We start from the raw sequence: 70,790 nt of genomic DNA on the forward strand, positions 1-70,790 counted from the left end.
TGCCGAACCCGTGGTTGTCTGATTATGGCTGCTGTGTAAACACGATCCAGTGCACGGTTTATATAAAGCATTGCACAGTCATTTTGCTTACACAACACAAGCCTAGTTCTGTCTCCAGTCACGGGCATACCTTCTGACAGCTGTGCAATTTGCAGCATTACACGGGAAAAAGGAAACCTAAACAGTTGTTCAGATGAACTGCTGCAGTGCTCTGTGGGGACTCATATAGTTCCTGACTTCACTCTTCACACTTCACTTACCTTATCTACTGAAGACTCACGACCCCGACAGATCTACACATCGCATCCATCTATTAACTTATATCATCTATACTATATCATATATATCATACTATATCTACTATCATAGGATTATGTCAGTAGGAAGCAGAAAAATGTTTTCAAACATTTCCCAAAAATGGGTTACACCCCCACCTGTTCATCTGCTTCACCCTGCATGGTTGGGGTCTGTGTTATGGGCTCCAGGGTCCCCTGGATAATGAGAGTGTACTAGTTAATGTCCTGCTCTTGGCGTTGTATGGACTCGATTTGTGATTTCACCTACTTCCTCATGGGCTGATGTTACAAGGGTGGAGTCATGGTTGTGTACAGACCCAGCTAGCGCTGTTATGTCTTCAGTGACTCTGTAGTGGAGGGTTTACCGTAGAATGCGGTAGGGTGAGTGTCACCCTGAGAGCTGCCGAGATATAGAGACTTGACACACCAGCACTCCAGGGAAGCCCTTAAATCAGAGAGAATGAAGCAATTTTCCACTCAACCCTTTCCAAACTGTGCTTTGAAAAAGAAATAAAACAAGTATAAAATATAACTAAATCGATTCCAGGTTAAGACATTGTGATTCAACTTTCTGTCACATGACAAGGAAAATACACAGATTGTCAAGATTTTACTAAGAGAGCACCTCTATTCTTTTTATTAAAAGTGTGCATTTACTGCTAATCAGTCTACAATAATACTATTTTTACATGTTCATCTTTACAAATATGTGACTTTATACTTTATACACAGTACAGCCTTAGTGGTCAGTGATAGCACAGTCCATCTCTTGCAACACTCTCAACATTCTCCCATGAGACAAGATGACCCCTAATTTCCGTTTTCTGAACTAATGAATAATGTGGACTTGAAATAATAAACATATCCCCTATTCCTCCCTCCTATGAATTACGTATACAGCACATGCATAATTCACTAATGTCTAAAATCTCACATACACATCTATAAGAAAATATTGTACTGTTGTATTATTTACAAGAAAAATATCTCATTAAAAATAATCAGCCACGCATATGCAGTGTCATTTTGTAATCTTTTTATAATAGCTTTAATAGCATTCTCTGATAAATATCCAGATTAGGGTAGTCCAGCAATTACATTTCATAATCCCACATAATCACAAAATAGTGGATTAACCATGAATGACCACATCTTTAATATGGTGCTTGACTCCAGCACACCTTATTCAGGACCACTTAACAATGTTCTTTTTTAACTCTGGCAGTGACCTCAGTGCTCAGTTACTCATGCACGTCTCAGTCTTGCTCCTACAACGCTGTAATACTTCACTCCTACAACAGAACCGGTAGCCTTCCTTTTTTTTCTTATTGTCAAATGCTGACAGCCCTAGTTCGGATATTACAAACATATATCGCACCCCTTGAAAGAACAGATTGAATAACCGTGACAGGAAAGATGGAAATTTTTTTTTTTAATATTTGCCCTCAGGATCCTGTGTTTCTATATGCAGTTTCTATATATTTTTTGTGAGCACATGAAGTGAAAGGAGACTAGTGAGGCCTGCACATCACACCCTTAAAACTTTGATTTATTTGATGTTTTATTCTGTATTCCTGTGAGTTCCTGTGTGGTCCGGCTGAGGCACGCAGTGGACACGTGCTGCCTCGTACTCCGGATTTTCCCACAGAATGCACTCAGCTGTCCAAACTGAAGCCCACCTCGCTGGCTTGTCAGGGAGTGACATGCACGCACTTTCCCAGAAGGGGTCTGCACACAGGACACGGTGGAATCTCCTCTCCTCCTGCGGCAAGGGCTTACATGATCCCGATAAGATGCGCCACAGATGTTGCAGGATCACATCATGAAAAATGTTGTGATTAGATTTCAAATCAAGGGACACTTCAATAGGTATAATGAGATTAGGATTTTTTAATTAAAAGAGCATGAATATGTTCAATTTAGTGTACAAAGAGTTCTAAGCAGTGTTTGTGGTACTGGGAAAATGTTTCTTAGTTTAAAAAAAAAAAACGTTTGCAAGCATTCTTGAAATGATCTTAGAACATACAAGTTAATGCTTTTCTTTTGTCTTTGATCAGGAAAGACCAAAAAATTATTTTGTCAGTTGTAATGTTGGAACACCAGCTGTCTTCTCTAACCTGTTGATTTACAGACATATTGTTCACTATACCAAGAAGAATGCTGGTACGGTTTTTGCAGGAACAGTAGCTTTGGCAGCTTCATCAAATCAAATCCCCACTTCAAGATGTTTTAATTTGCTTGGCATTTTCGATGCAAAATGTCACCTGTCTAACTCCATGTCATCCTCTGACGCAGCTCTGTCTAAAGAGCTTGGAGTTCATGTTTAAGATGAAGGCACAGGGTTTGCATGGAGAATGAGCACTAAGAGGTCTAACGGACTAGTATGTCAGTGACTGGTGAATCACTCACTGACATTTGCCACCATGCACAGCTGTTGTTGTTTCTGAATCAGAACTCTAAAGGTCTCTCCACTGGGCCTCTTTTTTTAAATCTGTAAAAGTGCACTTAAAAAACAACAACGACAACAACAAGCTATTAGCTTGTGGCTGTGACAACATCTTACATATGCCCTACATGTGCAACAAGTGTTCAGCTCTCACTCCATTTAGACCTGATCTCGATGATCTAATCATATATTCTGTGTACAGTAACACGCTGCACACTTTATTAGAAGTGCTGACCTTCCTACTACAACTGCTGACCACTTTTGATACACTGTCTTCTAGGTGCATTTTATAGGTGTACAAAAAGAGATTGCAGTCCATCTATTACGCTGCAGCGTTTGTCACGCTCTAGCTGACCGGTCTGTTTCTGATCACAGGGTTACTGCTGACCATTCAACTGGTGAACTCTTCTCACAGTTATCTGACATGGTACTGGCACAGTATATCAGACACAGCAGTGTGACTAGTTTCTTCAATGATATTGTTCGTCTGAGAGCGAGTAGCCACACAAAAATACCAACAATAAACAGACAGCAACATAAAACTGGTGGTGAATGTAGTCTGTGTATGATAGATGTTTTCTGCTGTCTTCGGGTGTATTCGAATGGTTAAAAATGTCTGACTCTAAAAGCTAAACAACTGAAATGTTTGCTACAGTACAACATCTTTTATTTCTAGACATTTACTTCAAACTTCAGTTAAATTCTCTGAAGGACAAATTACATCAATAAAATGTAACAACTGATCTCACATCGACATGCTGGTCGAAAATGTTAAGCTCTCGGACGACGCTGTGGGAGACGACTGGGGACATCGGTTAGACAATTAAGACCCTTTCCAAAATGATTATGGCGCGTCGGATTATATTGATACGTAATTCTTCGACATCCATTACATCGTAGAAGTAATAGAAATAAAAGCGACCGTGAAATTCAAAATCGTTTAGGTGAGTTTAGCGTCGTTTAAGGCACCCTACCGCGTGCTGATGATCTAAATTTAGAGCCTCCACGGCGCTTTGAGATGTAGGTTAGTGTCGGGATGAACCACTACTGTCTACTCTGGTATGTTCCTCACTCTGAACTTCGTGTGAACTTCTCTGCGTTAGAGACGAGGTTGGGCTTCATTTTACGAACTCAGAAAGTTAAGATGCGCTTGTTTCATCTTATCCGTCCAGCTTTTACAGTGTAGTAACCATGCGCAATACATGCGTAATTCTGACAGTCTTTTCGTGTTTCGGCCGAGACGAACTGTTTGTCTGTCTATCGCGCTGAATTTGTTTCGAAAGTAACTTAATCTTTTGACTAAGTGTTGGTAACCCTTTTATTATTTCACAGGCGTAGCCGATATACCAGTGGTAAGCCAGGGCTATGAAATGTTAAAAGTTTCGTCTGGACTTTATCATCATTCTCCGAGCAGAAGAGACGCGATGCGCCAAGCCCCGGTGTCGCCACTCTACCTAATTATATTACAAAGTCATCAGAATGGGTGGATATCATTTCCGTGCCTAGTGCTCCGTTCTGTTTGTCGTATTGTGAGCTGAAGTTAACGGGTGTTTATCTCGGCTGTACCCCTCCTCTCCTCCACCCTCCAGATGTTTGAGGTGAGCTAGCCACAATGTCGCAGCTGTACTACCGCCGAACCAACAACTCCTCTTACCGGGACCGCATCCCGTTGCGCATTGTGCGCGCCGAGTCGGAGCTCTCGGCCCAGGAGAAGTCGTACCTGAGCGCCGTGGAAAAGGGCGACTACGCCAGCGTGAAGCAAGCCTTGGAGGAGGCTGAGATTTACTTCAAGATCAACATCAACTGCGTCGACCCGCTGGGGCGCACGGCGCTGCTGATCGCCATCGAGAATGAGAACTTGGACATCATCGAGCTGCTACTCAGCTGTAACGCGTACGTGGGAGACGCGCTGCTGCATGCGATCCGCAAGGAGGTGGTGGGCGCCGTGGAGTTGCTCCTGAACCACAAGAAACCCAGCGGGGAGAAACAGGTCAGAGCTTTCGGATACGCACCGTGGTCACACACGGACTGCCATGTAGAGGCTCTTACGTTTACGACTCCTTACGCAATTGTTTCACTCGAGCACAGATTATTAAAGCACTAATGAGCTTTTCTCATAGATAGTAGTATATAAACGCTAAAAACCTTATGTTCTGCTTTTTTTTATTAGTCATGTCTCATCATAATATTGTTTATTATAGGTAACAAAACCTCTTTTAAATGCAGATTTACAAATAAAATATTGTTAGTGATTGTATTTAAATGGATTTAAAATATTACTGAAGTGCTTTTATCACCTTTTAATTTTAAAAAAGGGTATTTTTTTGCGCATGATCTCAGTTACCCTGGCATTGTTTCCTGGATGTTGTCATGTGATTTATATTTGAGAGAGTGCTTTGGATCATCCATTATAAATCCCATTGGATCCTGACCCACAACCCTGCCTGCCTACCACCTATCAGTTACACATCAGCTAAACTACCAAGTGTGTTCATTTCTTTCCTGAGTAACCACACACAACCACACTCAGTAATGGCAGTGCAAATCACAGCTGTCAGACTGTTGTTTCTCCAAATTCAACTCTACAGTGGCTTAAAGACCACCCTCATTTTGATGAATTCACATCCCACTCCTAAACACACACACACACACACACACTTCCCATTAGCAGCTATTGAACTGATGCCATCTAACTTCCACTGGAACGGGCTGTGATACGGTAGAGAGGGTGAGTCTTGGGAAGGGGGGCAGGGAGGATGAGAAGACGTAACCACTGGCTGTTCGGAAGGATGGCAGATGTGATGCCTCCCTGCCGTAATCCACAGCGTGGTCATCCTCAGCTCTCTCCCACTTTTCTGCCTCGCGTACCTGTTCTCGCTGCCCTTTTGAAATGCAAATGACCAAATTAACATGTGTATAGATTATGAGAGAACGGGTCCGTCGTTGGGTGCGCATTGTTTGCTTTGATGGTTCTGCAGTGCCAAGCACCGCGATTCTCACTGGTGCCGTCCGTCACACATCCGATGGGATTTCTCGCGTTGAAGTTGTGGTGTGATCTGGGATGGTGGTCCTAAAATAGGCCCCCATGCCTGCACACCCAGAGAGAATAAACGGGGAGGTTCTAGCCAGTGTGCGTACTTCTAATGGCATTATACTCCCTTCTCTCTTTAGGCCATTTAAAACTGACAACACTCATATCATCCAGTTTACAGCCATCTCCATGTTACAACGTGGCTTCATTCTCTTTTAAGCTATGCTGTTGCGTCACACCGACATGCTAGCTAATCGTACCCAAGATCAGCCTGGCATCTTGGGCATGGTGCACCGCCTGGCATACTCCCCAGTGACTGTTCCTGATCACACCCCCTCTTCCCCTCGCTAGTGAGTTCCACAGGCTTAGCTGAGAAGCATGGATGTCACAGTGTTGATGACTGCCACTCTGGCAAACCCTTCTTAGGGCTCTGTAACGTGCGCACACACACGCTTGCTTGCTTTCATTTTCTCATTTCTTCTTTCTCATTCATTGTCACTTTCTGGTGTTCCTCTCATTCTCTCCCTTCTTTCTCTTCATATTTATATTCACAGAACTTTGCATACACATCACCATTATCTTTTAGGCGTTCCACCAACTTTGAAGGCTGTTATCAAAATAAAGGATCCCATCAGCTTATGTGAATTTTGAACCCTTATGAGGACAGGAATCTTTTTGCCAACTGTTTTCTTTAACAGAACACCTTCTGACAGAAATTCAGAATGTTCTAGGCTTACTGCATATATATCACATCAATCCTTGTCCAATTTCTGATGCTGAATTTGATAAATTGGTAGTACATGTGCTGGCTTTTGAGCCCCGATTGGACTGTCATTGCAGTGTACGATGCGTCCTCATACATGAAAATCTCTTCAGTACATCAGAGCCAGTTACTCAAACAGTGTTGATGGACCTTTTTTTGTGGTCAGTTTTTATCTACGGTCAGTTTTTCGGTTTCTTTTATAATGGTATAAAGGATATGGTTTTGTTATTGGAGCTGATCATATTCCAGGGAAAGCAGAAATCTCGTGGGCTTCCTCCACTGAGAAAGTTAACAGTACATTTAAAATGTCCTTCACCGCAAAACGAAGTGGGAATACCCAAAGATCCTGAGTGGGAATACCTCGACATAACTTTGTGGCAAGCTTTTCACCTTCCTGAACATCTTTTAGACCCGAGCTGGAGCTCTGACTGCTGAAACCACAGGGTGCCGAGACATTTTAAACTCACGGGCATGGCACTTTAGACACACGCGAATGACATTTGAAATAACGTGTGTCCGAACACTACCGGCGTTCCTGAAACCTATGCTAAGAGTTTGTATATAGAAGGACCTCTCCTGACAGCACCGGAGTTCTTTGGCTGTTTTTAACAATCCTTCATAAATTGTTTAGATAAATGAGGAAATATTTACCACTTGCCCTTTTAATCAATATATACACTGAGATTATGTTTTCCTGGTGGCCCCCGAGTTCGCATGACATATGTTACCGTAACTGTCTTTTTAGTGTTTGACCTATAACATGTGGTCACTGATACACTTGGTTCAGTTATTTTTGTAAAGACTTACACAGCAGTGGATTCTAGATCTCCCATTAAGCTGAAAAGTACAATTAATCTTGAATATCTTTACATATGTGTAATAGTTTTGCAAAGAGCATTGCAAATTTCTCAGTGGGACATTTATCGGATGTTTGTCCGTTTTGTTGTTTCCCAGGTGCCCCCTCTCCTGCTGGACAAGCAGTTCTCTGACTTCACCCCCGACATCACACCCATCATCCTTGCGGCCCACACCAACAACTACGAGATCATAAAGCTCCTCGTGCAGAAGGGCGTGTCAGTGCCCCGGCCGCACGAGGTGCGCTGCAACTGCGGGGAGTGCGCGTCCAGCTCCGACGTGGACAGCCTGCGGCACTCGCGCTCGCGCCTCAACATCTACCGGGCGTTGTCCAGCCCCTCGCTCATCGCACTGTCCAGCGAGGACCCCTTCCTCACCGCCTTCCAGCTGAGCTGGGAGCTGCAGGAGCTCAGCAAGGTGGAGAATGAGTTCAAGGCGGAGTACGAGGAGCTGTCGCAGCAGTGCAAGCGCTTCGCCAAGGACCTGCTGGACCAGACGCGCTCGTCGCGCGAGCTGCAGCTCATCCTCAACTTCCGCGACGACCTCAGCCTGCTGCAGGACGAGTCCGGCAAGGACCTGGCGCGCCTCAAACTCGCCATCAAGTACCGGCAGAAGGAGGTGAGGCCGACGCTGTGGGGAGAAGGGGGGGGCGCAGACAGAGGGTGGGGAAAACAGCATAACCTCGGTCCCTTTAGTCAAATACTAGCTCCCGTATCGATCAGCGTTTTGCTTCTTTGTGAAAGGAGCCATTCAAATGTTTGCGTGCGGTCAGAACATTCCTTTTTGATTCTCAAGAGCAACCTCGTGTCACCAGTGACTGTTGGCTGTAGCTGCGCAGGGCGGGCGTTATTTGTACACGGCATTTTCCCGAGTGCTCCCGTAGGGCCGGAGTCTCTGGCTACAGTTTGTTTACGTGTACTCCGAAGGCCAGAGAAGCCAGAGCGAGTTGCCCTGCGCTTTCTTCATTTGATCAACGGCACCTTCAGCCAGCGCTTTCTGACTTATTCCTGTACACGTGCAGGGTCCCGTGAGATGTGCCCTCTCCCGTAGTGTGTGCCGAAAACCGCTGTGGCCGTGCTTCAGGGCTTCTCGGGTTTATTGCCTCATTCCTTTTCATGGAGTATGTTTTAACGTCTGTTTTTCTGTTTGTTTCCTTTTATAGATTTCTTTTGTAAGCCCTTCTAGTTGTAGACCATGACGTCTTCAGTCTTCCCTATTCATAAAGTAGGCGGAAGATCGAATTGTACAACAGTCTGCTTGCATTGTTTGCTGTGTCCCACAAAAGCAGAATGTCCTTTTAATCCTGAGAGGTATCCAGTAGGACTGTAAGGATTCATCCTTCACATTCCTGTTGATCCCGTACGTCTCGGGGAGACACTTTGCACACATTATTTTTGTAATGCAGTTTTCTAAGAGTGGTGCCTGGAACTGTCCCCGTATGACCTTTGTCCAAGGGGGCGTACGTCCACATGCCAGGATTAGCAAAGAGATGTGGATGGAGGCTTTGGGATAGAGATAGCTACCATCTTAGATGAAAAGTAGCAGAAATATTTGAGGGCGTGAGAGAGAGATTTTTATTTATTTATTTTTTTGCTCTCTTCAGTATGATTCATCTTGTATCTGAAAAAGTCCTTGAATTTTTATTGCAATATACAGTTCAGGTGACAGTCTTGATCATGCCGTGTAAGAATCCTTTTTAGCTCCAACACTGATCTTATTATTGAATTTGTTAATTGGATGACGCCATCTAAACTGAGAACATTCTTGCAAATGATAAAAGCCACAGGGTAGGTTTCATTTACTCTGCAGACTGCTCGTTATGACGAATCTCTCCCACGGCATGATAATTCGATTTTGAGATTGGAGGCTCTAATGATGTTTGTTTCCAGTGAATGAGACAGCAGATTACTCATATAATCCCTGCAGTTTTAGGAGCTGAGCATAAGTGACCTTTTCACGACAGCTGCTGATATTGGATTAAAACATTAAGAATTAATCAGCATGCGTGATACGGTGTAGTGTGTTCGTCATTCCCGCTGCAATATTTTGTTCTTTTCCTTGCTGGATTGTGGTTTTAGCATGTTGGGTCATGCATCTGTCATTTCTAAAGAACGCAAGTGACCAGTCGGTTTTTGTGCTATCTGCCTGACCTCTGACCTGTGTGAAGCAAGGACAACAGATGACGTGATGTCAGCGTAAGAAGTGAGGAGCCTGCGGGGTGGGGGGGGTGGGGGGGGGGGGCCAGCTGTAGCAGCCGTTGACTGGCCAGCTCTAATTTCACAACAGTGTTTAAAAGCTAAATGGTGCACAGACCCCGCCGTTAGTGGAGCTGGAGATCGGTGTCGTGGTCACGGCTGGAGCGCTGGACTCTTCTCCTGTTCACTCTGCAAACCAGTGACGTAACCGACCGTTCTGAGCGACACTGCTACATTTTTTTTTATTCTTTTGTACAATCGTCTCCACTTAAACAGGCCTGGCGGTGCGCACTTAAAAGCTCAGCGCTGACCCCGTCAACCGGAGCAGGATCGGCCCGACTCTTAACGAGGATTCATCAGGGCGTAACTCGTTTAGGAGCCCGGCCGTTTCCGCTGGGAGCACAGACACCCGCATAATGACCAGAAAACGAATCTCAAGGGGGGAGAAGAAAGTGAGAAAAAAAGAGACTATAGAGAACAAATGTGATGAGTGCTTGCAATTTCCTCTTCAAAAACACAAGTTCTAAATAACGGTGTTAAAAGAGCGACGTATATATTTTTACAGTTCATGTTTAGGGCTCGCCGCTTGGAAATTGCTATTTGATGTGGAAAAGGAGCCGGGGGGGCGGGGGGGCACTCAGACAGAATGTCAGCAGTAATCCTGGTGGCTCAGCAGGGTTGAGAAGGGTGAAATGAATCAGAAGGGAATCGGAGTAGACAGACAGACCTCCTGCCTCCAGTCCATTACCACTGCATTGCCAGCCTTAATAAACACTATTACACGGGCCGAGCGGACAGCGGGCTTCTCTGCCACTCTCCACGCCACGCTCCAGTATGTCTGGCCCACAGAGATCACTGACTGCGTTCATAGCTGCCGTCGAATCAAAGCATGCAGCCTGCCTCGTTTATTAGAACTGAATACGGTATATTTCAGCATATCCACAGGCCGTAACATCAGTGGTCTATAGTATCCGTGCATGAGTGGTCAGTTTAGACAGACAGGAAGGAGAAAACATTCACATGTAAGGGTTTTTTTTATGTCGGCTGTGTCTCAAAATAAGTATAAAAATTCATTTTGATTATTTTTGCAGACCAACTGAAACTGCCGCATGTGATGATTGTGAACTATATAGCTCGACGATGAACAGTGAAAGGGTAAAGACGCTTGAATATCAGGCGTGTAGATGATCTTGTGTTCCAGGGCATGTCCTAGTCCTCCCGCTGTGTTCGATGCTCACTGCGTTGTCCTTTGGTGCTCAGTTTGTCGCTCAGCCCAACTGCCAGCAGCTGCTGGCGTCACGCTGGTACGACGAGTTCCCCGGCTGGCGCCGCCGCCACTGGGCCGGCAAGCTGGTCACGTGCGTCTTCATCGGCCTCCTCTTCCCCGTCCTGTCGCTCTGCTACCTGGCGGCGCCCAAGAGCCGCTACGGCCTCTTCATCCGCAAGCCCTTCATCAAGTTCATCTGCCACACGGCCTCCTACCTGACCTTCCTCTTCCTCCTGCTGCTCGCCTCGCAGCTTGTTGTCTCCACGGACCCGCGGCGCCAGGGCCCTGCGCCCACGGTCGTGGAGTGGATGATCCTGCCCTGGGTCCTAGGTACGGCCTTCGCTCTCGGCACGTGGCTGGGGACCGGAGCCCTCTCGTGTTCTGCTCGCGCCGATTCGGCAGCTAAGAGGCTAAATTGAGATTTGAGACAACTCTGAATTACGCGGGTGGTTCGCAGGGATTCAAACAGAGGCTGTTGCGTGGGTAAAAATAAATGTATGGCTTTGTAATTCTACGTGTGTGAAGCGCAGCTCTGCTGAGCTCTTCTTCGAGCTCGCTCCTTAGGCGGCCCTGGAGCTTTCAGCAGCGTACAAACGGCTTCGTCTCGTCTTTTGTTCTTTCGGAAATGGCGCCGAGGTAGACGTAGACGCAGACACCTGGCGGACCGCGACGGGGCTCCGACCGTAACCCCGGCGACACGCAGAGCTCTTGTGCGCGTGCTGACCCAGTTGCCTGCTCCGACAGGTTTCATATGGACAGAGATCAAGCAGATGTGGGACGGCGGGTTTCAGGACTACATCCACGACTGGTGGAATCTGATGGACTTTGTCATGAACTCTCTGTACCTGGCGACCATTTCCCTCAAGATGGTCGCGTACTTCAAGGTAACCTTCATCACAGCAGCCACCTTAGAACACCACTGCAAGGTGCCGAGTACAAAAACATACATACTGAAAGGCTGGTGTCCTGGAAACGTATACTGAAAAGCTACACTCAGGTAGAAGTACCTCCCTAGTCACTACAAGACTGTATACTAATTGATGGTTAATTATACTTCAGCTACGTACGACGTGTTCCACTACTAAGAAGCAGAGTAATCATTAACCTCACCTTCTCCCTTTTTTGTGCAGTACAGTGGAAGTAAACCCAGGGAGAGCTGGGAGATGTGGCACCCGACGCTGGTGGCCGAGGCCGTGTTCGCCATCGCCAACATCTTCAGCTCGCTGCGGCTCATCTCGCTGTTCACGGCCAACTCGCATTTGGGCCCGCTCCAGATCTCGCTAGGCCGCATGCTCTTGGACATCCTCAAGTTCCTCTTTATCTACTGCCTGGTCCTGTTGGCCTTTGCCAACGGCCTCAACCAGCTCTACTTTTACTACGAGACGCCAGCGGAGAACCATAACTGCTGCAAGGGCATCCGCTGCGAGAAGCAGAACAACGCCTTTTCCACGTGAGCACACGCACGCGTGTGTGTGTGTGTGTGAGTGTGTGTGAGTGTGTGTGTGAGAGTGTGTGTGTGTGTGAGTGTGTGAGTGTGTGTGTGTGTGTGAGAGTGTGTGTGTGTGTGAGTGTGTGTGTGAGTGTGTGTGTGAGTGTGAGTGTGAGCGTGTGTGTGTGTGTGTGTGTGTGTGTGTGTGAAAGGCAGTGAAGTCAGCCTTTGTTTTCTGTTTCTGACCTCCTCTTTCCTCCCATACTCTCTTCTCTCTTTTGCTATTCCTGCTTTGTCACCTACTTACACATCTAGACACACACACACACACACACACATTTTTCCTAATCTTGGCAGTTCACACACATTTCCGTCCTTATGAAAACATGGAAGAGCTTTGTTTGCAGAACCGCTTTGGTCAGATAAACTCACTTCCCATTACAGTATTACTCCAAACAGTGTGAGCATTGATGACATTTTACACAGAATAATCATCACTGTCTGTTACTACCGGTCATCGCTAACGACCCGACCAGCTCCGAGATGGATGGCAGTATCGGCAGCGTCCCTCACAACCGGGGGATCGACGCTTTCTCCACATCGGTCCGTCCGTCTCCGTCTGCCGCAGTGCAAAGTCGCGTACGTTTCCGAAGTCTTGGTTTGTTTGTTTTTCCCCTTCTCTGCCCTTCAGGTTGTTCGAGACCTTGCAGTCCTTGTTCTGGTCCGTGTTCGGGCTGATCAATCTGCACGTGACCAATGTGGAACCGGATCATAAGTTCACCGAATTTGTGGGAGCCACCATGTTCGGCACGTACAACGTCATCTCCCTGGTGGTGCTCCTCAACATGCTCATCGCCATGATGAACAACTCCTATCAGCACATCGCCGTAAGTGCTGCTTCAGATGGCCTCAGTCAGTAATTCACGGGATTTATTTGTGGTTTTGAGAGAGAGTTCATATCGCAGCCTGATTCATCCTCCGTGCCTGGTGTTTCCCATAGGACCACGCTGACATTGAGTGGAAATTCGCCAGGACTAAATTGTGGATGAGCTATTTCGAAGAAGGAGGCACATTGCCACCGCCTTTCAATATTGTCCCCAGCCCCAAGTCCATATGGTACCTCGTCACGTGGATGAAGATAAACATGTTCAAGGGGAAGTCGAAGAGGACAGAGTCTTTTTGTGTGCTAGGGGTGAGTTCGCTCAGGATGTTTCCATGTCTTCCACAAATATTGTCTTTCCTAAAACCGAATACTTTCGCAATGAACTTTACACGCACGGCTACCGTGAGCTGTAGAACTGACTCCAGAGAGCGACTGGTTTGGATTCTCTGGCTGAATGTAATTCTCTGTGCGGTGCCCTTCTGGTTAATTAGTGATGAGATGTATGTGAGGAGAGTTACCTGCTGGAGTAATTCAATATGGGTCAGCACTGGGAACAGATAAACCTTGTTCTCTGCACTCTTATGTAACCGCAAACAATTAAAGTTTTTAATGACATTACCAAACACTGGAGCCTTAGAAACCTTTATGAACGTCCAGACCATGTAAATGTGAATTGCATGCTGGATTTTCTCTTGCTTTTTCCTCAAAAATAAGAAGAACTGCGAGGCAAACAAACTCCAAAACGTAGCCCCACCGGCCTCCGGCCACATAACGGCCATGCAGGCTGCACGCTGTAAAGCAGACCATCTCAGTTTCACTGAAATCTTTCTGGTTAAATGCTACTGCACCCCCCTGTTCTACTGTCAGACATCCCCATGGAAAGAACATGCAACTAACATGCCCCGTTCCACGCCCTACTGGAGTTTTCCTGACATTTCCTTTTATATATTTCTTTCACTCCAGAGAAGAGCAGCTGAAAAAGTCAGACTCAGCCACCAATATCAGGTCAGTGGAAGCCACTCCCGTCGCTCACAGGCCGGTCTGCAGCTTTCTCCCGCGTGGCCGCAGCTAAGGCACAAGTGTAGACCCGGTCGCTGTGCTGCCGCGTTTACCTTCACTGTCACCTTCTGCATGCAGGAGGTGTTGAGGAACCTGGTGAAAAGGTACGTGGCAGCTATGATCCGAGACGCCAAGACGGAGGAGGGGCTCACAGAGGAGAACTTCAAGGTAATGAGAGACGTTCCCCTAAAAAGAAACTTTTGTAAGTCATTAAGAAAGCTGTTTGCCTCGTAAACTCAAAATTCCACTGTAAGAGCGTTGAGATTTTAGTTGAGCACAAAAGGGAAAACTGACATGGATCCCATTCGGGTGTAAACACGTTCTCAGGCAGAATTCCCATCTCGCAGCTTGGTCAACAGTTGCCTTTCGCTCCACAGGAACTGAAGCAGGATATCTCTAGCTTCCGCTACGAGGTGCTGCGGATGATGAAGGTGAACAAGTCAGGTGTTCCCGGGCCTAAACCGGCTTCAGCTTCCTCGAACGCCTCGCAGCCGGTGCATTTGGTACCGCGGTCTGCAGCGCTGCAGCAGATGTGCTTCCCGGGGAGGTGTGAGGTCATCTCGGGGGAGGAGCCTCCTGGCGGCCTGCCCAATGGCATCGCCATGCCCCTGCCCATCACACCCACCAAGGAGAAAGCCAGGAAGGGCTTTCCTAAGAACCTATCTGACTTTGGCTTGTTCCAGGAGCCCGAGAGATCCAACCACGACTCCAACCCAAGCGACGTCTGCGCGGTCCCGGGAGAATCCGACGTGGAACTGTCTGATTGCAGCATGGAGGAGGAGTGCAAGCAGCCTTTGGCTGAGGCGTACACGGAGGTGGGGAACGTGCCGACGTGCTTGTCCAAAGAAGGAGAGGAAGGAACGGATGATCCGGAAGGAAGATCGGCCACATCTCTGGCCGCGGACCAGACCCGCTCGCTCTCGCCACCAAACACCTAACGTGGGCAAGTTGTGATGAGCAAGATTGCCTTTTTGAGGTCAGAAATGGACCGGTCCCCACATCCGTGCACTGTTGCAGGTTGATGGCTGAGCGGCGCGTGTCAGCTGGCACTTGTCTGACGACGGACACCCTTCCAAAGTCTCAGGGAACAGCCGGAGCCTGTAGCATTCGCCAGCTCTACCATGATGGATGAGGATTCCAATAGTATTCATCACATTTAGCTTCACGACCGACTGCGTTTACCAGTACATGTCTGTGCAGAACAATGGATCCACTAAACATTGGCCTGCTTCTGTTTTTAATCTGTACCTTTTCTTCAGGCTTCATTGTCCAGCAGAATCTTTCTGGCCCGGTTTCCCAAAAGAATCACAGCGTTAAATTCATTTAAACTAGGAGAGGGAGCGTTTGTTGTAATGTTCGCTCCACCTCTCAGAGATGATCTCTGTCTTGCTGTGCTTTTGGGAAACCCGACCCTGGTTTCTAGGAGAGTCTCTACCCACCCACAGTTTTCCATCTTCTAGTGACTTCGGTATTTCCAGTCAGGTAGTGCCGACTTCCAGGCGTAAACGTTTTCAGAGGCAGTCACCTCTCTTCTGCCAACCGTAGCCCGGTAATCACCACTTACACAGAGGACCGATTGCTGCTACCTTAGGGTTGTAACTTGGCATGCTTTGGCTTATTTTAAAGCAATAGCCCATTTGAAATAAAACAGTCTGCACTGCCTGGTTTTTGCACAGTTCCCTCTCCTATCTGACTGTAGAGCAATGAGCATTTACACAGTCACTAAGCAAACCGGATGCACATTTATTTATATAATCTATGCAGTTGATCGGCAGCGAGTATATCAGCTTTACCTGCTGTTGTAGTTTGAAACCCTTGCAAAAGTGGTATGGTTATGCTACTAAACAGCAGTCATGTGTTCCCTAAGCACTAAGCACTAAACTTGTAACATTGTGAATGGTTTATACCTAAACTTTCGGATGGTAATGTGTGCATAATTATAATTATACCTTTGTTTAACATATTGTGCATGACAAATGTGTCACATGTACATTGAAGTATGGTTAATGGAAAATAAACACGTTGTAATGTTAATGTGTGAAACGTTTAAGATTTGTATATATTTTTAACGTATATTTGCTATAGTTATTTTTCAGGCCGTGTAACGATATTTTTCTCATCGTTTTTCTTGCAATAGCGTTCTTCTTTTTCCAACAAAACGCAGAAAAGTACAACAGGTGTGTCATTTGTGAACTAACGCGATTAGGGTGTGAGTTAACGTCTGGTTCCAGGGGCTTGCTACCACCTTGTGGAAGCGGCAAGAACTGCAGCAGAAATGACAGCATGGAAACGCCAGATGTGCGTAATCGCTCCTTAATCCACGCAACGTTTACACGCTTTTGCGATTGTTCCGTGGCAGAGTGACAGGGAAGAGCTAATCTGAGGAAGAGCGCTGATGGTGAAGAGATTTTGGATTCGGGCTCCTTGCGGCTCGGTTAGTGCAGATGCGTAAAAGCTTTCTTGTTCCAGGCGCCGTAAGGCTCAATACGAAATCCCTCCGTGCCACTCAGGTGTTGGCAGCATTTTTAAAGAACTACACTAAAACTCGTTCACACTTTGCTCAAGGTAATAATAATAACGCTTATTATTTGGGATTCTACAGTTTAGAGTTTACAGTTAAAGTTAAGACGGAAGACTACAGAATAATCATTCATTCATTGTAAGGATAGCTCTTTCATTCTTTCGCTGTGTATGTCAAATACTCATCTAACTTTTCAGACTAGCAGCAAACAGCCTGTTTCTTTCCCAGCGTGCGTGTATTAGGTGGGTATTTACTGCTGTTTACTTTTCTCCGTCTCTCCATATAATGAACAGAACAATCGTAAAATCAGAAAGATGGAGGAAGAGAGCGAGAGAAACAGAAACGGAGATAAAGTTCCAGACCTACAAATGCAATTGTGCAACAAAAAAGTACTGTAGATTTATGTTCCAATATATATATATATATATATATATATATATATATATATATATATATATATACACAACACAGTATTCTTTTTATTGTTCAATAAATCTTAGGTCTTCATGTAGCTGGCCGTTTTTGGTTTTTTTCAGATACATTCTTTCTCACGGAGCCTAGACACGTCCATATATTGCTCACATCCATGGTCCTGCCTAATCCCATCTGGAAATCTTTGCAAAGCCTTTAAAACCGAACGACACGTTTTAAATGTGCGTCTACCCCTCGCGCACGTTTGCCAGCCCGAGCCGGGACATTTCTCATGCACGCTGCAGTGAAAAATGGTACCGTGGTTTTGTCACAAGAGGGAGCCCCGTTTTTAGTGCGTCTCACGCGTATACGCCACCCTCAAAGTATAGAGTGAGACAGAGTGTGTGTGTGAGAGAGAGAGAGAGAGAGAGAGAGAGAGAGAGAGAGAGAGAGAGAGAGAGAGAGAGAGAGAGACAGACAGACAAACAGACAGACAGACAGACAGACAGACCTCCCAGCCCTAATGAGAAGACTTGGGGCGCAGTGATTTGTGTTAGTGTTGACACCTGGGGGGCTGTGGAGTTGTGGGGCTCCCGCACGGTGAAGGTTGGCTCCTCCTGCCTTGTATGTCAACCAACTGCCAATGGTGGGGATTTTCTCAGGGGGAAAAGGATTGTCTGTTTTCCTGGCAAACACTCCTGGTGCTAATGACAGATTACCAGACTTGTGGCTGAACAGCAACATTTCTGAGATAACCACAAAATGATTGGAGAACAGTAATGGTTTGAAATATGTTATTAGAAAAATCCTTTTTCGTTTATTCCATGGACTGAAGGAGCACGTTGCTTTGACCCAAATGACATCAGCCTCAGAAGAGGCTGTCAATCTTAAATTTAGATCTTTCTATGCTACAAAAAGTTGCGGTTTTTATTTTATAGTAATATAAATAATGCTTACTGTATTTACATTACACCTTATTCTTATAAATAATGCTTACTGTATTTACATTACTTATTCCATATTTAATTATTTACTCTATCATGTATCTTAATTTCTGTATTTACAATGAATTATCAATATTTGTGGATGGGTTTGCTGCCAAGTTTTGATTTGAAAAATATTTTAAAAGCACAAAACTGGCCTTTATAAAAGTGTCAAATCTCATCAGAACTATGACCACCTCCAAACCTGAGCTCCACTACCGCCCCCCCTCCCCAGCTGCAAAGCTTATTTGGTGCATAGGTGAAGCAGACTTCCTGCAGGCTCTCTGGAGAACAGGAGAGGCTGGAGGAGTCACTCGGTCGCGTGCTGCTGGGAGCTCGCCTATAAAAGCGCCCTCTCCCCCTGCCCGAGCTCACATCTCTTCCTGAGCTGCCACCGAAACAGAAGCGAGGATGAAGCTCTTCTTCGCTGCCACCCTCACACTCTTCGCGCTCTCTGCCCTGGACCATGTGGACTCTTCGGCTTACGATAAAATAGTGGCCCACAGCCGCATCAGGGCGAAGAAGCAGGGGTAAGACCATTCCAGTTATGTGATGAATTCTGTCGTAAGCGCTCGGTAGAAGTCAGGGAGATTGGGCATGATTTTACTTACTAGCCTGAATTGTTTGTTTCTTTTTTTGCTCCTGAATGGTATTTTTCTCAGAACATAATTTGATAGGGTGCTGAATCACAATGATAACTTTATATTTGAATAAAACTGAATTGCACTATTTGAAATTTTAAATCTCTCCAGCAGGTTTTGGTTGTTATAATAGGATTATTTTTAAATGTACTGATTTACCTTTAACACTAAATTAAAGTATACGATACCATGGAAAAATCTACAACCCTAGTTCTTATGTCATGACCACAGTCTTCAGATTTTCCCGCAGTGCTGAATTCCTGCCGGCTCTCACCCTTCCCACTCTGCTTCTGTCAGACCAAACATGTGCGCTCTTCAGCAAGTGGTCGGGACCCAGAAGAAGTACTTCAGCACGTGCCGTAACTGGTACAAAGGATCCATCTGCGGAAGGAAAGCGTAAGTGGGGCATGCCGTAGTGCCAGCTCTGCTGGGACAGACTTTGGGAGGTCAGGGTTGAGGGGTTAGCTCCCCCTTTGGTGGGCGTGCCTGCATCTTTCCAGCAGACCACCGATTTCCACTGCAATACGGGGCTTGTTCTTAGGCTTCTGAATACACCTCTGTGAATGGCATCGCTTAAACTTTCTTAATGTACATATGGTTAATCACAGCATCTATTATGACTTGCATGCTGCTTGTATTTCATATTTCACAGGATTTGCTCTACATGGAGGATTGTGTCACAGCCAGAGGGAGTCAGAGTCATGGCGTCTTTACTGAGATAAAGTGGAAAGGGCTACAGATAAAGCTTGTTACTAATGACTAGAGCAAACTGCAGAGCTGGCTTGGAGCACTGGGCCATGTTGAAACAGCTCATTGTGAAATTCCCACCCACAGGCAAAGATCTGTCTACTAGATAAAAGCATAGCTGGAGTCAGTTTTCCGCTACCGAGTAGGTGTCGGAAAGTTCTCTGACACAGCAGATCAAATTCAGCAGCAGACAGCTTCACAAAAACATTGACAGTAGCAAAAGGAAACCCATGAAACACACTGAGAAATCACGCGCTGCTAAGCTTTGGGGAGACGTATCAGGGCAAGCTGGGTTGTGTCTGACTACCCCCCTCCTCAAAAAAAAACCACGGACTGCATGGAAATAAAGAACATGAATGCATGGCAAAGCCCTTTGCAGGGCAGCTGAGTTGCAATACTGAAGAGGCCTGGGGTTTGGGGTGATTACGGTCTGCCCCAAATGTTGATTCATGTTGCATCTGCGAGCCTTCTGGTTTCCATTTCTTTTTCCATGGTTGGAAAAAAGAGCCAGGGGAGGCGGGTGGTGGTCTAAAGCGCCATGACGACTCTTCCAGGGCTCTTGGTCTTTCCCCAGCGTCTCTCCTCAAACATGGAGCTTGGCCAGACCAGAAGGTCCCCTCAGCTCCGGATCCGCTCGGGCTTTTCTGCTGTTCTTGCACTTTTTCTTTACCGTGGGGAGAAGAACAAGCTTCTCAGCGTCTGGCTCGTTCCTGCGAACTCAGCAACCCTTTTTGAATGGCACAGTGGCAACTGATACACCTGTGAGATGATTGCAAATGTCCAGCCTCAGACTAAGCTGATTCAGGACAAGAAAAGTGATAATCATGTTTGGATTTTCAGGGTTTAGCTCACCCTTAAAACTGCATGAATATAAGCATAGCTCAGGAAAATGTATCTTTGAGCAACTTGAAAACATATGGTCACCCAGTGGTCCCCTCATCCCAGAGATCCCTCCTCTGTAATTCAGTGGGGTCTTTCCCAGCTACCGATGAGCTGTATCACATATGCAAATTAATTTTGAAACTAAACTCAGGCTTATATAATGGCAGGTAACTTCTCTGCTTTCTCCTAGTAAATCAACAACAAGCGCAAAATCTGATTTTCTTTCCGTGCCAAATACATACATGTGCTTCACACTTTAGCATATTTCCCATGTTTCACCTCGGGACATTCAGTAATTAAGACAAAATGACTTACTCAGTTACTGGGGAAAAAAGTGCCAGTAAAATACAGTAGGAAACTCTTAACTCTGTCTCCTAACTACTGTGATGGCAGAGTTCCAGCAGCCCTCAGCCAGTGGGAGTCGGGCTTCGCTCCTGGCGTGGGAGCGAGGTTTAAGACACTCATGTCCTCTTCTGGCTGAATGTCTGTAAGCGTGCGGCAATGATCTCACGCCAGCCCCCCTCTCCTCCTCCTGCCTCACTGAGCTTCAAAGCTCCTGCCACAGTGAGGAGAAGTAATGGGCCATGACCTCGTTCCTTCTTCCAGATGGAGCACCTTTCCTGGTTCCTGTCGGTTCTCGGGGCTCCTCCGCTATGCCAGTGGGGTGAAAGAAACTTTGATCTCTTCCATTGTTTCCTTCTGGGCTCCTTGTGGCCCCTGTTCACAGAAGTGTCCCCACAGTTTCAGCTCCGAGCGTGTCTGTGTCGCACCGCTTGTTCCTGGAGCTCCCTGAAGTTTATTTGTGTCATTTTGTCTAGTCATGTTGCGGAAACATATGGAACCATTTGTTGATGTGGAGGCTTCCCCAGGACTGCAGATCACTAACCTTTGACCTGTAACCCCTTATGCACGCGCACACACACACACACACACACACACACACACACACACACACACACACACACACACACACACACACACACACACACAAAGTGCGCATGCATGCTATAAAGTCTGTATATGAACATAAACCTCTTTATCATCACCACTGACGATGTATGTATCTTTGTATCTCCCCAGGATTAATGTTTAGGCTAACTTTCTTTACTGTAGCCATATTCTGTATAATACTACAGCCCTTAATATGTGCTAATCATGGGTTTTCTAATGAAACAAGGCTTGGTTTTTGAGGAATTATGCCAGTGTAATTAAGCCAAATGAGCTTTGTACCCAATACAAGCATAAAGATTTTAAGAGCTTTTTTTTTCTTCTTTTATATGGTATGTGTATGGTATACTGAATATTAGCATATGTGTGAATTTTCAGGCATTGTAGCTAGCATTCAAGCCAAAGTTTTCTTTGGGTCTTCTTGTTGGAAATTTTGGTTTCGATATACTATGATTAAGCTAAATAATGTCCTTGAAATTAACCACATTGCTGGGGTGGGCGAACAGTTTGAATTCACAGACATTTTATTTGCTAGTCATGTTCTAGGTTACGTAATGCTTGCTCAAACCTTGGGGTCACAAACCATGTTTATATAACTCGACCATTGATGGCTACCGTATGAACATGGTATGTTTGGAAAAATAAATTGGGGCACGGTGTCTGTAAAGCTTGCTTGGCTTGTAATACTGAGAGAAAGTAAAAGGCTCCAGGAAAATTACATCGTTTATATGTTTGAATCTCTGTTGTGTGTATTTTGTTTTTTTTCTGTGCAGCTCTGTGCTGTATGAGTGCTGCCCAGGATACATGAAACTAGAGGGAATGCATGGCTGTCCTGCTGGTACGTAGCTTAGTCTCTCAATAACCTCCTTCCCATTGTGAATACTGAATTATGTTTCACAGCTTCACGAATTATAAGTATAGTATTGCAGCATAGAATAATATTACTGGGATGTTTTACAAAACTACATTATTAACAACCTAGTCCCAGTACCTGCCAATAACAATAGACTTATGGAGATGGTAGCACAAGCATGTGCAAAGTTAGAGTGGAACCTCATGAGCTAAACCCAGCATGTTGCCTGTTGCTTTTCTTCAGTTGCTCCAATTGACAACGTGTATGGTACCCTCGGCCTGGTGAACGCCGTCACAACGCAGCAGTTCTCGAACATGTCTAAGCTGAGGCAGGAGATCGAGGGACCAGGGTCGTACACTTTCTTCGCCCCCAGTAACGATGCCTGGGATCTAATCGATCCGGTATTACGAGTCCCCATCTTCCCTAACCCTTCCCGAAAAGTACCGGCAAAAGAACAACATGGTAGTCAGAGAAACCGAGAAAGCCCTAAAACATCTGATTGTTTGTAACGATATACTGTATGCAAAAACTTATCTTGCTATTAAGGTATGCTGAGTTACTTTGAGGTGATGTTCATGAATGAATGTGGTGTATAAGCAACATCTGTACAATTTGATGGCCTTCAGCAAGGTGAGAAAGGAGTGGATGAATGAACAAACATTAGGTCGACATATCTTGGACAAAGGTTTTGTTCACAGCTACTGCTTGGTCTAATATCACAAAGAAACTTGTAGGAATTATAGGATGTGTAGGTGATTTTGATTTCATATGAATTAAGCTTTAAGAAAAACTAAACATCCTAGCAGGTAGAAACTTTGCACAGTTGGTTGAGGTAGCTACACATTTGCAAATGTGAGATCCTGTTGGCTAGGTCACAAAGTGTTTTAAAAGTTATTGGTTTCACTTCTTTTATTTAATTTTGTTGGCTGGCCTGAATTTGAGCCAAATGTGAATTTGTTTTATTGATTTCCTCTGTGCCTAACAGGAAGTGAGAAGCGCTTTGGTGAGCAATGTTAACATTGAGCTATACAATGCTCTGCATTACCACATGGCCAACAAACGCTTCCTAACTAAAGACTTGAAGAACGGAATGTCCATCAACTCCATGTACAATGACCTGAGTCTGCACATTAACCACTACCCCAACGGTGTAAGTGTGTTTGAGTGTCCTTTGAAGGATACTTGCTCAACGTTGTCTGAAATGAACAAGTAAACTATAAATGTACTATAAATTTGGACACTAAATCTATTGGCACTGCTTGATATGGGAGCTCAAGTGTGGCATACTTCATCTATACTGCAGATCGTCACAGTGAACTGTGCTAGGATCATTTACGGGAACCAGGTGGCCACCAATGGCGTGGTGCATGTTATCGACCGCGTCATCACCGCGGTGAGCAACACTATCCAGGACGTGATTGACGTCGACATTGACCTGACCACACTGAGCGTAAGTTGGAAGTTCATCTGCTTCTTTCTCTATTTCTGTTTCTCCTTCAGGATCAGTGAGTTCCTGAAAGGCTAAGAAAAGTTACATCACTCAAACTAACATTCTTTTGTCCATTTCGTCCTAAGAATTTCCTTTTCACACCATCAGAACCCTAGCACTTTAAAATATCACTGGTGTCAGGACACTTCCAAACAACTTCATAGCACTCTCCTTGTGGTCTAGTACTAATTCTTTCTCCTTATCTTGGTGCTTCCTCTGTTGTACCTCCACTTCCATCTGTCATCTGACATCTGTCTCATTCCAGAATATAGCTACCACCTCTGGCCTCACAGACAAGCTTGGAGAGCCGGGCCACTTCACGCTCTTTGCCCCTACCAACGATGCCTTTTCGAACCTGGACAGAGAAGTTTTGGACAGACTTATGGGTGACAAGAATGCCCTCCAAGGTAAACGTGCGTGCTGACAGTGAAAACCCTATTACCTCCTTGGAATGCCTTTCCCAAACAAAACGCTGAGTGAACAAAAGCTACTTTCATCAGGCTAGGGGAAACATTGGGTTGTCTTCACGCCGGCGGGCATGACACACAGTGGGGGTTTTATAACCCTTTGGTGAAGTGCGGGTCCAGAGGAAGCAGGGTGTTATGTCTGCCTCATGCCATGTTTGCTGATCTGAGTCAATGGGGAGTGCTGCTGTTAAGTTGGCAACCTTTTTAATCCCCATTGAAAGCACATGGGACCAAAGCAACCTGTTTTGAGGATCCGGAGTTCTCAGACAGTTGGCGGACGGTGGCAAAACCGCATTCACAGTCATACTGAGAATTCAATAGAACGTTTCACTTGAAGTTCTTAAGTGTGTCTGAACATGTTGGCCATCGCCCAGGTCTTAGTTTTAAATCATAGCATTACCATGTGCTTTCAGTTTTCAAAAGGTTTTCAAAAATGTAGTTTTCAAAGCGTAGTTACTCGTTGTGGCTGAAGACTATTGCTTTAGCTATTTAACACATGACGAAACATTCCAGTCTTATATACAGCTAGATCCATGGCTGCAGCAATTCACCGACTGTGCTAAAAGCAATGCACATCTTCATGTATTTCTAGGTATCAGCATTGATCCCTGTATTTCTACAATATTCTAGTTCATTGGTATGTTGGACTCTAATCTACTGTACCGTACTAGGGTGTATTCTATGAGCAAATGACAAAGCTGGATAAGCTGGATAAGCTGGATAAGAGCATCTGCTAAATGCCGTAAATGTAGGTCCAAAAGGAAAACAAAATCTATATGTTTCAGTAAATCTTTCAAACAAAACAAGAATTTAATAGTCAAAATACCGAAATCCAGAGTGCGTTAGACAAATCGTACAGAACCTGTTCAAACCAAATGAAAGCCTTAAAACTTTACAACAGACTCAGCTATAGCTGGTTCCAGTGGTGTTCAGCAGTGCTGCAGTGTAAATTCGGAGTGTTGAAGGACCATTGAATGGCTCAGGCATTCTCTGCAGTGAGCCAAGGGCCAGGAGACAGCTGAAGGTTTTTCCGGCTCTGAGGACCAGCAGCATCAGACCATTTAATTTTTAATGGTCCCTTGTCAGTCGTTTTGACTGGAACATCTGAGCGCTCCATACAGAATGACACAGCGCATAGTTCACACATGTACGCTCTGAGGATCCCAGGGCTCCCAGGGCTCCCAGGGCTCCCAGGGCTCCCAGGGCTCCCAGGGGCTCCCAGGTTCATTAGCTGGTACGTGCATTGCTTGCTGGAGATACAAATGACATTGCAGTTGGCTTGAGCTTTGGTAATTAGGAGAAAAAGCAAACTGAACAGTGGAAAACTGCTGAAAATGTATTCAGTGTTCACATATTTAAGAAATATTTAAGCTTTGCTGAGCATGTTTTCAAATCGGACTGAAAAATAACTGGTTTCAAGCCATACTGAGATATCATCTAGGCACCCCTTTTCAAGTTCTTAAACATGCATCTACAAGATGTAATCTTCGACCCTCCCTTTTTTGACAGCCCTGCTCAAATACCACCTGCTGGACTCGGTACAATGCTCCGAGGCCATTATGAGTGGCACCTCATATGAGACTCTGGAGGGTACCAACATCGAGATCGGCTGTGGCGGCGACAGCCTCACCGTCAACGGCATCAAGATGGTGCTGAAGAAGGACATCGTCACGACCAACGGTGTCATCCACCTCATCGACCAGGTCCTCATGCCAGATTCAGGTTAGCGTCCTCATATATTAAGTGTCTGGTTCCACTCGACGACGTTTCTAGTCAACGGCCATACGGGCGACTGCATCCCAGACCGAGTTCTAAACGTTGGCCACTGCAATTTTGTTTCTAAGCAAAACAGGTGATGGAGCTGGTGGGTCCATCGCAGTCCACGTTCGGTGATATGGTTTCAGAGCTGGGTCTCTCAGCCGCCATGAGACCACAGGCTGAGTACACGCTCCTGGCCCCAGTCAATGCAGCCTTCACAGGTGGGTGGCTCTCAAACCACTCCTAGTGGTCTCTGTTGTCTGCGTGCTCTGTCTTTTCTGAATTCACTTGCTAAATGACGGGCTGTGTTATCCGTGCCGCGCTTAGCAACATGCTGCAACACTCCCTCCTGTTTGGGGTGTTCTGTCAGGAACATGTCTGTCTACCTCTCTCTTATTGTCCTAGGTCGTGATTCAGTAGGTGTGTAAATATTTGATTCATATTCACCGTGGGTAGGCAAGAAACGTTGTTTACATTAACAGGAACTTTGGCTCTGCTTGCATGAACTACACTTAAAGCTGTACCTTCTTTCTAGAAACTGAATGCACGTGCCTCAGCAGATCTATTTGCAAGCACAAAGCCTCTTTGGTTTGATGGGTAATCCTGCGTGTGTCCTGGATTACTGTACAGTTTTCCTGGATTACTGTACAGTTTTCTGCTACTACCGTAAAGCTGTAGCTGTCTATAGAGGCCAGCCTGGACAGCTCACCCTCCCTTTAAATACAGTGTATTTATGATTCATAGCTGTGCTGAAACAGTCATCATTTGGCATTTACAGAGTATTTTACATCATTTATGGGCATGTTAGAGAGGAAAATGATAGTGCCTCAGGCAGCCATAACTGAAAACTCTTAAACCCCCCCCCCCCCCCCTCCAAACCCAGTGTCTACACATGTTCCTGGGTGGGAACATGGTTCAAATCTCAGCTTTCTTATGATGTGTCCCATTAGATGAGGTCATGTCCATGGACCAGCACTTGTTAAAGATCATCCTCAAGAACCACATTCTGAAGCAGAAGATCATGCTTGGTGAGCTCTTCAACGGCCAGCGTCTGGAGACCGTTGCAGGGAACTTCCTCAGGGTGTTTGTCTATCGCACGGTCAGTGCCCGCCCACCGTGAGCATCACGAATCCTCAACATTGCTTTTGTATATTTTAAAAGGGTATTTTAGGAGGTAGCATTAGCATTAGGTTGGATATAGTCAGCGAATGTCTTCTTTGATGTCTGCTCAGAGATCTTATATCAACTGTGTGTTGACTCAGGATGAAAACGATGAATTTATTTACTTGCACATTACTGATTCTATCAGTTATAGGTTTGTTGATTTGGTCTGATCTTACAGCACCAAAATCTACAACAGCTGCAATTTATGAATGAGGAATTAAAAATAGGTCTTATAATGAAAACGCAAAGCAAAGAATGACAAAGTGAGCAGGCGTGTTAAATATGGCACAGAAATCATTTATGGAACATGAAATGTTTTCTTTAATTACATAAACCAAGAGTGTAATGAAAGCCATATGTAAGCCTGAAACCACTGTCGCCTGGTGACCTGGTGACACCTCACAACCAATGCATTTTATTCTGATACACAGTCTAAGCAGATTGATCTTGATGGCTGACAATCATCCACGGTGATGACCTAATCCGACCTCCATAAATGTGAATGAGATGTGTCTGAAACTTCAAAATGTATAGCCCAGCCCCCCCCCCCCCCCCCCCCCCCCCCTTAACACTGCCTCGCCTGCCGTGATAGGCTGTTTGCATCGAGAATGCTTGCTTGATTCGAGGAAGCAAAGAAGGTAACAATGGGGCTCTCCATCCCATGAGGACCCTGATCAAACCGGCCGAGGCCACCATGTTCAAACTGCTGACTGAACACAAGAGCTTCAAGTAAGAATTAGGGTTTGAATATGTTTCTCGAGCAACCGTTTCGGAGTTCATATACATGTCGAGCCAGCGACAGGGTTATGCTGTATACACTCTGAACCCAAGACTGTAAAAGCTGTACAGATATTTGCACATGGACCTAAAATAATGACCAGAAATGTCAGCTGCGTGGTGTGTTTGAGAGTTCTGCAGTGTGGGTCGGGGGAAGTTGAATGGGGGCAGTGGAAGGGGGGAGTCTAATCACCAGCGTGTTTGCAGGATCTTTTTGTCTCTGATGGAGGCGGCTGGGCTGACAGACTTGCTGAAGCAGAGCGGGGATTTCACACTGTTCGCCCCAACTGACGAGGCTTTCGCCAGCCTCAGCCAAAGGGACCTCTCTATTTTAAAAAGTGAGTGCCAAACGTTGGAAACGTTTTACTTTACACCACCTCCTCACAGTGTAAATATATGTTTACTGCATAGTGGCCGTAGTAAAAGTTTGTAACAACACAGTGATACTCTGTACTACAGTATCAGTTTGTGCTCAGGGTATCAGAGAATTGCTATTTACTGTTTATTACACTGTAGTTAATGTTAGAATTGCACTATGTAATAGTAAAATGTAATAGGTTTCCAAAACCTTTAATCTGTTCCTTGATTTCATTAGTGAAGGATTAGGTGTAGGTTACCTGAGGTATTATCTTTTTAATGTGCAGTAGCTTGTTTGTGGGTCAGTTGTCTCGAATGTCTCCTCGCCCTCGTTAGGTGACCGGAATGCTCTCAGGGCCATCCTGCTGTACCACTTAAGCAACGGCACCTTCATTGGTGGCGGCTTAGAGACTGGAGTCACCAACCTCCTCAGGTCTATCCAGGGCAGCAACCTCAAAGTCCTGTATGTAAGTATGCTAAAGAACATTGATCTTAACAACATTTAAGGTCCCCCTTGCTATCTCACATCAGCAGGTCTAACCAACGGAATATGAAATGGATGCGTTTTAAAGATTAATGATCCTGAATGTTTAACAGGGGGACATTCGTTATGGATTACTTGACTTCACATACAGTGCGTTCCAGGGCTTCGTTTATTCCTGTGAAACCCTTTATTGTTGTTGTTGTTGTTGTTGTTTTTAAATAGAGGGTGAGAAAAGGTGCATAAAAAACGGACCATACCTTTTGATGTGTATGAAGAGAGGCCTACAGAGCAACGTGTCAGACCTGCTTTAAAGATGAGAGGACACAGATGACAGGATAAAAGACATAAAATGTTCTTTGTTGTTCGTAACATTAGCATTCTGTTATTGAGGTGGCCAATTAATTTATGATGTATACGGATCCGTGGGTGTCTTAGGCACACATTTAAAAGTTAATTATGTAACAGAACCTGAAAGCATTAAATAAGATAACCATTAAAAGATTAAGTAACAGCATTTCCAGCTTCTTGCAAGCACAGAACACACAGTCATTGGTATACTGCAGAGGCAAAGTTGGACAAGGAAATGTTGCATTTCATGCAGGCAAAGAAGTTCATGCAACGGCATTGCATTCCTTTGAGCAATTAATTTGGAAATTTTACTTTCATGCAGGCAAACAACTCCATGCAGGTGAATTCCGTGCAAGTCCCTCTGCCAGATCTCATGGCTACCAACGGGGTTGTTCACGCTGTCAAGAACTTCCTGTATCCTGAAGGTGTGGAATGCAACACTCTTCGCAAAATAACCCTGGCAGTAAATAGACAGAATAGTTCAGCAGTTTTTAATCAAAGTGTCACAACGATTGTATGATGATCTGAATATCATTTTACAGATGTTCCAGTTGGAAACCAGGAGCTTCTCAACCTCCTGAAAAGGATCATCAGGTTCATTCAGATCAAGGTACCTACCAGGCCTCAACTTGACACAGGAAACTGTAGTGCTCCATCCCTATAAGTGAAACATTTGCTCTTGAGGGTCTGTCGTTTGTTGGCAAACACTATTTAATGTCTGATTTACTTCTTTATGCCCCGAGTTAATTCACCTCTTTCTCAGGGGTCATGAGGATTCATCTCATTGGATATACTTTTAGCATGGTTGATTAGTGCTCATTACTCATTACTATGTCCTTTTACGCATCAGTTTGTATCAGGATACAGATTTCAGGAGATCCCTCTCACCTTCATGGGTAAGTGAAATAAATCAAATCACACTTAAGGAAACTTTGCATCTGTATTTATTGTGTGTCATTCGTGTCATTTCCTTTATATTCTGGTGATGGTGCCAAAGTGACCAGAGTAACTGAGCGAGAGCCCACTATTACTAAAGTTACTCGAGTCATCGAAGGGGAGCCAAGCTTCACCAAGGTTACGAGGGTCATTGAAGGTAAATGTATTTTCATCTCATTACATACCATAATTTAGTGGCAGAAGAAATATGTTTTACATAGAATTTATGTGCCCCAGTGTGTGAGTACCTGAAGAGGTGAAGGTTTCACCACGGTCCTTTAAGCGATACCCTGAGACACAGTGTAACATATTTTCCCTAAAGTATCCATGACCGCCTTGTGGAGGGGCTTAACATGCCTAATGTTCTGACCAACAGGTCCTGAATTCTTCATCAGCCGCTCCTCCAATGTGGAGCTTTATGGTAGTGTGATGTCTTGAGCAACCTTTTCTTTCAGCATGCTGGTAGTAGGACTAAAAAGCTCGACCTTTTCTCAGCGCTGTTGGTTTTTCCCCCTCACAAACTTGGGTTCACCATTAACAGCTCCCTTTTCCCTCTTCCGTGGTCATTACTCTGCACTGTGATCTCACAGAAGATTCATAGGAATCCTAAAATGATTCACATTAGCGATTATTTGATTTGGTATGGAATGTTTTTTTGTTTTTTTTTTTAAAAAGCTTTGACTGCTAAACACACTATAGCAGTCACAACTTTTTGAACTCCTACAAATTTGCCATCAAGAGACAGTGTTGTTTTCTTTTGGGTTCTGAAACATGACTGGTTAAAAAGGGCACAGTTTCCTATAGACTTATTTTCCATGATTTTCAGATTCTTTCACCAGTCCTGTCCCAGTTCTCTCTCCTCCATAACTAAAGCCTAGATGCCCATCATAATGGAATCTAACTGGTTTTCCTGCTCAGGGCCCAAGTCGGAGATCTCTAGCTTCAGTACAGATACAGAGAGACTTAGAGGTAAGCTTCTTCTATATTGTAGTGGTAATCGTCAATTTGTTGCATATTATTAGTTAAGACTTGTGTTTACTGATTGAATAATCCACAGAGGGATCAAGACGAGTACCTGGAAGGCGAGTGCCAGGTAAACGCTTGAGGTTATATTTGCAATAGTAGCACAGATGTTAGTTGCAACAAAATATCCTAGCTGCAGCACAGATTAAAAATGAGGACTTCCTACCAACCATGAACATTATGAATAATATTTTGACTGAAAATGCAGTCTTCAGTAAGAGTGGATCTTGGTTGGCAGTCCAAAATTTGTTAATGTGGAATGAAGAAGTGAGCTAATTATATGACTACTGTAAGTCGTTTCCTCAACATCTGGTTTTCAGCTGGAATCAGGAGGAGAACCCGGATGACCAGTCCTGTCCAGGTGCAGTAAGAGGAGAAACAAGGAACCCTTGAGTGTTTGAAGAAAAACAAAGGTCCAAGGGACATGGAATCAGTTGTTTAAGAAAAACATGAGCTTCCCTCATGAGATGTTTTAAGATCAGTATTGTTGGAACTTGGTGTAAACCAAGCGTAGAGACAAACGCAATGTTGATCATCAGTATTTGTTGTTTTTACCAGAGAGGGAATCATTTGTGTTAAAATATATCTGGTCAAAACAGGGATGTTAAAAGGTCCCTCTGTATGTAAGTATCTTTTAAAGAATATTTTGTAGAGGGTTGCATTAGAAACAACAGACTATTGCAGAAAACTCACTTAGGATCACATGCGATGTGGGAAAGGAAGAAACAAACCAAAGGATGAACTTAATTGTATTTCTAAAAAGTGTGTGCATGTGAAACACCTGTGAGTTTACTGCAACAGTTCTGTTTGGGGGAATATCTATCTGTGTCCAGGTTTTGTTGGATTGAGGTTTACTTCTGCATGGCCAACGATTTTATGGTGCTCATGTTCAGTATTGTTTTTTTTCCATTAAAGAATAAAATTGTTTGCAACATTTTGATAATAAAAATGGCTACTTTCTCTTTGGCTGATCATTCAGAAGTTGTAGTTTTTTATATAACCTAATGGCTTAGATGTATTTAAAATGTATTCACACATGCTCTACTAAACGAGTCATGCCAGTGTCTAGATCCTGGATCCATAGCCTGTTATGACAGAAAGGACAGCCCAAGGCTCCAGTTCTCCATCTTGGATCAGACGTATTTCAACACGTTGTGATATTCGTGAGCAGCTAAGAACATCAGAACACCTCAAGGCATGTCAATGTAAATATCTCTTGGGGAAATGACACGATACAGCACTGATATGCTGAAGACTTGCTATCATCAGCATATAGTATATAACTTGAGGTCGATAGGACCAAGTATTTTTAAATTAGATGTTTCTATTCAGACTTTTTGAGATTAGGAAAATATGCTATGAGGCAAGAAATTTTTAAAAAGTGATATAAAGTGGAGAGATGTTTTTTATTTTAAAATGCAGAATTCACAATTCAAACTACTTTAATTCTAATTCTAAGTATTATTAGAATTATTTTATTCATCCCATTAGAGCTGGATAGGTAACAAAGAAGAATACGATAAACAAAGGCATATTTAAACGTATGGTTTCTGACGTGGACCTTGAATAAATTTGTCTGAAACGTCAACATCTACTTTAGGAAACATTTAAAGCATTTTCACGCATACTTTTGGCTTGTGTTCATTTTTTCATTAAATGCCAAAGTTGATCACTTGATTGTCTGGCCTATGAACGTTAAACTGGTGACAAAGATCTTTTTTTGCATTTGGTTATGTTGTTTGGGCCTTTTTGATCACTGTGGTGTCCTGAACATAATACAGCTGAGATTTATTTCCAATAGGAAAGTGTGTTTGTTTTCAGACTTCATTAAACTTGTAAATTACTGTCCCTCACCATCCTAAACAACTTATTGTTTATTTCAAACTCCTCTGTTAAATTGCTGCATGTATTGTGGCTCATGTTCTCAAAGCTGTGGTACCATATATAACTTTCTAGTTGTCATGGTTCATAGTTTTTCGACATCTATGCCTGATTTAATGTCAGTGTCTCCTTTTCCCAAAAAATGAAGCATCAACAGTACACACTAACAGGAAGGGCACTGTGCATAGCCCCAGTTGCTTCATCAATGTACTCTGACATCACAGAACACATATTCAAGCACATCGAGTAGTGCAGGCAATGGTTAATCCTCCAATCCTTCGACACGAGCCAGTCAGGCAAACAGTTTTAGGAGCTACTTTTGTTGCATGTTGGCAACGCTCTCCAAGGCTTTTGCCACCCCACTGTAAATCTAACCTTGCTGTTAGACAAATATGTTGTTTACATGAACAATGAATTGGACAGATCTTAATGCAGCTTTAACACAGTTAGGGTTCTTTGCCTGAAACATACTTTAAAGTTTAGATGCAAGTTTCATTGGTTTCATAGGCTAACGTTACAGAAGATTCCCATCAAGGCTAACAGCTTTTTTGTTTTCATTTAAATAAACTTTCATTTTATGAAACAGGGCTTTATTGGGGGATGTGTCATTTCATTGGCACTCCTTTTATGAAAAAGGGAGTACAGTGTTTGTAGCACCACAGCTTGCTATTGGTAATTCACTTGTGATGATGCAAACATGTTGGTATTGTTCATCTGTGCTGTGACACAATAGACTGAGTATTCCACCAAACAGCTGTTCTTTTAATCCACTCAGAAGCATTTATACTAGTGTTTTTCAACATCAGCAACTAAGATCTCATTTGTCATTGTTATTTTATGAAAAAAGGAAAGATGAGGAACTCTGGAATTTTTACCCTGCACCATAATCTGGATTATTTTGTTCTCTAATCTGATCTGCAGGAATGATCTGGCTATGTAGACAAAACAGCCAGAAAAGGGTCTCATGTCATGACCACATGACTGGAACAGACTTCAGCAAAGTAGCAGGCTAATATTTTTATAAACACAGAACAAGAGTACAGACAAAATATTACAGCCACCAATTGTGGACCAATACACTTTCACTGAGCAGTGTGGCAGTGCAGTAGTTTAATAAAGCAGTGCAAAATGGCTGTCTTTGAAAACTTTGACATTTACTGTCCAGCATTCACCCCTGGATGGTCTATGATATGAGGAAGGAATGTGTTTGTTCAACATATGGAATTTAAAATGTTTTAAAATGGGCACTCAAGCCTCTAGTTCGATGGCTCTTGAGCTGTTTTCAATGAATGAATCAATATGATTCTTTGCAAAGAAGTCAAAAGTTAAAAACATTTTTTCCAGCGTTTGTAGCACTTATTTTATAACTATGGGTTGACACATCTGGTTTCTGTCAGGGCCTTCACCGCAATGTCATCTTGCAGCACCCAGAGTGCACTGAAATCAGTCTCCCTCTTTTTGCAAACCCTGTGACATAATGAACTATGAGATTAGAGTAGTGAGTTTATTTTTCAGTATGGTATCCAGTGAATAGGATAATATTCATCACATGATACACTCTTTTGATTGGGTTCAGACTTCCAGCTTGTTCAGAGTCCCTTTTGAAAGAACACTCTTTTCACTTGGCACAAATGGATTGTATGTTTTGAATGCATTACTGAGCCAGGGTCAGATACTTGCCATCAGAATAAGATATGTATGATTGTGCCGATGCAGACAACTGATCTCAGAGTAGCCCATTAGAACGTCTTCTGTCACTTGAGTTCTTCTGTCTCTTAAACAACCTTTAAATGTGTTATTGTGGGGTTCAGTTGGAGTCAGATGTCATAGACCATCTGACTTGAATGACAGCTAATTTTACAAAACATTGTTTTCTTTCTGCTTTGCTATAAGATTTGGCTCAGTGATTTTCTGCATGGCATATGGGTAATGTTGTGGGAATTATCTATGGAACTACCTCAAGCAATTATATCATATGGACGTGATTAACATTTACAGACATGTTTTTAAAACTTTTTCTTTTAAATATGGGTCGACTTAACAATATGGTCTTTGTTAATTAGTCATTTTTGAAAGTTGAAAATGTGTTTGTATTATTTATTGTAACATAGGGCAGTCAGTGAACACGTGTGCTGTTTTATTGCAGTTTATACACGAATTACTTCCGGCACAAACAGAAGCCGTGAAAGTGCAGACAAACCCAAACGTGGACAACCAGAATGTAGACATGTGGGAACAGCAACGTGCAAAACGGAGAAACGACGACTAAGGAAGCAGATATATACACAGTATGAACGCAAGTGTTTAAAACGACCACACGTATCCGAGGGTGCAGAAACGAAACCCTTCAATAGACCATGAACAAATAATAGTTACGGCAGCGGTCTCAGGGCGGAGCTAATGTCTATGTGGACCAATCAGCGGTCTCAGGGCAAAGCTAATGTCTATGTGGACCAATCAGGTATGGCACAGTTGCAGCAGCCCTGAGATTGATAACATTATTTATTATTTAGAACATCTGCTGTAGGAATGAATAGTTTCACAAATACCATAAAATTATAACTCTAAAATTCTTGTTAAGTATGTCAACAGAAAGGGAGGGTAAGACATTTTCAGAACATTGATCTTCAGGCTTCATCTGGGGCCTCCGATCTTGCTTCAGGCAAGCACAACCTACTGTATACATTTCAACATTTCACACATAATTCTTCACTGGACTTTAGAGGGAGTCTGTCACAGACACATCTTTATGCCAACTCATCTATCTTCTTACTTGTTAAAATAGTTGCTGTTTCCTACATTAAATAGCCGTTATACGGTTTCCTACATTAAATATACATTAAAAGGTTTTCTTCTCATGATCTGTGGTGAAGTGATCACTGTTTGGGAGTCGGAAAACGGGAGAATTTTCGTGTTTTTTTTATTTTTTATTTTTTACTTCATTAAATATGACCGAATCTGTTTTTACTCTGATATGAACAAGCCTGGCCGTAATCCCATCTCCACACGCGCCTAACGAACCCCTACAGACTCTGCTCGGGGAGTCCGTGCCAAGCGGTTTACTAGTTTACCAAAGAAAACCTTCAGGGAATTTCCTGCGAACCGCGCGGCTTCAGATATTCCACAGTCTGCGCTGTGACTCAGGAGCGTGGCTGGACCTTTGGCGCACGGCCACGCACATGGCTCGTGAAACGGATGCGTTTCTGCTGCACACTTAATGATGTCCTCGTGGCGTGACCGGAGGGCCCCCGAGGCCCAGTGGAACAAACGTGTTATTGCGCTCCGTTTCAAACCGGACTCGACGGAATATCCACTTCGATACGTATATCTAGTTACATAATCTCTGCTTGTTGGTGTTATGCTACTGTCAAGATGGGGCTCTTCCCCCATTTTTAAAGATGGAACGACAAAGTGTATGCCAGCAGACTTCTGGATAACAGTGTCTCCATGATAAAAGCGCCATGTATGCTTTTGTCATTCTCAACAAGTCCAGGGCCCGTTTTTCACAAACGTTATGTAACTTGACCCTATTATAAATACGTCGGCAGTGAAGGTGATGCGTACATAAAAAGCTAATGTGAATGATGTCTGAACTGAACATATCATATGTGCATTTTAAATTTTATTTATTCATGTTTGTTCATAACCGGAGATATGTGGTTCCAGTGGAACGCCTCTTATAGTGCTATATATTTTGGTAAACTAACATTGCTTAGTGCCCAGTACATTTTAGATGACAAATCAAGTTATCAGATTTAATTTTGGTTAACCTACATTGTCTCGCACCAAACACATTTTGATTGCGAAATCAAGTTATCGTGTTTATTTTATTGTAATTGATCATACTTGGAACAGTTTCTCACTTTCTACTGTCAAAGCTGCCTTCAAGTACAGTGGTCAGGTGATCAGAGGTTCAGTACAGTGATCTGGAGATCAGAGGTCCAATGCAGGTGTCAGGTGATCAGAGGTCCAGTACAGGGGACAAGTTCCACTCAGGGATTCAGTTTCATCTCATCAAATGCTTCGTTATCCAGAACAGGAAAAGAAACCATGTTTGTCTGAGAACATAAGGGAGGGGCATTTCTCTTCTTAGAAGAGCACTAGCTCCTTAATAGTGAAGGTAGTCAATGGGTAGTCCTGTGGATCAGCCATTTTATATGCTTATAGCTCATCCTCCTTCCTATGTACCATATTGTTTTATGGAAAAGATGGAGCTCTATAATAATAACAGACAGGCAACTATACTTTTTACAACTGCTGTGTGAGTTATTTAGGAGAATTCTATAGTCAGTAATGTAAAAAAATAATTCAAAATAAAAGTTTATGTTCTGAGTTGTGATACAAATTCCCCCACGCCTCTTAATGGATTAGACAGCACAGAGAAAATTGGCATATCCAGATAAATTATGCTTAAACATTTTCCTAAAAGCCCATTAAACTTAACAGCTTCTGTGCTACATCAGCTGACCTAACAGCACACACACACACACACACACACACACACACACACACATCACAGAGGTGGGTCATATCCCTCACCTCCTGGCTTGCAGTACAGGATTTTCTGCTTTGCGGATGATCATTTCTCAGCGTGAAGGATGGAGGACCTGCCAGAGACATGGAGCAGCTTACTTTCCCAGACCTCAGCTTTGGCAGGAGGGGTCTTGTTCTCCCCAGGCCTCGGGGAATACACTGGGGAGAACAGGAACGGGCTGAGGGAGCGTCCTCAAAGAGAAGCCACCATTTCAGAGGATCCTGAAACTCGAGTTCTTTTCCAGATGTTGTGTGTTAACTCAACTCCTTTATATTACACACACATATTTTTTCCCCCTTGACTGGAGCAATCAGATAAAGAATTGAAGAAGCAAGAGTGAATAGTGAACTTTTACTATTCACTAATAGTGAATTTTTAATGATGTCAAGATAAAAAGGAATAAATACAGGGTGAAACTGCAAAATCACACTGATCAGGAGCTCAAACACATGTTAAACACTGTATGCTGTATGGTGCAAACACGCCTTTATGTTATGATTGCTCTCCTGTTGATTTAGATGGTTTTGATCACCCCAAGTCTTTTTTAATTAAACTGTGGCATTAAACAAAAAACCAACCAACACGATCTCCTCTCACTGTGTGGGCAGCATCTTTTTACTAGTGCCGTGTCAGTGAAGTTCGGAGCAGACTCATCAAAACCCGATTAGCAGTGCCCGTGTACTTTGCTTTGCTTTGTGAGAAACACCATCGCTGTGTCTCAAGGTCAAACCCTTTGCCTAAACAATTGAGTCTGAGAACGCAGACTTAAACCCCTGCTCAACGTCAATGGCGAAAACTGAAGGACACTGGAAAAGCATTTATGAGGCCACAGAACACGTCTGTGTAATAGACGGTGTGTTGTTTCCTTACATAAGGTACCATTCCTGCACATACCATGGAAGGGCACGGACCAGAAGGCGTTGGGGTTTGGCGTTTACATCAACTGCTGTTACATTCATCAGTGTGTGGATTCAGCAGAGTCTAAGGAGAACTGGCAATGGTCATATGGAAAAAAGATCATGTAAAGTAGATACATCTAATGAATCTTGTTACATGGTGTTCAGACACAGGGGTCTCCCAGTCAACCCAGCCAAGCTGTAATTACTGAATCACAAATGTTTGAATCAGTTCTAAAAGATGTTTATCATGAAAATCTTCAAGAGCAGATCAAAATAACATAAGTTACTACATCACATACCAAAGATAGATTTCATGAAGTTGCAGTAAAACCACATTAGGGCAGGAAAAAAAGTGCATAAACGTCTGATGACTTCTGCTTGAATGACTTTTAGTCTACGTAAATACAGGCTCACTGAACAAACAGCAAATATTCACTAGGTTCTCTAACTTGACCTTTTGACATTGACATCAGGTCCAGGCATGTTCCCACCATATGTCTTTAGCTTTAGTGCTAAAGGTCAGATAATGGTCACATCACAGCACCGAACATGCCGGATGGCTCGTCGTCACTATTGGCTGCTGCAGCCAGTCTGATCAAGAACAGATTCCTAGACTCATTTTTGAGACAGATTGAGAAGAACATTTGAAACATGTTTTCACAAACACCAGCATGCACTGAGCATTCTGTGTTAATGCCCTAATATAAATTTTGTCCATATTTGATTCTACATAATCTGTTAACTGATAACCTCTTCTGAAGATAGAAATCGTTGTGGAGGGGAAGAGTGATTACTGGGATTTCTATTCACATCTCGGAATCAAGGGCTGGGAAACCAGCCCATTGTGTTATGAAAAGCCACCTTCTGTATGTCAGGTGGCAAGTAAAGCAATTATTTTATATCAACGAAAACAAAAAAAAAGGTGGGTTTCCTTTATATCTTTGCCAGCCAAACACAAACATTCCTTCCCTTTTACTTCACGCTGGATTACCGCCACACCATCCCAGAACTCTGATTTGATGGAAGTAAACACAGGAGAAGCTTATGAAAACAGCTCTCATGACACAGCTTTCCTTTAACCCTGCGTCTTCTAAAGACGCCCCAGTCGCACTGACGAAAATGTCAAGCTCTATCCAGCCCAGCTGCTCGGGAAAGCAATCACGAGGGAGTACTCAGCAAGAGCATACATCAGAGCCATATTCATGCCAGGCTGAAGTGTGACCAGCCAGAGTTCCTCTGTATGTTCCGTGAGGTTTTCCTGTACCTGTTTCTAATGTCATAACTAGACATCAATATCAACATGACATGAACATTGATCTGCTTGGAGAGGAGACAAGGGAGAATTACTTAAGACCCCAATGCTGGGGAAACACTTCCTCATTATAAATCTCGCTGTAAAATCAGCATGACTATGGATCACTCTCTCCCAGCATTGTACAAGATGCCCCGGGAACTTCACTGAACTCACATTGTTTTTATTTGCAAGTTTTATGCAGTGTTAGACAGTTCTATGTTTTTTAAAGACTTCATGCCTGACCCCTGCCCCGAACCTCATGGCATAACACACCTGATTTTACTTATCAGATCATTGTTAAGCCCCGTGTGAGCAGAGCTAGACATTTTATAGAAAAAGACAAGAGTAAAATGAAAACATAGAAGTTTTCCGTTCAGGTTGTGAGTACTGGGGTTGGAACCCAGTTCGCTTATAGGTGGCTGAGAAGCCTGTTGTGATAATAGCCTGAAGGACAGAGCTGTAACTTCAGAAGACAGGATGTCAGAGGAAAGAAGAGCCTTAACCACAGTCGGGACAAGTGCAAGGAGCAGAGTAACCAAGACAAAAGCGACCTGAAAGCAGATTTTTGATCCGTGTCACACTTGACACATGTGGGCTCTCTATGTGTTATCTATCGGTAGCCTCTATCCAAACGTTCGGCTTCCATATTTTTGGTTTTCTGAATGTTAATCGCTGTCTTACAGTAGCAAAGACTACTGGGAATGCTGCTTATACCTGTCCTGTGCTCGTGCACTACAGCGTGACCTTACTAAAAAAAAATCAACCCTCCTCCTCCTCCTCCTCCTCCTCCTCCTCCTCCTCCCCTCCCCTCCCCTCCCCTCCCTCCCATTCCCACTTCCCTTTTTCCCTCCCTGCACCCTCCTCCATTGAGACGTTCAGAATGTTCGGAGCGAGCTGAGCTACGTGGGTGGAGACGGCCCACACCGCCCAGGGCCGGCCAGCTTTCCACTTCGGGACATGTGCCGAGCAGGTCGGGGCTTGCCGCTCTCTGGAGCACAGCGCCATTCCAGCTCTCCATTGCGCACCTCCCCCAGGGGCCGAAAGCAACTGCACAGTCGCCGAGCGGAGAGCCGTCAGATCAGCAGGTCCAGGTAACTCCTCACAGTTCAGCTGTTGGGACTCTTAACCTGCCATTCATGGCCCCTGTTATTTAGGTAGGACACCTGTTATTAGCTCTCTTGTCTGGGATAGTTGGATGAGGGTTGATTCTCCCCCAGAGTCCAGTGCACATGACTGTTGATTAGAAACTCTGGCACTACTTGTTGTGAGTCACATTGCCAGCAGCCAAGAAGTGCCGGCTGCAATAGCAAACACGTTCAGGAGGCATCTCCGTAGACTTATAGGGGCTGGTTGCTGCGGCAACACTAAACAAAATCACACACCACTTTTCCATCCTGAAATGGAAGAGAAAAAATGAAAAAAGCAGATGTTCTTTTTCTAGTTTAGAAACACACTTTTCTAGTGTGTGTGTGTGTGTGTATGTGTGTGTGTGTGTGTGTGTGTGTGTGCGTTGAAATATGAAATCTGCCTGAATCACAAAAAAATTTAATCCACAAAATATTTTTAAAGAAACTTTAAAATCACATTTGGAATCACATTATAAATCTTCACAATGTCTTGTTAAGCCTTTTTCACTCTTGAGTTTGTCATCACGTTGTCATATTTGCCATATTACTCGTGCTGAGTGTAAGCTATTCATCTAATTTTCCTGGTGTAAGGAATTCATTTCCCCACCCTCTTAGTTTAACAGCAGAAGACGCAGTACCAAAATATCGGACCTGATGCTATATACTATTCATACAGGCATAGACCAGAAGTTATGAATTCTTACGTAATCTAGATCCATATAAGTGATCATCACTGTACACATCCAAGCCATTTTACTCCTACACATATACTCTAATCACGTCATGTACGCCTTTACTCCAAATCAGAGCAGGAAATCTTCTTTATGTCATTTCCTGAAGCAAATCAATACCTTTTTTACTAATTTACCATTATGTTTTAGGTCTGGATGAAAATCATGAACATGGATTCACAATTTCCATCCTAGAAGACAGTTCCCTTGAGTGTTGATAATGTTTATGTAAAATAATCCTGGTGATTAAGGGCTTCTGGTTAAGGGAGAGCAATTACACCCATTCTTCAGGTTCTCTTTAGGTTTAACTCTTTGTGGATGCATGCTGAGACCAAACTTTAAAAGGAAGAGCACAAAGAGACTGCAGATGTAGCCCACGGCGCCAAAGTTAACTGCAGTCACCACGACGAAGGCCCCCGACCTGTTCCAACGCAGCCTGGAGATACGTTCACACCAGCACCGCACAACCCTTGACAGAGAACAGCAGCCTGGATATAATAGCTTTGTGCCGGCTGTGTGTTTGTCTGAGAGATAAGGAAATGCTCTTTAAAAAACACTTTGTCTTCTAACTGTATTCAAACTGTTTTTGTACATGTTTGGGAAAATATATGTTTGTTCCAGTTAATGAGCCAACACGACAAATGTGTGTTATACCTGATAACAGCACACAATTGTTTTACCTTCCCTGTATCATTCCATTTGAAACTATGTTTCTATCAGATAAAACTAGTTTTCTTCACTCTTTGGTTTACATAACAAAACTCTTGTATCAACACTTGTCACATGTTAGCACTATTAACATAACGGCTGCGGCGATTTACAACCCTTGATCCAACTCTCACTATCTCCCTCGTATTCTAAATACTAAATACATCTAAAAGATCTCGTAATCAAAACTAATGTAATTTACAAATATTTGTCACACCAATCAGCAAGATCCTGGAAAATCTGCTGACAGGAAGAACCAAATCAAAAGCAGAATTTGGAAGCTCAAGCCCCAATCTCAATCTCCAAGCAGAATCTTGTGCTAAGTTATTAGATTTTTTGAGGAGACCTTTTGTATTAAGCCTTGTTCTGATTGTTTATACGGAGAATAAAGAATAAATACGGTAACAGTTTTGAGTCCAGCATTGATTCTGGTTGGGTTTTGGTTTTGTCGATGTTTGTATTTTTGTGATCTGTCCTAGTTTACTGTGTACTGTGTTTAAACACACTTTTAATGAAGGTAGTGGAGATTTTCATGCTCAGAAGTCTTAGAAGAGATTCCTTTCTGTATTCTGTTGTCATTACAGTATAAAAAAAGTTTTCAGTGATGGTTGTATAGAATTTCCATGTACCGTTATGTCAGTTGATGGAATAGGTATACAGTCGACATAGATTATATAAATAATTTTTATTAGGTTGCAAGAATTTAATAGGTTGCATGATGATGCATGCTAGACAGCTGCTAATCTACAAAAACAGCTTGCTAAAAGCTTTAGTGTCTAGCTGTGATTAGTGGCATTTCAGGGGGCAGCTAATTACAGCTTTCTGGGGATTGATCTGGATATCCAAGAGGGTTTATGTTCTTCTGCTAGGACTAGATCAAAGGCTAACCCAGTGCAGTTGGAACCAAATTTAAATGAATGCATACTGTGTTAAGTCTTGGAATTTAGTCTCTGAAGTTAAAAAGATCAATTAATGTACCTTTTCACAAATCGTAGGCACAGAAGTCGTTCTATACTTAATGCAGGAAGAGTGGCTGACAGTCATTTTAAGTCTTTATTACTAGTTTTTCAGTATTTTAAATATTTAGTACTTGTTTTTCAGTATTTAATTGATTCCTATAGACAAACAGGATGAATAAATCAGCACATTCAAAGTAACCTTGAAATGAGACTGCCACAAAACACCAGAAGTTGCGTGCAGAGGTGAATTTACAGGTATTTACGGTTTCTATATTTATTTAAATAAAGACCCCTAGCATTTTTGGTTGGCATTGCATTGAGACAGCTGTTGCTGTTCTCTCTCTCTCTCTCTCTCTCTCTCTCTCTCTCTCTTACACACACACACACACACACAGAGAGAGAGAGAGAGAGAGAGAGAGAGAGAGAGAGAGAGAGAGAGAGAGAGAGACTAAAGTGCACATCTGGGTGGAAACAATTAGAGCCTGGCTGTGGTTTTGATACCATGTGGTAACCTGATGTGTAATATGCACAGTTGTGATATAACAAAAAATATGTTCCAAGATTAAGGGCATTGTGGGTTCAGATAGATTGTAGAAATATGAATCAGACCATAGTTTAATAATTGTTTTTACTGTTCAGATCTAAATACTGTGCGTCATTAAGGTTTTAATCCAACATAAATTATATCCCTCCATTAGCGCAGATTAGAATGAATTCTGTTTTGTACAACTGCACCATCAATCTCTCTCCAGTTCAAACATAGACCGAGATTTGTCCCAAAATAAATAAACTCATTCAAAATGCGCTAGATTTAAGTGATAACAGAAATCATGTTAAAACTGCTGTTTATCTGGAACAGAAAATGACCTCACAGAAAGGCAAATGTACACTCCCTTTGGAACATATTCCTACATGTTTTTGCAAAATTCCTCATGAATAAAATTCCCCACAATTTCCTGCAAAAGTAAAACTGTATTTGCATGGAAATTCTGACTTCTAACTTCGTAGCTAACACACTGTGTCATGATCTGAAAGAGAAAGGCAAACAAGTCATAACCTTGTGTTTTGGCTATCCCCATTCAAACTCTTTAATACAATGCATAATACAGGGACTAAACACTAATTTACTTCTACTGGTCTTGGCCCACTACGCTCTCAGGTCCCTTACAGGTGGATAACCAGAAAAGAACTCTTACTTTGGAAACATGAGGCCTCTCTATCTAATGCTGGCCTCATGTTAACCTTATGAAAAAAATACATGATCCTTTACATCCACAACTCAAAGTTACAAGTAGCCTGTTTACCATAAATTAGTGTTGATGGTGTCATTTTCTACTTCCAAACTAGCAATACATCACATCACTTCTCAGTGAATTGTCATATATCACTGGGCTCTCGCAAAATATCAATGTCAAAAATATAGGCCACCGCCCTCCTTTAAAAAAAAAAAAGGTTTAGTAATACAATATACATGTAATTTTAGGCAAAACAAAATAGGAACGCATGATGTGTTCAGGCGGTTTTGATGCTTCGACCCCGAAACCTTGCAAGGGATCGAAGGCATTCCACTGGAAGCCTGTTGGGACCTGCAGGCTCAGCAGTGGAGAGAGAGAGAGTGAGAGAGAGAGCGAGGGAGAGAGAGAGAGAGTAAGTAAGGTCTGCAGGAGGCTGTGATGTCTCACTGTAGGACATACAGGTGCTGAAACGAACCCTCTTCAGAGGGGCAGACAAGCATAAAACCACGCTCAAGTAAACGAATAGTGACAAATAACATAACAATTCAAGTCAAGGTAAAGGTCGCCTACAAATATGTAACTTGATTAGAAGTAAAAGAGATACAAAAAAATAAATTAAAAAATACTACATTAGTACTGAATCATCTATAGAACTGCAGTGAAATATCGGTTCTGTAGCCAATAGCCAGTAAAGTTTGATCTGTAATTAACAAAATGAAAAGCAAACCCTCTGTTACGTTGTTTTCACGTCGTTGGACGCCTTTACTGAAAAACAGTAGTCTGTATGGGGCATTGCATTTAAAAAAAGCAAATGCTGAATTTATATTAGAACTGGATGCAATCCATGTTGAAATGTAGAAGGAACAACTACAGCGCATTCTGCTTCAAACCCATACGCTTCATTGAGATTAGGTCATTAGAGTGAACTGTGAGGTGCCATGCATGCAGGACACTGCATTAAACAGTGACCCGTGCCAAAACGAACGGGAATGGTTCTATCGCATTAATTTGGTGTCTCTCCATCTCTTATCAGAAAAACTAGACACATAATCGTGTTTTATGAATGAGATGCTGAATTTGTGCCAGAACTACAGGCCTATTGCATTCTGCCTTGTGGCTGCTGTAAACGTGCCAAAGCAAAACGCAACACACATCACTGCATTTCAGTCAAGAGCAATGCGTAATTAATGCCACAATTAAGCATAATGAGTGTCCGCTCGCAGCCATTTGCCGAACGTGAGACTTGATCTGTAGCCGCAGGCCATGCAACACTCATCTCCTGGTACGTTTAGAGTTGCAATGGTGTGGAAGCTTCCTAGCAGGTTTGCTGTGACAGATCAGCTAAATGAGAGACAAACTACATGATGTGAGGCTCTCCTAGCATGGACATCTGCGTTAAGAGACCCTTGCAACAAAACCTCTGTGGCAAACATTTACTTAATGGCCACGTCACATGATGTACCCTCAGCCAACATGCCAAACACTGTAACATAGATTCCATTGTATCTGCTTGATTCTGATCTTTGAACAATCTGTGGTCCCTACTGTCCACTACTGCCTCCTAGTGGCAGATCAATCCTGGTTCTCTCGACGTCTTGTATGTGCTTGCCATGTGCATGGAACAAACTGTTATGCCTACAATAGACGCATTAGGTCAAGGATGCCTTTGAAAAAGGTTTCAGGACTAAACTGCTGTTTCATGGTTCATGTTTTGCCCAGAGCATTTTCTTGCCATAAACAATTTATCGTATTACCTATTCGTATGAACTTACTTCAGATTTCAAACACCCTTCAGATAAGGAAACAATATATTCTCAAAGCGCTGTGGTCTTAGTACATGCCAGTGCTGATTTTCTTTTGTGCATGTGCAGTCATTTTCCTGGATACAGAAAGCAGAGGACATATCCAACAGCCATAAATCATATCTTTACAAGATGGTGCAAAACTACTCATGTAGTTGCAAAATATTTGATTTGGAGACTTTATATGTAAATGGATAAAATCCAAGATTTAATCATTTTGAACCATAAAGTGGGTGCTCATTTTTAGTCATTTTTCTATGAAAAAATTCCCCTTCTTTAAATTGTTTTTTGAGGGGGAGTTGTTTTCTGCCTTAACTATTTCTTCCTCTTAAAACATCTTAACTGGAACTTAGAATTCACACATTGTTTTCTACAGTACCTGTAATCACATTACTGTCTCTTTTTCTATTAACCATAAAGTGGGTGCTCCATCTCAGCTTTCCAAAACTCATAAGAACGTGTCCTGAAGATTTACAGGCCATAATCTGACTGCTCTATCCAACAGACTCTTTTCAAAATCCAAAAGTTTGGTTTACTATAAATCTTTTTTGTCTGTAAATGCCTCTTGCTAAAGCTTGTTAAATAGCTGCACATGTTAAGCACAGTCTTAACAAATTGGTGGCATTTAATTTTAAGCAAACAATTAGCCTTACAGTTTCACGGTCATCTGTTCCCTTACCTTTCTACTTGTTTATAGTATAGTGCACAAACACATGTGTTGTGTGCAAAGCACTATGGCCAAACTCTTTACTCTGAGCCAGGGTTGAAGCCATGTTAAAGCAGTCAAACACGATGTTTTCTCTGGTCCATCTGTTCCACTGATGGGCTATGACTCTTCCTGTAACCTTTTTAAAAAGGAGGTCAAATTTCAGAGATAACCTCCGGTGACTCCTGGTTATCATGACACAGGAAAGCATAGCGTATTCTTATAATATTATCTCAGTCTGAGTAATGTAACATGGTTGTTACAACCATCTAAGGAGAAAAGAATTAAATCAGTAGGCAACCACTCTCTTCCCACAACCCTTTAGAGTGCAGACTAGGAAAACATATATTATGGTCCTTTGGACATGGATTAAACCTCATTGGACTCAATTGTTATGCCAGTGGTAATTCACTATTGAAAGTTTTAGTCTAAGATGAGTACTAATCACATGCTATGTGAACCGTAGGAGTTGGAACAGGATGCCCAATAGCCTGGGCTGGTGTCCACCAGTTTGGCGATTTCCCTGCTGTAACACATTTACTAAACTTGAATTCAATGAATGAATTCAATCAACTGTGTTGGAGAAGGAAATAAGCAACCACTGGACCAGCAACCACTGGACCAGGAGTTCCAGTCCCACCTAAAGCGTAAATACCAGCATGGGTCTGAAAACTAATCTTGGTTTGAAAAAAACAAACAAACTCATAATCAACATATGCACATGTATCCACACACACACACACCTCTGCAACAGAATTTAAAGCATAAACAGATGTATAGCTAGGAGTGAGTGCACAATTCCTAATGATGCCATTTTGACAATTTACAAAGATATACTATACGGTATTTTTCACCGCCCAGTGCTTTCTGAGGATTTCTTCTTCTATTTATACTATTGCTATGTTTGGTTTGTATTGCTGCCTCAGGATATATGATTTTGTTTAATTTAACTATAACATATTGGGAGGTCACACTTGCGTGGGTGAACTTTTTGCTTGCTTTGGGGCTCCTTCAGTATTTGTTGAAACAGCTCTCATTTTCATGTGTTGTCCTGTATAGAATAACCAAATCTAATGCACATGGTTAAATTCCTCCTCTGGATCTTTGAATGGGCTGCTTTGTTTGGGTAGAATATTTTGACCATTGTTTGATTGACACATTGATTGGCGTCGCTAATGCTAAACACAAGTTCTGTCATATGGACTAACTAATGTATGCAGCAGGCATAATGGGAAACATAGCATGGACATCAGTTCTGTGTGGGTCTGTTTGCTTTTATAATGTAAAGTAGAAAGATAGTATTAGTGGATCTCTCCTCCTGAGTCAATTCTGACACGGCTTAACATTAAAGCATGCATAAAAGTTGGCCTGGACATATGTAGACAGTAATGACATACCATGATGTAGCGATGGTTCGGCTAAGGCCTTTTTTCTGCCTAGGAAACATTACATAACCTACTGATATACTTAGGAAATGTCACATTATACAACCCAGGTGAACTTGAACCACTCCTCATACTTCAGCTGTCACTGACGGATTTGCATCGAGCGTTCATTCATCACACCTGCTCCAGGTGTTTTTCCATTACATTACATAACTGCTTCAACCTTAAATCACAGTGTAAATAAATAAATCATGTAGCTGCTCTCTGAAGCATGCACGCTAAAACGAACTGCGTTTATGCCCTTTCTTAGAATTACAACCAGAGTTACCCATCCCAGGTTTTTGGTTTTTTTTGTATTTAGTCCATAGCGCCATCTGTTGATCAATTTGTGTACAGCACTCGCGTCTTCGGCTGCGCAAAGCTTTGTACAGCCGCATAATCTTGGCTTCTTTGTCTTTTTCTGTAATAAAGTCATGTGAATGATAAAATCCTGCCTCTGTATTATATGCTGATCAAGAGTTGACGTAATTGCACATGAGACGGTGTTCTGTTCATCTAAGGATCCGTACAAACAACAGCCGTGTGAAGGCTTCATTTTTTTTGTCATTTTTCAATTAAAAAAATTCCCGTTCTTTCTTTATTTAAAAAAAAAAGAAATTGAGGGGGAGTTGTTTTCTGTCTTGACTATTTTTACTCTTAAAACATCTTAATTGGAACTTAAAATTCACACATTGTTTTCTACAGTACATGTAATGACATTACTGTTTCTTTTTCTAGAAATTATAGCTTAGTGCATAGACCGTGAGAACAAGTACAGATACTGATGGTTGTCTCTGATGATATATAGCCATTTGAATGTACCGAAATTCCCCACTGTTTTCATTGAGCTCTCACTGAGCTCTCACAGTGCCTGTGTTGTCATCAAAACTTGTGTTAGCTGCCTTTGAATATTCAATTGCTGCCTTGTGATTTAGGGCTTGAATAGGAGACATATGGGTTTAAATGTCTGTCAGGGTAACGGTTGACGTTTGGCTATAAACATGGCCTTTCTCATTGGCTGATCAGCTTGGACTCGTAAACATATCTGGTGAGTCTACTTATTGGCTTCTGCCCTTGGATGTCAATTAAAGAGAAAACAAAAGATTTTGCAGACATGACCAGCGGTGGGACTGTCTGGCTGGCTAACGTACAGAGTTCTAGAGTTGAAGTTAAAGCACAGTCTGTCTTATTTGCTTATGTTTTTGCAAAATATAGTCTTTCAAAGCCTTTTAATACACACACTTTACTAATCATATTTCAATAGTGCGTCTAAAGCAGGCAGAGCAGCTTTGCTCGCTAAGATTTTCTAAAGAAGCATTATTTTGTCAGTCCATCCCAATTGCTAGGCTATTGATTTTGCATATTTGATGGGTTGATGCAGTTGACAGCAATATTTTGTTTCTGCCTGCTTGTTCCAAATGATGCAAACTACTGTAGCCTTTATTTAGCCCTTTCAGGTTGTTATCTTTCTTTGCTCTATGCTAACATTCCTATGTAGATTCATATGTAGACATGCTTTTCTATGTCATCTGACATCTCATGTCATTTAAATGATCTGATCTGTTTGGTTGTCATTCCAAGAAGTGCAGCTTCACAAAACTGATGAATGCCACATAATCAGTCAGTAAACTTTATTGGCCTGACTTTATTTATTTACAGTACTGCCAAAGCAATATAAAACAACAAGTATGAGCATTTCCAATATTACAGATTTCAAAATCTACAATGTTAATTACATTTCTATGCTAATAATTATTATTTACTTTTGTTATTATTTAACATTTCTCTTCTTTTTATATCTTCAAGCATTCTTTCATGCTAATTTAAGTTCCATACATAAGTGGTGTGTGTGTGTGTGTGTGTGTGTGTGTGTGTGTGTGTGTGTGTACCGCTTTCTCCCCTTTGAACTGCTATACGATTCGCAATCAGCTGTGTAGATCTTTATCTGGCTAGTGGAGCGAACTACGTGTTTCATACAGCCGGTGTTTCGGACATAGGCGTCTTAAGATCAGCCAATCTGCGCAGCCTGATCAGTCGTGTTTTATTGAACGAACCCGCCCTTCGATGTCATACCGCCTGCTTACGGTTGCCTTGTCATTTATCTTGTTATTCACAGAAAGAAAGTCTTGTGGCACATTTAAAGAGCTTAGTTATTTCCATTAGTGGACAAGAGCTCATTTCTTGGTAAGTTAACTAAATTTTAGATACTTATCTAACCCGCTTGTGAAATGCGATAGCTAACCTAGCTAGCTACATCGATAGTAACCTAGCAACCTTAGCTAGCCTGGGTAGCGTTAGCTGTCCAACGGTCGTGAATTTAAATTTAAGTTAAGGTTAACTGACTAAACGAGGCTGAAGTTAACTGACTAAACGAGGCTAACTGGTTTGATATGGTTTAGTTAGTCTTGGTCATAGATTATCAAACGTTAGCGTAGTTTCTCAAACTTCCGTGTCAATAGTATTGCTGTTGACATTTTCATTTTACACGACACCTGTCTGACACTTAGTTGTGTTTAGCTAGTTAACCTAGCTAACCTAACGATATATTAACGATATATATTATATATTAAACCACCGAACAGCATAATTAGGTAACTGGCTTGTAAATCTAACGTTTAGCCAGCTTGCTGTCTCAGTGGTCCTAACCTAGCTAGCTATTAGATAATAGGTAGCTTTAGCTACATAGGATAGCAAACCAATAACTACTGTAGTCATATTTTGAAAACATAAAATGTACACGATGTAACGCCAAACTCGCGGAGCTAGCTATATAAAAACATAACAAAAGCTGTTAACATTAACTCTTGTTAATGTTTTGCTGTTCACAGCATAAGACTGGCATGAAAGACTACTGTTCGTTTGCGGCGCCTGATATGGTGTCGCAGTATAATTTCGTTAGTTAGTTAGCTAACTTAACCTAACTAGTAAGCAGTATGTTTGTCCACCACATCTAGTTAAACTAAATAACTAGCTAATCTTTTCACGATGACGGTATTGTTATTGGTGTAAATGTAAACCCCACAATAACTTGAATGAGACGTCATATTAAAAGTACTAAAGCAAGAAAGATTGTCTCTAGTTATTGTCACTTTTCCCACTTTTGTTATTTAATTTGCCTTCACAGTCATGGAGAAAGCAAAGCAAGATGCATTTGACAGAGCCAGACTTCAGGTTATCAAAGATGGTTATGAAAGGGCATTTGAGTGCATTAACAAGGGTCTTGCGGCGGATGAGGCAGGACACAAAGTGGACGCCCTGAAGCATTACCAGCAGGGACGGCAGCATCTCCTCCGGGCACTCAGTGTGCCCTCCCGGGGCGAGGAGTGCATGGGTGCTCCCTGGGACTCAGCCCGGCAGATGCAGCAGAAGATGCAGGAGACTCTCAACAACATCACCACACGATTAGCAGTGCTGGAGACCAACATGGCTGCCGCGTCCGCTCACAGCGGACCGACAGACGAATCAGTGCCCCAAAACCTTTACCCAGCACTCCCCAAAGGCAGGACTAATAGGCCGGAACCTCAGAAGGGGCCGTTACCTGGCAGCCAGCCTGCAGGAGCTGTGGCTCAAACAAATTCAGGAGCTCGAGGGGCAGCGCCTGTTCCCCACTCACTGCCAGGCTTCTCATCTGATCAGCCCCCAGCCTACTCCCCCCAAGCTGCCGATGGACACCTCAGTATTTCCTATGGCACCGCCACAGGCGAGCTGTCCCTGGTTGGGGATGAGTTTTACAGCCAAACGTCCAGCTCTGCTGTTTCTCCTCAGAGTCTGGGTGAGGATGGAGAGGAGCTGTTTTTCCTGCCCCATGGTGTGCAGATCTTCTTCGTAACACCTGATGGACAAGTGAGCGCGCCTTCTTACCCTGGCTACCTGCGCATGGTTAAGTTCACCAGTGAGTGCTTGGAAAGGGGGCGTGAGAGGCCTCCTGCCTTTCTGCAGGTAAGAAGTCAAGGGTTTGGTTTGCGTACTGCTATAATGGTTTTTGGGAATTTACTGAGAGTAAAGTATAGCTTTACTGAAGGATCACTAACATTTTAACTCCATTTCAGTTTTGTGTAGGTTTATCATGTTGAATCGTACTTGATTGAATTCTGAACTAAGAGATATTTATTGGTTTGCACTGATTTCCATTTACAATACAACAGAGCTAAAATGTTTGCAGGAGTTAATGGGTGCTATCTACGTATATGTCCTAGCTGTCCTGTAAGCTTGTACTGCCTTTCACTTCATTAGGAATTCCTTGAAATATGTCATCCTGGGAATTCCCCCAGACACATCATGTAGAAAGGAATATCAGGTGACAAGCCAAAGCTAAAGGACAGTCTCAGAGGATTACTCATTGGTGTGGACAAAAATAGCCTACAGGTTAGACCTGTACCTATGTCATGGTCTGAGATGGGCAGCATTTCAGTTGCTTAGCCTGCTGTATGTTTGGAATTAATTAGTATATTACTTTTCAGTGTATTTTGTATTTGTATTTGACAGAAAAAAATTTGTAACCTTTGTAACAAATTACATCATTAACTAACCCATTTTTTTTTCCTTTTGAAATACTTTCCGGTTAAAATCTGTGGTTATTTTGACAATTGGGATCAAAGATTAACACAAAAACAAACCTTTATTCTAGCTTTGACTGTCAAGGGACTGCTTAGCTACTGCATGTGCTAGCTCTGCCTCTGGGAAATGACCAGACTGTGTCCCCTTTGTTTCAGTTATAGTAAATGACCCTGCCAAAGAGACGGGTCAGAAGGCCTGTTTTCCCACTACATATATACTGTAGAGACTTGGAAAGAAGAGCACCACTGAAAACTGCATGAGAATGCCAGAGGAGTATCAAAACATAACTGGATTTAGATTTTTAGTTTGTCAGTAATAAAATATAAATGTTGCATAGAGTCTACAAGTGCTTGTCTATGCTTAATACATTTATTTACTCCATCTCCAATAGACAGAGGCTTACGTAGTACATAGGCTTAGTACTGAGAGAACTCCTCTTTTTTATGTAGCAGAGCCTCTGAAATCTGATATTTTTGGTGGTTGAATCCTCAGCGAAGTACTGGAAGCATAAATGCATCTCTGCTGAGGATAAAATGAGACCCTTTTTTTATTTTTATTTTTTTTAGTGAAGGTGCACCTGCTCATTGAGTCGTCACAGTGGGGAAAAAGACCTCCAGATGTTGCCTTTCAGGTCTGCACTTTAATCCAGTTTAACCCTCACAGGCATTGGTGTGGCATGGACACTGGCTCCCTGAAATGACCCACAGCTTTTCTCAAGCCTTCAGTCACGAATAGGGGAGGAAATCCAGAGATTTTCTCTGAAATGGCATTCATTTCTCTGATATTCTGCTTTAGATCCCTTTTTTTGGCAGAAATATGCAAGTTTTGTGTCTTCCATCAAATTTAACTTTTTTTTTCTTTTTTTTTTGCCCCCCATCAAGCTCTTGTGATTTACTTTCCCAAGCATATCGTTACTTTTTCACGTTACAGACGTTACTGTGAAGTCAATCAGTTCTTACTACAGAATTCATGCTAGTCTTATTAGAATTGTATTTGAGAAGCTTGTACATTTAGAATCTGAAGAGCGGTCTAACAGCAGTCCCTTCCATTTCACGCAGTCCTCCAGAACCCAGAGCTTTTCTACATAATATTCTATACTTTAATCAGACAGTACGTGGAGCTCTCACTGTTTCAGCTACTTAACTAGTCTGATGAGACTTGCAATCTTTAATTATTAAAAGCCATTGCCTTGTGGGAGCTCTCGGCTGGCTGTCAGGGCCTCCTGTGCTACAGAGTACAAGGGACAGTGTTTTGAGACAGTTTCCTCTTCCATACAGGCAGTGTTATTGGAACATTGTCTAGACTTGGCAAAGAAAGGTGGTAATTGAAGCATCTTATGTGACTGACGCTAAAACACGCTTTGCCCCAAATTCATGTGTGTGGCGGGCTTATGTGAATTCATGTGTGTCTGGTTTGTGTGATTTCAGGTGTGTGACTGGATTTACCCCCTGATGGCCTCTTATTCCCCGGTCCTGCTGTGCACCACGGGAGTCTACATGTTCCCTGATCTGATGGCTTCCTCCACAGGCTCATACGTAGGCCTGGTGCTGGCGTCAGAACTGCCCCACGCAGAGCGTGAGCTCTTCCACGACCTTCTGGCCCAAATGACAGACCTACGAGTCCAGGTGAGACTCCACCCCACCACCCCCTGACTGTTTAATATTTATATATTTAATTAAGGTTTCTGTATCAAAATAATTTCTAAATAGGTTAGCTGTGTGAGAAAGTGGTGTGTATAAATGAACATTGTGTAGCTAGCAACACAACATCTAGGCTACAAGCTTGCTGGCTGGAACTTGTATCGCCATGATTATTCTATATAGATGCGCTATATATAGAGGCATACTGCTAGTGTTACACATTCGAAGGACATTTTTGCAGTAGAAACCACTGGAATATTATGAATGGTATCTTTTTATTCTGACAGCCTGACCATAAATACATCTGTCTACTTCAATAACAGCCTGCTGCTTTCACAGATTTCAGGTGTATTTGAGAGTTGGAGAGATTTATTTAACCAGGTACCATGCTAAAGATTGTAATACAATTGAATGACACGTGCCTAGGCATTGTCTTTCTTGTTCCATTTCTTAATCCATCTGAACCAGGTAAGCAGCACTCTACAGGCCTCGATTACTGTGCTGATTTGTGTTTGGAGCTGGATCACGTGTGGCCTGCAGGGGATCCCCAAAGACTGGACTGAAAGCTTCCAAAATAAACATCCTCTGATTTGATTATAGTCGAGTACTTCAAAGAAAGAACACCCGTTTGGAACTCAGTGCAATCAAGGGACTTGAATAAAAGCAGAGCACTGCACTTGTCACTTCATTTGGTACTTACAATACCTTTACACGTTCTTTTGCTTGCATTGTATTGCAGAAGAATGTCCCACTCTGGGCCTGAGAGTAGTGCAAGAGAGAATTAGCTCTGCTGTGCAAGCTGTCCCAGTGTTGGGCCTTGCCTCAGAAAATTGTAGACTAAAGGAAGAGCAGTGAAAGGCTAATTAGTTAGGCTTTCCTTAATGCTTTTAGTGTGTCAGCAACCCTGGTTCTTTTTTCACCTCAGGTGTCTGGTGGAATGAAAAGGGAAGCGAGTATAACCGGCTCAGCATGGCTCATCAGCTCTCCTCAGCTCTCCGTAGCTTAGTGTCAATGTACACACCTCATGCACCTCTTGACTCGTCCTTTATGCCACACATTCGGTTTGAAAAACACACGGAGCAATTTATAAGCACCGGTACGTAACAAATGACGCAGTGGCAGTGAAGCTGGATTTGGGACCAAGCATCGCTGTTCTTCTTAAACTACAAGCAGTCCCTTTGTTTTTGGCAGAACAGTTTGTTGTCCAGTGTGCCCTGCCTGCTGGCCAGCTGCACAAAGCGCTGTGCTCAGGCGAGTACAAAGGGGTCTAAGAGAGAGCGAAAATTGGGAAAGAGTGATTTGCAAATCTGGCCGAGTAACTGTGCACAGAGAGGCAGCAGCCTTATCCTTACTTTTTTTCTTCCTTTGCCACCATTTGCTTTTAATAAGCACATTAGCTTGGGCAGTGATGTATAATGCTTTGTTGTAACTGTTACCCACCCTGTCAGGACTCTGATGGAGTGGCTGACACCATTAACCTGGGCCAGAAGGTGCCCATGGGCCCTCCTGAAGAGGTGGTGCCCCCTACTGAGGAGGACAAGGGGCTTCCGGAGTGGAGTGAGAAAGTAGCGCATGGAATCCTTACAGGTGAGACTTCAGCAGGCGAAATAATTGACCATGTGGCTTAAAGCCTGCTTTCTTAAACTGTGGGAGGATGGAATCTGTACTTTGTACCAAATAGGACATGGTGTATTAAAATGCCCTTAAGGATTTGAAGGGTGTCTGGATTGAGCTAGCATTTATCTCGGCTACACAAGAGGCATGGCTGAAATGGAGCTTTTGTTTAAATCAAGATTAGTGCTATCATGGGAGGGATTAGAGCATTCTTGCTTCATACACAGTCCAAAAAAAGTTGTGGGCCGTTCCAGGTTCTACCGATGATCTAAAATGCAGTCTGTTAAGTCTGTTGGTCTAAAAACTGATCCAAAGTTGTTCTTTGTACTACAAACAGATATTTCAGAAATAAGCCGATTTTTTTCAAAATACAGCTAAACTTTATATAAGTAATAAGGTATAAAAAACAAATAGCTAAGCTGATCATTAATCTAGTAAATGACCTTATATTTGGGTGGAATCTTTACATGGTACCAAACAGGACAGCTTGTGTTGAGCCCTTAAGGACTCTCAGGGTATCAAAGCTGGCATTGATATCAGCTACATGGGATGCATGGCTGAAGTAGAGCTTTGGTTTAAATCAAAAGTACAGTGGATATTATCCACAAAATAATATCCACTAAGAGCTTTAGAAAATAATATTAAGTGCTTCAATCTGTTAAGTGCTTGAGAAACTGATATTTCACAAATATTGGAGGACTACACCTATTAGTAGGTCTAACTTTATCTGAAAATCCCCTTAATAATCTGATATGTTTATCCCTGAACCTGCACATTCATCTTTCTGAGACAAATATTTTATTAGCCAAACAGTAGACAAAAAAGTCATGTCTGTAATAGATGTGGTAAACCTCAAAGATTAGTTTAGTGACTTAAGGTTCAGTCAGTCGGCTAACTAATGTGAATATAAATGCTACAATTAGTGAGAAAAGGAAACAGCCTTAACTTCAATAGTTCTCAAATATGGTACATGGTATTGTTCTACCAGGGGCTTCCTGGCTGAGCTGGGGATTAGTGAAGGGGGCTGAGTACACGGGGAAGGCCATCCAAAAAGGTGCATCCAAGCTGAGGGAACACATCACCCCTGAAGACAAGCCATCTTATGTGAGCCCCACGGTCACCAAGAGCCTCCACGTGGCCAAGCAAGCCACAGGAGGAGCCGTCAAAGTCAGCCAGTTTCTAGGTAAGAGGCATCTTAAATGGTGGAGCATGTTGTTACTTAAGTCTGTGTTTCAGCAGAAAGTAAAGTAGCTTGTGGCATTTGTTACTAAAACTGTTATTCAAAAATGATTGATTGCTTTTTTAGGATAAAGGAGGGCGATGTCTGTTTCAAGGAGTTGCATGGGCACTGTTTGAGTGGTGTGGTTGTCAGCACTTTTGTTTTTGCTTGTGGTTACAGTGGATGGACTTTGCACCTTTGCTGGCCATGTGGGCAAGGAGTTGGCCCCACATGTGAAGAAACACGGATGTAAACTGGTCCCAGAGTCCATGAAGAAAGACAGTGAAGGTCGCTCCAATGTAGATGGTGCCATGGTAGTAGCGGCAAGTGGAATTCAAGGTGAAATGCTGCATGCCACCTTAGGGCATAATAATTACATAAATTATTAAGTCATAGACCTTTATCAGCATTGGGTTCACGTCACCTTTTTTTATTTTGAACTGAAAAGACATGCTTGCAAAGATCGTTAGCTCTTAGTCTGACCAGTATTTTTTTAATGTTTTCTTTGTTTTCTGATCAAATGTATGGCAGGATTTGCAGCTGTGTGGACAGGCTTGGAAGTCGCAGCTAAAAACATTGCAAAGAGCATTGCTAATGAGACAGTCAACACAGTGAAGCATAAGTGAGTATCTTGATTTGCAATCTGTGGAGTTGCTTTGGAGTCTGCCTCGAAGTTTCTTATGTTCTTTTTTATTTACATACACTATGCGTCATATTTCCTTCTTTGGCCATCTTAACACTGTTTCACTCACATTGCACAGAGAAGCTTTAATCAGTGAAAAACACACTTACACTCTCTCCCCCTCTATTTGTTTACAGATATAGGGGTCTGGGGAACACCTTAAAACCCCCAAATGAGAACAAGTAGCTATACCTTTCAGAGCTTTGCTTTGCTTGAATATTCCCTTGATTCATAGATGGTGCAGCTAAAGCAAATAATCCAGTATATTCATGATTACACTCATCCCACTGGCATATAAAGTTGTGCACACTGATTCTCATTTAGTGCAATGGGCCTTCTTAACAGCAGTGAGCTTTCTTCCCACTCCCCTCATAAGCTTCTGGTTTTCTTGGTTAAGAAAAAAAAAAAATCATTAATAAATTTCTTTACAAAGTACAAGTGGATCATCTGTATTAGTAAGGCCAAAGGGCATGACTATTTTAAAGGTACTCTAAGCAGTATTTCATAATTTGTTAGCGTTGCATATTATAGGTTGCCTGCCGTATTGCTTGAATATTAGTAGCCAAAATGGAACAGAGGATGTGAATATTTTACAATATTACACTTCATTCCACACTAATATTACAGTTTTTCCTTAATTTTCACATCTCAAAAACAGTTAATCACAGTCATTAACAGACGCCTACTGACAAAATAACACCTGTTCTTGGCAAAATTTCTCGAATCCCTGTAAAACATTAAGCACATTAAGCCACAATAGCAAAGTCTTATTAAATAATACAGCCAACAATCAAATGAACACATTTATTTACTCTGTCACTAAATGGTGACACACAAAAACAATTTGTGATTCACTTTAAATAGCTTCAACCTTCACTTCAGCTGTTTGCTTTATTAAAACTTATACTCCATAAAACTCTGGTATGTGCCAAAAGACTAGTGAGTAGATCACAGAATGGATCATGTTCTTCTCCATTAAGGTGATTTTAGCAAAGATAACCAACCACACTGCTCTTGTGCTTTGGACACTTGCTCTTTGACACCCATTTGAAGTACAGAAAATATTTACAGTACAGCAAGTAAGTGTTCAGACACCTTCTCTACTTGTAAATGCTCACAAATATTGACCGATTTAGCGATTGTGCACACAGGTAATGAAGACATTAATATGCATGGTAATAATTTGTCAGTCAGCCCCATTGAATAGGTTTTTGTATATATTTGTGTTAACTGTTTTGAGATAGTGTGTGAAATGAATGAAAGCAATGAGTGTGTTTACATATTCCATGAAGGTGGCAATAAAGATTAAGTAGACCCTGCTTCATTGAATGTTTTTAGCAATCAAGAAAAACTGTAAGCGCCTGCTACCAATATGTATTAAACTGAAGTTTTCAAACTTTTATTAAAAAAAACATACTGTAACATAGCAAAACAGAATTGGAAATCTGGAGAATTAGAGGAAAATGTCTGGGACAATAGGTAATGTGATTTATCATACAAATCATATTAGAGCATCCTCTCTCCCAAGAAAATATATAAAACTCAGAAGTATCAAAAATGAACCCCTTGCATGTATATGGGCTTCATGGCTTTGCATGCATTTACACCCCTGCTCCAACCCTCTGGCCATCTATTCCTTCACTGCTCTTCATCCCAAAAATATTCCTCCTCTTACCATCTCTTAATGATCTGTGATCAAGGTATGGAGCAGAAGCAGGCCGAGCCACAGACCACGCTGTCAACTCCGCCATTAACGTGGGCACCACTGCCTTCAACATCGACAACCTGGGGGTCAAGGCAGTGGTGAAAAAGACAGGCAAGGAGACTGCCAATGCCATACTGAAAGACTACAAAGTCCAGGAGGGACCCAGGAACGAGGGGCCGGAGGAAAAGCGCAAGGACCAAAAATAGACTCAGGCACGGACAAAACAAACAAAAGATCCGTGCTCGGACAAGGGCTGCTTATTAAGATATTCAGTTTTCCTGGGTTTACTGTCAAGGCACTGACACAGCTGTACTGCTGGCTTCTATCCATGCATCTCTGGTCATTATATAAAATGCACTCAAAGGTGTTTTTAGAGAGCTCACTTTTCCATTATGTACTGACATACTGCCTAAGAGAGAGATTTTTGGGATGCTTATTTTACTGTGATACTTTAGAGTTGTTCTAAATGGAGACTACAGTCAAGGCTCAGTGACCTGATCGCACTGCTCACTGAAACCTCTACCACTGGAAGTCAACTTCTCTTCCCTTTTCCCACACCAGCTACAAGTAATAGTTAATATTCCCCACTGATTAATGAGCCGTTTTTGGAACCAGGGCACCGTCATAGTACATATTAGTTTACATTGTCTCTTATAGATGGACTTAGATGGAAATTATAGGTACATCTATTTTTAAATTCTGGAGAGCCTTAATATGAATAATGTTATCACAGATTTCTACTGTGTCTAAATGTTAGAATGTCTATATTTAAATGCTATATTTATATACGCAGACTAATTTCTTCATCAAGCTTTTGAAAATGTATGGTGTAAATATATTTTCAACTAATTTAGTCCTTATTTGTGAAGGACGTGTCATTGCTTGATATGTGAGCGGAATATTATTTATGGACTAGTCTGATTATAAGAAACTAAAAGTCAAATGTTCTGTTATTTACAATAGAATTATAATGTTTCTAAGAATCTAGAAGTAATATTTCTAGATCCTTAATAAATAGAAATGTTTATATCAAGTTCTCTGTGAATGAACTGGCAAGAAGCTACATAGTGTTAGGACTGACTCTCCTTTTAGTTTTGGTTCATACTGACTGCAAGTGTCTTAAGGGCTATATAATGTCTCAATACAAATCGAGGGAAGCATTCAAGTGTGTCACAAAAGTTGATGCATGACTGGAGAATTATTGCCAAAATATAGGCTGCAATGTAAGCTAATTTTGGTGTGGTTCTAGATTGTTTTGATTATTACTGTCTTATTACTGCTGTGTTAAATGCCATTATAAATTATATGTAACCACAGGTTTAACTGCAGATGCTATAAAGCACTTTACCTAATCTTAAGTATTAACAAAAAAAAAATCAAATAAATATTGATTTTGAGACACGAGATTTGTGTTTTAGTGTTATTGTAATAGACCTACTCACCTTTGCGAGGGTTTTTTCACAACAGGCCTGTGACTGTTTTGGTGCTCCAGTCTTCAACCTAAAGACACCAGCACATTGATTTTAGGTCGTAACAGCGCCCTCTATTGACAGCTGAAATTGGAACATTCAGGGTGGGATCAGAGTTTATTTGTTTGGCTGGGTAATCAGCAGGCCGAGGCGGCTTGTTCAGGGACAGCTTCAGTCTGAACCTGAAGCCCCACTAACAGGCGACGGCTGCTTCCGCTCACCGATGCGCCAGTTACTAACTACTGAAACAAATAATCATAAGTTCAAACGTCCCGTTATCCCTGTTCATGGATCTTTAAGGGGCTCTTCTAAGGGGTAATTTTTCTTGACAAATTAACCATATTTTTGGTTTTAAAACGATAGCTTATGTTTTTGCATCAACAGCTATAAAGGCAGTAAAATGTACAGTCGTATGTTTCGTATTCCTGATTGACGGAAAGTAGCTGGACTCCCTGCGCTCCATCCAACAGCTTCACTAAAGTAAGCGTGTGTGGTCTGGTGGTGTGGACATCTGTGCCTGTCGCTGCCCTTAGCATGATCCATAAAATAAATAAAATAAGTAATGCTCCGCATTTTATAGCCTAGTAACACATTTTGTCTGTACGGACCTCGCTTTGATTTACTTTACATATATTTTATATATGGGTACAGTTTGGAATGAATGAGTGAAAAATGTCCTAATTATTAATCGGAGGTTTCTCCGAGCTGCTAGCCTACGCAAGCATGTCCTATAAGGAGATGTAGGCAGGGGTTGTAGTTTCAATCCACTTATTATTAGGCTTATAATTATTATTATTATTATTATTATTATTGTTGTTGTTGTTATTTCTATTATTATTATTATTATTATTATTATTATTATTATTATTAGGCTCGCGTTTGAACCGGAGATGGACGCGCGTAAATCAGAACGTGAGGGGCTAGACACCGTCACGAGCGCTAGCCCATCCCGTCCCGTCGCCTCGAGCAGCAGCCTACCGGAGCAGGAGCACGCGGCACAAAAATAGAAGGCACGGGCCCTCCGACTCTGCCGCCCGTCCGCGTGGCACGGTGAGACGTTACACGGCGCAATCTGGAACCGAATTAGCCCACGGATATCCGAACGCGCGGAGGTAAGCGGGGAATATCGTTTCATCCCGGGACTATTTGTGCGATTACACGCAGAGCCCGGTCCCGTTATTTCATTAATTCGATCATGTCTGTTACTTGAACATTTAATTCACGAAGTCTCGACCAAACCGGGCGCAGTAGCCAGGATTGCTGTCGTTATCGTTATAACGGGCAAAGGGCGGATTTCAGTAACTTAGAATTGTGCGAATATTGTTGTCACAAAGATAATGGCTATTCTAGGCATTACAAAAAGTGTGTATAAATGTAATCAATTGACACGGATGAAATGAGTTTTAAATTAATGCCTCATTCATAAATCGGAATCATACCTTATTCATAAATCCGTCATACCTCCCGTAGCCCGTAGTTTTCTGACATGTTAGGTTGCCTTAACTCACAAACCAAAAAGCATATTTACATTTTTTTTTGTCCACACACATTCACACAGGAATAACACGAGGCTGCAGAAATGGAGCTGGAGCATTTCGACGAACGGGACAAGGCGCAGAGGTACAACCGCGGGAGCGCACGGGCGAACGGGCTCCCGAGCCCCACGCACAGCGCCCACTGCAGCCTGTACCGGACCCGCACACTGCGAGCCCTGAGCTCGGAGAAGAAAGCCAAGAAGGTGCGCTTCTACCGGAACGGGGACCGCTACTTCAGGGGAATCACGTATGCCGTCTCCCCGGACCGATTCCGGTCGCTCGAGGCGCTCCTCGCAGACCTCACGCGCTCCTTATCCGACAACGTGCACTTGCCCCAAGGCGTGCGCACCATATATTCCGTCGATGGATCCAGAAAGATCACGAGCATGGACCAACTGGAGGAAGGTAATTTATGGCACGTTTCAACTCAGCACACTTAACTCTTGGCCCTCACCCCATAAGCAAAGGTGAAATGGGGTCGCGTTCCAAATTAATCAAGTAGGTACATTCAGTCCGCTTTTTAAAATATATATATATATATATATATATATATATATATATATATATATATATATATATATATATATATAGTTTATGTCAGTAAAATGTGAAAATGTGGACTGAGTGAAAATACGATAGACCAGTTCGTGTTCCTGACAATGCCTGGAGTCGTACCCATCTGATGTATAACCTATTTTACTGTGCATTTTCTGAGAAGTAATGAAATGACTGATGTTGTTTTCGTAATGAGCATCACATATTTGCTTGTTGCTTGTGTAACCATTGAACGGTCCTAAATGCTCCTAAATACTTTAGAATCAGTCTTTTACAGCCACACCACGCTAATCATACCAACAGCTGAATGACTTAAATCTGTACTGTATACAGATGTTTGTCCGCTACCAGAGATAGCTTTCTCTCTGCTCCAGATACTAAACGTGCGTTGGCATTTCAGTGGAGAATTTCAGCGGAACATTTAGGCCAACCATCCATCCAAACCCCACAGTGCCTTCGTAGACACAGCGAATGTGAAAATGAATGAAACGGGTCTGATTTTGGTGTCAATGGGGTAATTAACCTTGACTGAAAATCCCCTGAAGTCATTGGACTCTGTTATTTCCACTATATATGGCCCATCAGATCTGTCAACAAGGAGTACATAAACTGAATTCTTGCCGTATGAGTTCTGTTCTTAACTTGTCAGCATGTTCATGAATCTAAAGCATTTTGAGGCAGTTAAAGCTACAGTTAAAGCTTCGCACGTTGATCTGTGCATAACAGGTGAGAGCTACGTGTGTGGCTCCATAGAGCCCTACAAGAAACTGGACTACACCAAGAACGTCAGCCCCAACTGGTCAGTCAATGTGAAGACCACCGTGTCTTCGCGGATGCCCACTTCACTGGCCAGCGCCAAGGCCAGCTCACTGGATGCCAAGGATAACAAGGACTTCATCCGGCCCAAGCTGGTGACGGTCATCCGAAGCGGGGTCAAGCCCCGGAAAGCCGTGCGCATTCTCCTCAACAAGAAGACGGCGCACACGTTCGAGCAGGTCCTCAGTGACATCACCGACGCCATCAAGCTGGACACGGGAGCTGTGAAGAAGCTCTACACGGTTGACGGCAAGCAGGTGGGTGTGGACAGGGAGCGTCCGAGCTTGTCTTCCCACCCCGATGAGGATGTTCAGTTCTTGAACAGCTGACTTGGGTGTTTAGTGACGTTTAGGCCCACATATATCGGTGTCAGGGCTCTTTTAGAAAAGAGAGCCGTTGTCTTTCTGGTGAGCGCTGGACACATTAGACACAAACGTTTGGTCTTTCAGATTTTAAATCTAAATTTGTTTGATTGTGACTTCCTCAGCGACACACGTCTTCGGGTATCTATAAAAGTGGCCCTTGCTTTGTGTGTAACAAGCACATCTGAAAGCCCTTGCTGGGTTTCCAGCTCTGAAACGTGGGCCATTTTAGTCTTACGCAAAAGAAAACCAGAGGTACAGTGAGACGAGGCCTCTCACCCTCGTCTCTGACAAGTCGGCCCACATTTCTGACGTGTGGCCCGGATTCTCTCAGGTGAGACGACGCCCACGTCACTGTCCCTCACAAACAGGTCACGCCGTTCCCTTGGCTGTGCTGTTGGACCAGCTGACGTCCTGGCTTTCTGCTCTCCTCCTCAGTGTTCTGCTTTCCTCCCTCGGTTGGGCCGGCTTCCCAGGCAGCCGTATTTAGAAGCAGAGGCTCTCTGTATTCGCGTCAGTTCAGATCACACTCACAGGAAAAGGTGAACACTGAAAGCACATTTGAAGGTTGCGCAAAGTCGTGTAACTTTTTAGAGGACTCCATCTGAGGATACGGCTCTGTAGGAAGCATGCTGCACACACGCCGTAATAGTTACCTTTTGTTACCTTGTCTTCGAATTGCCCCCCACCCACAGGGTCCTTGTGTCACACAGAATATTACTGAATATATAATTAGGTATATTAGCGAGAATTAATGAGCATGAGAGAGAGTGAGAGACAGAGAGTAAAAGGGAGAGTAGGTGACAGGCACAGGGTGGCAGCCATATTGTGAGTTCTGACAGTAGGCCTAACCTTTTCGGTCACAGGAGGAGGCTGGACAGTGTATTACCATCCCCCCACCGGGCGTGCACGAGGCCCGCGCCCTTATCACGGCTCACGCGATAGAGCTCCTTTTACACCTCTCTGCCCAGTCTGCTGGATTTGTCTCAGCACACAACACGAACATCAGAGCAGTTCCAAAGGTTTAGAAGGTTGCGAAGTCGCATAAAAGATTATTTTTGCGTTCGTTACTTTCTACTCTTCTGTACTGTGCATGTTTGCTCCTTTGTGTTTCTCATAATACCAAAAATGATGTTTGCCATGTAATTATGTATTATTTTGATGATTCCTGTCATCAGAGACTGGGCAGAAGGAAGGGAAATATGGACTGAGAACAAGGATTCCCTCATATAAAATTTAATGCATACATTTTCGTAGCATCTTTGATGATTTCAGACACACCAACATTGGTGTGCTCAGTTTTTGACAATCAGACATAATCTTTTTCTTACATCCTCTATATTAGTACAATTTTCGAAGAAATTGTGGTAATCCCCCCCCCCCCCCCAACCCTCTTTCGGTTTCTATGACAACGAGGTTGCTGGAGCTGGTTGCTAGGAAACAGCCTCTGCTGCAGAGGGGGTGCAGTATTGATGATGTCACAGGTCTGATGGGGCAGACACAGGACTGATATGTGCTTCACATGAGCTGCATTGCCATTACTCCATGGCACATAATAAATAACCGATGCATATAGTTATGTTGGAGTGTATATTGGGAGCTATATCTTTGTCCTTAACATTTGACACCTTCCCCTGAGCTTGAATATTTGTGCAACTGCATCTTTTTAACCAGATATACCAATAGATTCTGTCAGAATCTACATCCCATACTTCTTAATATGGCAACTATCAAGGTATGTGGCAGTTCTGCTCACTAATAAAACAGATAGTTCCAACAGCTCTAGTAATAAGATTCCCTATGCCTTGTTTATGGTAGAACAGGTCATTTACAGCGTATAACTCCATTATGGAGGATGCGATCTATATCCTTACCCCACACCCCTCATTCAGCGTGGACTTCCTCCAGATATGCAGGCAGAGTTGCATCCACTTGCTTTAGAAGGCCATTAATGTTGGATATCTATTGACGAGCATTTGTCAAACATGCTCTTTGTTTAGTGCGTGAATGTGATGACTCGATCCACTCCATGCCTGATGCTTAAGTGCTGGGGATGGATAAGTGCTAAGTCCACAGCAATTACACTGTGCCTCGGCTGAAACTTGTGCGGTCGGCGGTGGGTCATAGCGGTTGCCCCGTTTGTCTGTAGCTCAGTCTCCATCTTGAAACGCTTCCAATGACCTGCTTAAAGAGGACCGTATGAACAGAGCTTACGCGTCCATCATGTCTGACGCGGTGCCTGAGATGACAGTGTCGTGAGTGCAAATGGTCAAAGGGACACCGTCCCCCGGTCTGTCTGGTTTTTGGCATTCACTGCGGACATGCCTCCGTTCAGTCATACCCCATGCATTAGTCTTCACTTTGATTTGTTCAGACAGTAGTGGTTGGAGTGCTAGCCATGGGAGGGCCTTGATGACCGAAAAGGGTTGTGGTTCTTATCGGTAGGACCAAAGTGGCTGAGAGGGGGGTGTGGCTCTTCTCGGCAGGACCATACTGGCAGAGAAGGTGTGTGGCTCTTCTCGGAAGTGGTAGGAGGCATGTTACCTCTATGATACCTGATTCACTCAGGCCAGACTTTAGGACTTCTGAAGGATCTTATCTGGGCACAGGCTTTGCTAACGGCATCTCCTACTCACCAAGTGAGTTGGGCCTGAGTGACCGTGGGACTGTGTCATGGCCTGACAGCCCTCGAATGAGCCGTTCAGTCAAGCTGAGCTCCTGGCTCTGGCTCCGTGTACACGTTCCTGAACATTCACATGAATGACTCCCTACCACAGGCAGTTGCTTCGTGTGCCGCTCCAGAACTGCACTTCCAATGTGAAACGGAGCCATATGAGCTGGAGGTTTGCGGCCGTACCTGATAAAGCTGTTAAGGAGCTGAGATCAGATGATTCAGTTTGACCTTGACTTTGAAACCAGCTGGCCAATCACATTATACCAAGGGGATGAGTAATGTGTTATACATCACAACACACACACGCACACACACAACACAACCATGTCAATCTGAACACAAACAGGTTGTAAGGACCACATGGTAAATTTGCATACAAACTCCAAGTCTCTCTTCAGAGTTAATTCATTATAATAAATGTATTAATTCATAATAATAATTGATCTGCTGAAAAAAAAAAAACAGCTGAATGATCCAAATGGCACAACAGTTTATGAATCATTGAGACCAATGAGTCATTCAGCCCAATTTGAGGAGTCTGAAGGAAATAAATAAAGCTTTCGATGATTCAGAGGCTTTTTCAATGTACTCAAGATTTGATCAAAGTGCTGATCTAGACTGTTCCTACAGAATCACTGTGCTTTGGTGGAACTGGAACTGACTCAGACTTGGGCTTAGTCACTGCCCATCAGCCAGTGCGGTTTGTGAGCTTTGACCTCCATTGTGTATTTGTATTGAATTAATATTTTAAACACTTACTTCCCATATGCTCGCATGAGTCACCTTGTCCATTTCATAAGCGGGTCATCTGTCAAGATTCCATCCATGTTGTGTCTCTATTGGATGCTGCGCGCCTCGTTGGTGGGATCAGTGTGAACTGTCTGAGATGTGAGTGACCTGCTCCCTCTCACGCCACCTGTGGTAGCCCCTCCCACAACTGCTGTAGATCTGGGGTGGGCGTGGCCTAACAGCACCATGCGCCATTGCAGGGTGGTGACTTGCATCTGTTGATTTATGTAAGGTTTCCTTGCAACATGTCAGCGGCCCCTGACATTACAAAACTGGCGGTGTCCTTTAGGGTTGTGTACTCTATCTAAATGGATATCAGTTATAACTGTGACATCTGAATCATTTTTTTCAGCATTGCCATTAAATTTTTGTAGTTGGCACTGCTGTTAATATATGCAAGTTGTACACAATATGCGAAGGTATATAAAGGTGTGTATATAAACTGTGTGTGTAACTTATGAGGAAAATATATGAACCAAATAAAAGGGACAATGAAGACTAAAGACTGAAAATGTTTTGCCCAGAAGTTTAATAGCTTTATATGTCTATAAATTATGAATGACAGAAATAATTCTCTTCTCTCTTTGCATAAACAAATTTCTTTTTGAATAGGACTCACTCCATTTGTTTTGCTTATCTCTGAGATCATACCCATATGATAAAAATGAAAGTAATTGTTCTCCATAAACACCTTCTAACCTCAGTAACTATGCGAAAAAAGTTCAGCATGCTGTGTTTTCTCTTACAGTTCAGAGATGATTTATTTCAGAAGTCATTCAGCTTGATATGAGGCAATTATTAATTATTTTCAAACAGGATGAACGTGTTGCATTGATTTCTGGGTAGGACGGTTGTCAGTGTATATTTTTCCAGCGCATTGTGCACACCATCAATGTCCTGTGGATTCAGAACCATGGAGAGCTCCTCTCCGAGTAAATTATGGACTCTGGTGTCCCGCTGACATGGTCTGAGGGTGTACAGGGAGAGCCTGGTGCAAACCAGTGGTCCGGAGGGCAGCACAGAGACATCCGGGCTGGATACAGCTGTGTCGCGGATCCAGGAGGGAGGGCAAATCAATTCTCTCTTCATCTCTGTGATCCAGTCTGCCCAGTTTACCTTTCGCAGTCTAGGTTTAAGAGGCAGAACTGGGGTGGATACACATCTGAGCTTGTGTTACTGATTCACCAGTGAATTTTAGAACAGGCATGTTAGCAATACTAAACAGAAATATGGGCCACTGATTGGATTGCCAAATATGTTTGTTTTGCAAATGCCGTCTCCAGCACTGGGAATTCTGATGGTGATTCACTAGTGTCTGTCTGCCTCCCCCTCACAATCCTCAACAAATGGTTGCATCAGAATGTATTAAGGCTTATGGTCCATTTATGAAGGGAATGGTACTGCTCCCCTCGCTGTAGAAATGTTTGGCTGCAGTGTAAATGTTCATGCAATATAAAAATCTCACATTTTTGATAAGTAAATTGGTGCTTTGATAGCATAAAGAATCTTATAAAATGTCTAAATTTAAACCTGTTAATTCAGAGAGCCAAACTAATACTAACGCTGGTATTCCTCCAGTAGTCTACATTGCATGTTTTCTTAATGTTTATAGCAGCTGTTCTTAGTACCACATTAGAAGTTATTTCACGTTCCTATACTTTTTTGTTTGCTTCCTAGACAGTTCCTCAAAGAGCTAGCAATGTATTCAACTGAACACAGACACATTCTGGGACAGAACAGACACAGTTACCCAAAGAATTGTGGCCTTCTTTCAACTGTTTGTGAAGGAATGAAAATTTGTCTTTTTTGTCAAACGTTGTTCTGCATTCAAAACAGTAGCCTGAAAATGTGTGGCGTGCGCGTGTGTAGCATGTGCATGTGTAGCATGCCTTACATAGCACAAAATAATGAGGTTTTTTTTCCTTTAGAGCAGCGTTTCATTTTCTTTCTATAGTAGATGGTAATTCAAACCAGTATGAATATATGAATTTGGAGGAAATATGTGATTTATCAATGTAATTCCATGCTCCCCAAATGCTATTAAATGTAATGATAAATAGCAGGAACCCAGACCAGCTAAATATCATCAGCGGCAACCGAATGCTGTGAAATGCAGCCTGCTCTAGTCAGAAACCATTGCCTGGGCTCCGGCAGCTCCGAGGAGGTTGGCTTGATTTCACCTTGGATTCTTAACTTCCAGCAGTGAAAAGAGTGAATGCAAGATGCGTGCTAACGCGTGGATCAGAGCGCGTTCCTACATGTGAAAGTGTCATCCATCCAGATGCTTCCTGTCAGCAGGAAACCGCCCTGCTGGAGTCCCTCGTTACCTCTGCTCGGCTGTTCATCATTGCAATTATAGGCCCCTCATAATAGCGCCTGCTGAACGCAGGAGACAGAGGATACCTATTCATGCTTCAATACTGAAATAATCGGTGGATGAACCATGTTTTTACATAATAAGCCATGAATAAAACGCCGCAAGGCTCCAGTCCCATGTAGGGGGAGACCTTTGCCGTCTAGAGTCTGAATTTCATCTCATGGCATCAGTCGCACTGTTTTGTTCACTTTGCAGACACATTTTATATTTCCCAGAATTCCCAAACCATTCCTGCTGAAAGATTTCATATTCCACAACATCTTAGATCAGACTATTCCTGCTGTCAGTTGATTTTTGCACTTCAGCTGTATTTTACTGGGCACATTTGTGATTACAACACTGTGACGTTGGAGAGTATGTAGAGATGGGGAGATCTGTGCTGTAGACCAATCAGTACAGAGGGAGGAAATTAAATCCTTGTGCTGGTGGATAGCAGGAAAATTAATGTGTGACTGACGTTAGTTACAAAATAAACCAGTACTG

General features: G+C 42.8%; 4 protein-coding genes across 12 annotated transcripts in view; all 4 read left to right on the forward strand.

The window, feature by feature from the left end:
- The first annotated feature begins 3,870 nt into the window (after window positions 1-3,870).
- trpc4b (transient receptor potential cation channel, subfamily C, member 4b) lies at window positions 3,871-16,252 on the forward strand. Its single transcript, XM_035534213.2, has 11 exons — window positions 3,871-4,225; window positions 4,332-4,732; window positions 7,491-8,009; window positions 10,847-11,183; window positions 11,598-11,737; window positions 11,984-12,303; window positions 12,974-13,169; window positions 13,283-13,474; window positions 14,129-14,170; window positions 14,303-14,392; window positions 14,602-16,252. Exons 2-11 carry the CDS (start codon window positions 4,355-4,357, stop codon window positions 15,160-15,162), a joined length of 2,775 nt encoding a protein of 924 aa, XP_035390106.1. The 5' UTR covers window positions 3,871-4,225; window positions 4,332-4,354; the 3' UTR covers window positions 15,163-16,252.
- A 2,189-nt stretch (window positions 16,253-18,441) lies between these two features.
- postnb (periostin, osteoblast specific factor b) lies at window positions 18,442-31,979 on the forward strand. 3 transcript variants are annotated; one of them, XM_081700034.1, is made up of 21 exons: window positions 18,442-18,669; window positions 19,078-19,176; window positions 22,131-22,195; window positions 22,454-22,611; window positions 23,196-23,360; window positions 23,514-23,660; window positions 23,965-24,106; window positions 25,676-25,888; window positions 26,011-26,145; window positions 26,875-27,023; window positions 27,681-27,817; window positions 28,073-28,203; window positions 28,559-28,689; window positions 29,377-29,479; window positions 29,597-29,664; window positions 29,905-29,950; window positions 30,052-30,147; window positions 30,367-30,411; window positions 30,909-30,959; window positions 31,048-31,083; window positions 31,334-31,979. In XM_081700034.1, exons 1-21 carry the CDS (start codon window positions 18,551-18,553, stop codon window positions 31,381-31,383), a joined length of 2,286 nt encoding a protein of 761 aa, XP_081556160.1. In that variant the 5' UTR covers window positions 18,442-18,550; the 3' UTR covers window positions 31,384-31,979. The 3 variants fall into 3 exon arrangements, with proteins under 3 accessions (XP_081556160.1, XP_035390110.2, XP_035390107.2); XM_035534214.2 differs by lacking the exon at window positions 30,367-30,411 and having other exon boundaries at window positions 18,445-18,669; XM_035534217.2 differs by lacking the exons at window positions 30,367-30,411; window positions 31,048-31,083; window positions 31,334-31,979 and having other exon boundaries at window positions 30,817-30,955.
- An 18,251-nt stretch (window positions 31,980-50,230) lies between these two features.
- spartb (spartin b) lies at window positions 50,231-61,134 on the forward strand. Of its 2 annotated transcripts, XM_027017953.3 has the most exons (9): window positions 50,231-50,497; window positions 51,438-52,252; window positions 54,298-54,495; window positions 55,959-56,097; window positions 57,113-57,307; window positions 57,524-57,682; window positions 57,875-57,965; window positions 58,163-58,207; window positions 59,726-61,134. In XM_027017953.3, exons 2-9 carry the CDS (start codon window positions 51,440-51,442, stop codon window positions 59,934-59,936), a joined length of 1,851 nt encoding a protein of 616 aa, XP_026873754.2. In that variant the 5' UTR covers window positions 50,231-50,497; window positions 51,438-51,439; the 3' UTR covers window positions 59,937-61,134. The 2 variants fall into 2 exon arrangements, with proteins under 2 accessions (XP_026873754.2, XP_026873756.2); XM_027017955.3 differs by lacking the exon at window positions 58,163-58,207 and having other exon boundaries at window positions 50,236-50,497.
- Window positions 61,135-61,457: 323 nt separating this feature from the next.
- The window catches only part of dclk1b (doublecortin-like kinase 1b), a 36,375-nt gene continuing 27,042 nt past the window's right edge, over window positions 61,458-70,790 (forward strand). For 2 of the 6 annotated variants that reach the window (XM_081700551.1, XM_081700552.1), the window contains exons 1-4: window positions 61,459-61,679; window positions 62,071-62,311; window positions 62,758-63,139; window positions 64,016-64,362. In XM_081700551.1, the coding sequence (XP_081556677.1) occupies window positions 62,779-63,139; window positions 64,016-64,362 (708 nt within the window). In that variant the 5' untranslated portion in view covers window positions 61,459-61,679; window positions 62,071-62,311; window positions 62,758-62,778. Of the gene's footprint in view, window positions 61,680-62,070; window positions 62,312-62,757; window positions 63,140-64,015; window positions 64,363-70,790 lie in introns of all 6 variants that reach the window. The other 4 variants (XM_081700549.1, XM_027017951.3, XM_081700550.1 and 1 more) reach the window with 4 other exon arrangements.

Source organism: Electrophorus electricus, chromosome 17 (assembly GCF_041902795.1).
Source record: "Electrophorus electricus isolate QZ-2024a chromosome 17, ASM4190279v1, whole genome shotgun sequence".
Lineage (NCBI taxonomy): Eukaryota > Metazoa > Chordata > Actinopteri > Gymnotiformes > Gymnotidae > Electrophorus > Electrophorus electricus.

Excerpts from the sequence above, each read along its gene's own strand:
- spartb (XM_027017953.3), top strand. The coding sequence starts at position 51,440 with ATGGAGAAAGCAAAGCAAGATGCATTTGACAGAGCCAGACTTCAGGTT. Across the intron at positions 52,253-54,297 it reads GGCCTCCTGCCTTTCTGCAG|GTGTGTGACTGGATTTACCC; the intron begins GTAAGAAGTCAA and ends GTGTGATTTCAG. Across the intron at positions 56,098-57,112 it reads AGCGCATGGAATCCTTACAG|GGGCTTCCTGGCTGAGCTGG; the intron begins GTGAGACTTCAG and ends TTGTTCTACCAG.
- trpc4b (XM_035534213.2), top strand. The coding sequence starts at position 4,355 with ATGTCGCAGCTGTACTACCGCCGAACCAACAACTCCTCTTACCGGGAC. Across the intron at positions 8,010-10,846 it reads TCAAGTACCGGCAGAAGGAG|TTTGTCGCTCAGCCCAACTG; the intron begins GTGAGGCCGACG and ends TTTGGTGCTCAG. Across the intron at positions 13,170-13,282 it reads ACTCCTATCAGCACATCGCC|GACCACGCTGACATTGAGTG; the intron begins GTAAGTGCTGCT and ends TGTTTCCCATAG.
- postnb (XM_081700034.1), top strand. The coding sequence starts at position 18,551 with ATGAAGCTCTTCTTCGCTGCCACCCTCACACTCTTCGCGCTCTCTGCC. Across the intron at positions 26,146-26,874 it reads AGTCAATGCAGCCTTCACAG|ATGAGGTCATGTCCATGGAC; the intron begins GTGGGTGGCTCT and ends GTGTCCCATTAG. Across the intron at positions 30,960-31,047 it reads AGATACAGAGAGACTTAGAG|AGGGATCAAGACGAGTACCT; the intron begins GTAAGCTTCTTC and ends AATAATCCACAG.